Here is a 72089-nt window from a genome sequence, read left to right as displayed (position 1 = left end):
AGGTCACCTCTCCAAGTTGCCTGCTCCTGACCGCAAGGACCTCAAGATGCACGACACCCAGCTGACCTGTTCGCTCTGCAACCAACCCCACCGACCCCTGCACCAACCAACCAGCTACTCTCTTGTGGTCCACAAGACCTTGAGACCTCCTTCCTCCAAGGAGAGCCACCGGAGTGCAGTGTATTTTCAAGTGGCCCCTTCGTCTTTGCGCACCAGCTTCCAAGACTCTCAGCATCCTGCTCCTGGCCGAACCGGGGAGCTTCCGAACTTCACCTGTTGGAACTTTGGATCTGGTCCCAACATCAACCTACAACGAGAAGGTGAACTTCGTGAAAGCATTGCCTGATTTCCAATGCATTTTTCTACTTTTCTCCCATTGTTTCTTATGGTGCGTAATTGCGCACAGAAGTGATATATTTTCCGAACTTTGAAAAATCGTAACTCCACAAGCACTTACCTTAGAACTGTGCTCTTACTCTCAAAAATTACGTACAAATTGACATTATTTTTATAAATTGATCTCTGATTTATTTTTGACTGTGTGTCTCATTTATTGCCTCTCTATATAACAAATGCTGAGCACTACTCTCTGTTAAGCCTAACTGCTCGCCCACACTACCACAAAAAAGCATTAGTAATATCTGCTTTTACCTCTGTAGAGTCATAGTTTATTTTAGTACATTGTACAGAGAGCCAGCTTCCTACACTATGGCATTTTTTAAAATATATACTTGTTTCTAAGAAATGTATTTAACAAAAATTAGGATGCAAGGGTTACATTTGTTCATCAAGTTAAAGTCAACGGGTCACCTTCAGCTGCTGACTGCTGCCATCAGCCATTTTCAAAAGGGGACAAAATAGTAGTGTAAACATCTTCGTCTGGATTGCAGCTAGCTTTCGACTGCAATAGGAAGAAAAAACTTTACACATGTAAATGTGGGGCGAGGATGTAGCCTTACGGCTAGATCGGTCGACCTCGAAGCTGGGGAATCAGGTTCGAGTCTCGGCAAGGATGCTAATCACCTGTGATTCTGGGCAAATTACTTAATCTCCCCGTGCCTAACAAAAATTAATGTGTCCTTCTGTAATGAAACTGGTGCTATGTAAAGCGCTCTGATACCCAATGTCTCGAGTCTAGCTCGCGCTATTTAAAACTCAAAAAAACAATGAAATGCAATTCCAACAAGAGGGAGAAATTGATTCCTGCTTTATCCAGATCTCTTTCTTGTTATTCTATTAATACAATGGTACGTTCACATCTCAGGCAGGCTCTCAAAGCTTCAGTTAGAAGAACTCAGTCGTTACAAGAATGACACATTTATTGCCCTTTTCTTGATGGTCCCATGTCTTAAATCCTAAGGTAACTCCTAATAGGATACATGTATAAATTAGAAAATCACTACATTGTTCTTCAGAACTATTTGTTGATGGACTATATCAACAATATAATCCAGCATTGATTGCCTTTCTTTGCCTTATAAATTACTAACGCTGCTGCTTAATTTGTGCCTCCTCTTTCACATAATTGCAATGTCCCTGTGTGTAGATTCCTGAACTGCACTTTCCTACCTACAAATTTGCTCAAACTTGACAACAAATTCCGAATTTCAGGCAAACTTCCCTGCCCAATCAGAACTGCGCAGGAAGTTTGAGCGGCCAAATTGATATGTGCGTTCCTGCGGACTCAGTCAAGTGTGTTTGTCTTGCGCGTGCGTTTCTGCGGACTCAGTCAAGTGTGTTTGTCATGCGCGTGAGTTTCTGCGGACTCAGTCAAGTGTGTTTGTCATGCGCGTGCGTTCCTGCGGACTCAGTCAAGTGTGTTTGTCATGCGCGTGCGTTCCTGCGGACTCAGTCAAGTGTGCTTGTCGTGCGCTCGGATCAGTTATGGAAAGCAAAACTTCGCCCTGGCCTAACACTGAGTATTCTGAGTTGAGGGTACTCAAAGTCAATGCTAACAAGCATTGACTATGTCAATAGATCTAGGGGATAAAATATGGGTCTTTGGCATAGGACAGTACAGCAGGCAACCTTGCTGATCTGCCTTATGCCACAGTGAAAGGGCAGGAATGCACCGTATGCAGAAGGCAGCACATATAGAAAGAGGAAAAAAGGAGAAATAAACGTATTTCTCCTCATTACGACTCACCTCCAGAGGGGTAGTGTTTAGCACTTCTCCAGGTTTACCTGACTTTTTAAAAATCTGCGTCAGCATCAAAACCATGGATGTAGTGTGGAAACACACATCCCAATGCCGGTGGAACCCCCCCCCCCCCCCCCCACCCCGAGCGCAGATTAAGGCTTTGCAGTGATTTGCGCTGCGTTGCCTTACTCAAGATTTTTGAGGCCATGTAATGTATCGATATGTTCTAGTTTATGTGGTGAAAAAGTGATGCAGGGCTCTCATAAATAAGCCCCCTAATGTCTAAAGTGGATCTTTTCGCCTTGCAGTGGTTGTTTTGTCATGGTTTTTGTAAAGCCGTCTTATTATTAGGGGAGTTGCTGGGCCCTTGTCAAAATAACAGAAAAACAACAACAATTGCCTCAAAAAGCACACATTGGCAAGGTAGTCCCGAGCACGGAGGGGATCTACATTGTGTTTGGAAGTGTTCTAAAAGCAGAATGCCACCAATCAGATTGAGGTTAGCCAATGGCAAAAGGGGGCGTATCCATTGCCCCGTACAGCATGCTGCAGTAGGCGGAGGAAGTATACAATAGACCAATGGATAACGCGGTTGGCTGAAAGTCCCTCCCATTAAGTGTATTATATATATAATTTTAGTAAAATCAAAAGGTCTTGGTTGAAGCTTGACTGTAAAATATGCTGCCCTGTCTCACTGGTCCTGGGCTGTGGGTAGTCAGCAAGAGAGTGGAAGAGAGAGAGGACCCCATCCAGAGACCTGCAGAGCAGTGTGGGGGCAGCAAGATTCCTGGGGGGTGCTCAGGTAAAATGCAGAACTTCACCAAGCAAGACAGCCCACCAGGCTCTGGATGCATGTGGAATTCAAGAAAGCTGCTAACACAAATGTACTGAAATGTAATTATAAGCTCTTGATGAAGAAAGAAAAAACCTAAAAGGATAGCAGTGAGCCAGCAAATTACTCACTGCTGAGGTCACTGAAAACATAATCCCACAAATGAATCACCAACCTTCCCACAACAACAAACAGGTTTTAATGAATGCTTTCTGTGCAGAGATCTGCAGGCCGGGGTTATGGTACTATAAGGGGATGATCTGGTCACACCTTGGGAACACACACAGGGAGCCCGCCAGGGGTGAGGGCTGGGCTCTGCTGGTCTTTGACAGGCCTTGTTCTTTAGGTTTGGTATATATGGAGCTTATCCCATTCATGGTGATCATTTTATAATCTATACTTACTTTAAGGAGGGTGGGTTAGCCTCTCTCAGCCATTGACTTCATTTGCATTGAGGCCTTCACTTAGGACAGATGTGTGAGCATTTTAACAGTTGTAAACACTCCAATTTGGCATGTGCAATCATTAAAATGTTGTTTTTTATTTTCTACTCCCATTTAGGAGTCTTAAAAATGTTTCCGAGTACTAATATGGGATGGGAATAGATTGTGATTCAGTGTCTGGAAGAGGCGTGTTGTAGGCATCCATTCCAAACATCGAATCAGTATCTAATGCATCAATGGTATGCCACTGAAATCTGTTCGCAATGCATTTCTCTTCTAATAGTACCTCAAACAAGGTAAAAACTAAATCACAGAAAAGACGAGGTCTCCCAGGGACCCCTTCCCCTTTGTAAATGTAAAAAAAGCTTGTTTAAGACGAGGCACTGGTCCTCTTAAACACACTTTAAAAACATATTTTATTTTCAAACACAGGCCTGTATCTTTTAAGGAAAATGGGATGCATTTTAAAAACAAGTTTCCTTTATTAAAAGGTCATCACAGACATGGTGATCTGGTGCCCCCAGCAAGTCACCAACCCAGCGATGGCCTCCAATCACAGTGAGGAAAAATGTGTGATTTACCTCATTAATATGCACGAGGTAGATTAGAATCCGATCCACTACGATTCAGAAGTTTAAGAATCAACTTAGTTGTACAAATAAAACTATTTGATTATTTTAACATTATTTCCTTGTGGGGTGTTATCTTAAGTTCCTCCCTCAATTATTTTCTATAGGAGTGTGTTGCAGTACCTGTGAGTGTTTCTTTGTGCTGCTTAGCTTACTGCAAGGCTGGGCTAAGGTAAATGTACTACTACTCTGTTGCCTTTAGTACTGTAGTAACTTTAGAAGTGTAGTCTGTGAGTAATAATGGCCTTCATCTTTTGTGGGAAGGTGTTTCTAGTAGCCTGTCCCTCTCTAAGTCCCTCCCTACTTTTTCCTAAACCTCTTCATGGGTGTTCCCAAGGTTTGATGAAATCATTATTCTAAATACACATAATGGCAGACCTGTGGGTTTTGCTGTTGAAAGTATTCATTAAAATGTGTTTGTTGCTGTGGGAACGTTGGTAAATCATTTGTGGGATTATGTTTTGAGTGACCTCAGAAGTAGTTATTTCAATGACTCTTCGTAAACATTTAACTCCATGCCGCTCCAATGCTTGACCTCTAGTTTGCGATGATTTCCAGTTTTCCCGCCATAAATTTCCCAATGCTCAGTACTGAATCATCTCCAGCCATAAGATTGTCCTTCCAATTCTCTCTTGTTGATTATCCAAAGTCCAGGACCACAGATCACGTGATCTGTAAACTTTTGGTCCATACACAGGAGCACACCAGTTAATGTCCCAATTACTTCCCAGTAATTCCATTACTCTGGGAAAGTCTTCCCCGTTACCATCTGTACTGTAGGAGGAGAGTCCGTCTTCTGTAGCGGGTACTCCGTTGCCACTAGTACCTATGTAGTCAAGAAAACAAACCTTGCCCTGTGCTGGGGGTGCAAAAGAAGGGCCGCCTGCCCCGATGATATCCTGTAACGTTCCCAGGTTCTACTGGCAGGTCCAACTCAGCTTTCAACAATAAATACCTCCTCCAACAAACACCAGCATGTCAAACAAACCTGGGGCAAAGTTGCACAAAAGGTCATACTCTCACTCAAGAAGTGTATAGTTAACACTAGTCTACAGGTCGTGGTGTATATGCTACAAAATTTACTACGGTCTTATCTAATTCCCACTAGTGGAACAAGAGTACAAAACGTGTGGAAACAAAGAGGGAGCACCTCACGGTAGTAACACCAGAGGGGGTTCCTGGCCTGGAACTGCCAGTTTACCCACTTCTCATCATTGGTCGCTCTCTCTTCGTCATGACAAAACAAATAGAGAAAAACACCCAAATAATTATGGAAGTGTAAATTCCAACTTATACAGAGTGCTGTGTATATAAACGATCTAATCAACCACTCATCTATATCCCAAAGTAACCAAAAGTGAGAGTGTGCACCTAAAACCCCTGCAATGGCCAAAGTGCGAAAAAATGGCCAACGCTATTAAAATGTGGACCCACTTGCGAGCTGTGATAACTTTATTCTGCTGCTGCAAGTAGTCCAGATTAAAATTGGTTCAAATTATACCATGCTTAAATGGTGCCGACATGTTTCATTGCTATTACTTCAGCAAATTTGTCAGGGCAAAATCGGGGTTACTGATTCGGGTTATGTTTTTCTCAATTCAGACAACCTGATGGCTGCCCATTAGCTGCATACCAGCAACCATCAGTAGATTAAGGGCAGCGTGTCACTAGATCATGCGCTCACAGGTGGTGCAATTTGAATATTGGGGCAGAATTTTGGACCGAGCGCAGCCGGTAGCGGTCGCACTTATTCAAATTGCACCGACTGTGAGCGCGTGATCTTGTGACACGCTGCCCTTAAACTACTGATGGTTGCTGGTATGCACAAGAAAAGGGAAGATTAATGGTGTCGACATTCATTAAGAACTGTATTTCATCATTGTGGAACCTGCTCAGGATATATCCCTTGTCTTGTGTATATTGGTGTAGACTTGGTCTACACTTCTGGTAATTGGTGGGTGGCCATTACCTTATCCTTAGAGCAATCAGATACATTGAACTGATTTCATCACAACTATGCACAATTGATACCCAACCACCCCTTTTCTGTTGTAACATTAAATAAAGATGTTTGCATTCTGGATTGCTAGCTCTGGCACGCAAGAAGGTATTGCCCATTCTGCGTCTGCCTCTGTTTCATCGGTGTAAACAGCCTGGACATTATATAGAACTCGATTGCTGCATGCATACTGTACCGCGCCACTGACACCCCTTTATGTGCCCACCAGCAGCAGTGACAGAGTCTCTGGTTCTACTGCTGTGGTGATTCCCCTCAGACGAGCAACGCCCATGCTGCTGGAATAAATGTCTTACAAAGCAGAGCAGAATTTATCAACTTCTTTGGATATAGATTTCAAGATTTTATTTTGGGTGATCAGTCTTTTGAAAACAAAAACCATTACACCAAATGACATTTTTAAATAGTACTACTACATGTAAACACAATAAAATCATTGGCAGAATCTTACAAAGTTAATCTATAAGGTACTTTTGTGCGTCAAATATTTAATATTTCATTTAAAAAGAGGGTTTAAAAAGTACATGTCTTTCTAACATCCTTGTTATTAAACGGCATTTAACTGTTCGAGATTTTCTGATAGTTTTTAAAAATCTTTTTTGCTCTCAACAGAGTTTCAACCGATTTCCTTTAAATACACATTTAAAAGTTTCACCCTCCTGCATACTAGGGGGATTGAGGTCCCGCCGTGCCCGGTGATTACGGCTTCTCTACATGTTCGTATATTCAAACTATTTAGTAGTGATTTTAATAGTGACTTCCGTTCCTTTAATAACTTTGGGCATACACAAAACATGTGTTGAATAGATTCATCTTTGTATCCGCATAGTTTGCAGTCTCGATTTTGGGGGGACTTTTTAACGAATTTTGGGAGCCCCTGTTCAGAACAGCTTCGAATTTGTGATCCAATTTGAGCTTTTTCAAGCCCTCTTTGGCCAGGTCACTGACAGTGCACAGGTACACACGCCCAAATTCTAATATTCATGGACAGTGGTGTGTATTTTCAATACTGTAACACAGAAGCAGCTCACTAATATTACTGCAAATAATCTCTGTGACACCCCCCCCCCATTTTTCATACGTGAGATCCAGTTGGATTTAAAATATTTTTCTAATGTATGTTGCATGAAACATAAACAATTTTTTTCTGTAAAATGTCTGTAATAGACTCTCACATATAACCCACATAAAAAATAAATGAAAGGAACATGGTATTTAATCTATTTAAAAATTATTAAAGGTCATCGGGGCAAGACTAGATAACTGGCTCTATCAGGGAGCACCTGAAAGGCTGGGGGGGGCAGAGCCCACTTTGCCCACGCCTTGAAACGTCTCTGGTGCCACTCGAGATCGTATATTATACACCCTGCAGCTTTGCAGATTTTTTTCATTAAAAATAACATATCGAAGCCTTTCTTAGCTCATGCGAAGAGGTTTCCTGCTGACAGCCTTCAGACACGGCTCTGTATTCAGAGTGCTCTTTAAATTCCCTCCACTTGTGTTTTTGGCGGCCTCAGTTCACTCTCTGGAAAGTTTTGCCTCAGCCCCGACTGTGGCCATTTTTAATTTCAGACTGATGTTTACAGGATGTTATCAGGGTGGGGTCTGGACGCCGCCAGGTGTGTGCCACCTTTAACCAGCCTCCTCCCTGGCAGGGCTGCCCCTCTGACGTCACGGGTAAAAGTCGGATTTCTTTCTGCCCCAGTCCAGGTGCCGGTGGAATCTGCAGTGAGGTTGAAAATGATTATTTGTTGAACTTTTATACTGTTTTTATTCACGGTGATAACTTCGAAAAGTCATGACAATAAGAAGCAATTAAATGTCAGGACCACGGTGAACAACAAGCATTGGCAGAGCTAATAGGCCTCGCCTTCGGGCCGATTTGCTTTGCCACTGGTTGTAGCCATGTGCCGCATGGCTAAAGAATTAAAAAACATAGGCTTATGACGCAATTTTGTTTCGTTTTAATTACTAACAATAACAAAAGGGTGAACATTTATTTTATTAAAAAGATGGGGGATGGAAGCAACACAGAGCAGTGCAGTGCAGAGGGGGTGGAAGGGAACACAGGGCACTGGCAGGGAAACAAAGCGAGGACACCGGTGGGGGTTAAACAGGCAAAAGACAGCTATTGGCAGTGGTGTAACACAGACGCCCGCAGCCCTTGCGGATCGGAGGGCCCACAAGCTCCAGGGGGCCCCCTCTGCACAATGCTCTGACTGCAGAGCTCCTGATTGAGTCGGGAGCAGGGCCGGACTGGCCGTAGGGGGCACCTGGCGTTTCCCAGGTGGGCCACCAGGGTGGGGGCCTGTTTTGGACCCCTTGGGAGCGGTTTTGCAGCAATATCGGCCCCCCGTAACAAAAGCAGCCGAAACCGGCACTGGCAATCAGCTGGGCCTCCTGTGCCAGTTCTGGATGTGAGTGAAGCTTGCACTGTGCCTGCCTATGCCAGTTCTGTATGTGAGTGAAGCTTGCACTGCGGCTGCCTGTGCCAGTTCTGTATGTGAGTGAAGCTTGCACTGCGGCTGCCTGTGCCAGTTATGGATGTGAGTGAAGCTTGCACTGTGCCTGCCTGTGCAAGTTCTGAATGTGAGTGAAGCTTGCACTGTGCCTGCCTGTGCCAGTTCTGTATGTGAGTGAAGCTTGCACTGCAGCTGCCTGTGCCAGTTCTGTATGTGAGTGAAGCTTGCACTGCAGCTGCCTGTGCCAGTTCTGGATGTGAGTGAAGCTTGCACTGCGTCTGACTGTGCCAGTTCTGGATGTGAGTGAAGCTTGCACTGTGCGTGCCTCTGCCAGTTCTGTATGTGAGTGAAGCTTGCACTGCGTCTGACTGTGCCAGTTCTGGATGTGAGTGAAGCTTGCACTGCGTCTGACTGTGCTGAGCCAGTTCTGGGTGTGAGTGAAGCTTGCACTGTGCCTGCCTATGACAGCTCTGGATGTGAGTGAAGCTTGCACTGCGTCTGACTGTGCCAGTTCTGGATGTGAGTGAAGCTTGCACAGTGCCTGCCTGCCTGTTCCAGTTCTGTGTGTGAGTGAAGCTTGCACTGTGTCTGACTGTGCCAGTTCTGGATGTGAGTGAAGCTTGCACAGTGCCTGCCTGTGCCAGTTCTGGATGTGAGTGAAGCTTGCACTGCGGCTGCCTGTGCCAGTTCTGGATGTGAGTGAAGCTTGCCCTGCGTCCGACTGTGCCAGTTCTGGATGTGAGTGAAGCTTGCACTGCATCTGACTGTGCCAGTTCTGGATGTGAGTGAAGCTTGCACTGCGTCTGACTGTGCCAGTTCTGGGTGTGAGTGAAGCTTGCACTGCGCCTGCCTGTCATGTGTACAAAAACAAGCAAAGGGAGGTAATTGCACAGAAAGGAAGAAAATCAACCAATTATATTAAAAAATTATATCTCACTTTTAATTAATATAACAAATTTAAAAGCAATAGAGTCACACAAAAGAATTAAATCAATATAACATTTACATACAATATAGTCTAATTTATAAAATCATCATATAACAAAAGAAATATGTCCTAAACCATAATACAGTCTACAATAATTTAAAATTTACACAAAACCAGTGGCAATAATTATTCGACGCGCGTTTCGGCGTTCAAAACAACGCCTTCTTCAGGAGCCACAAGAATAACTTTAAAAGACACCTAATGACAAAAGACATAGAAAATATACATTAACAATAATATCTATATACACATATATAGAAAACCAATACATTTTGTACAAACATTTCTTCCAATTATATACATACTAGTGCAATCAAGCTCCCTACACATTTTTAGGCAATATATCATTTGCAAAACAAGTTTGTAAATTTGGATACATATATCTGAGCTTGCACTGCGGCTGCCTGTGCCAGTTCTGGATGTGAGTGAAGCTTGCACTGTGCCTGCCTGTGCCAGCTCTGGATGTGAGTCAAGCTTGCACTGCATCTGACTGTGCCAGTTCTGGATGTGAGTGAAGCTTGCACTGTGCCTGCCTGTTCCAGTTCTGTGTGTGAGTGAATCTTGCACTGTGCCTGACTGTGCCAGTACTGGATGTGAGTGAAGCTTGCTCTGCGTCTGACTGTGCTTAGCCAGTTCTTGGTGTGAGTGAAGCTTGCACAGTGCATGCCTGTGCCAGTTCTGGATGAGAGTGAAGCTTGCACTGCGGCTGCCTGTTCCAGTCCTGGATGTGAGTAAAGCTTGCACTGCGTCTGACTGTGCCAGTTCTGGATGTGAGAGAAGCTTGCACTGTGCCTGCTTGTGCCCGTTCTGTATGTGAGTGAAGCTTGCACTGCGCCTGACAGTGCCAGTTCTGGATGTGAGTGAAGCTTGCACTGTGTTTGACTGTGCTGAGCCAGTTCTAGGTGTGAGTGAAGCTTGCACTGTGCCTGCCTGTGCCATTTCTGGATGTGAGTGAAGCTTGCACTGCTTCTGACTGTGCCAGTTCTGGATGTGAGTGAAGCTTGCACTGCATCTGACTGTGCTGAGCCAGATCTGGATGTGAATGAAGCTTGCCCTGTGTCTGCCTGTGCCAGTTCTGGATGTGAGTGAAGCTTGCACTGTGTCTGCCTGTGCCAGTTCTGTATGTGAGTGAAGCTTGCACTGCTTCTGACTGTGGCAGTTCTGGATGTGAGTGAAGCTTGCACTGTGCCTGTATGTGCCAGTTCTGTATATGAGTGAAGCTTGCACTGCGTCTGACTGTGCCAGTTCTGGATGTGAGTGAAGCTTGCACTGCGTCTGACTGTGCTGAGACAGTTCTGGGTGTGAGTGAAGCTTGCATTGTGCCTGCCTGTGCCAGTTCTGTATGTGAGTGAAGCTTACACTGCGTCTGACTGTGCCAGTTCTGGATGTGAGTGAAGCTTGCACTGCGTCTGACTGTGCTGAGCCAGTTCTGGGTGTGAGTGAAGCTTGCACTGTGCCTGCCTGTGCCAGTTCTAGATGTGAGTGAAGCTTGCACTGTGGCTGCCTGTGCCAGTTCTTTATGTGAGTGAAGCTTCTACTGCGGCTGCCTGTGCCAGTTCTGGATGTGAGTGAAGCTTGCACTGTGCCTGCCTGTGCCAGTCTAGATGTGAGTGAAGCTTGCACTGTGCCTGCCTGTGCCAGTTCTGCATGTGAGTGAAGCTTGCACTGCATCTGACTATGCCAGTTCTGGATCTGAGTGAAGCTTGCACTGCGTCTGACTGTGCTGAGCCAGTTCTGGATGTGAGTGAAGCTTGCCCTGTGTCTGCTTGTGCCAGTTCTGTATGTGAGTGAAGCTTGCGCTGTGGCTGCCTGTGCCCGTTCTGGATGTGAGTGAAGCTTGCACTGCATCTGACTGTGCCAGTTCTGGATGTGAGTGTAGCTTGCACTGCGTCTGACTGTGCTGAGCCAGTTCTGGATGTGAGTGAAGCTTGCCCTGTGTCTGCCTGTGCCAGTTCTGTATGTGAGTGAAGCTTGCGCTGCGGCTGCCTGTGCCAGGTCTGGATGTGAGTGAAGCTTGCACTGCGTCTGACTGTACTGAGCCAGTTCTGGATGTGAGTGAAGCTTGCCCTGTGTCTGCCTGTGCTGTAGCTATGCAATATGTGATCAAACCTCACACTTCCAGTTCTTTTGACTCTCCACCTTTCCCCTCATCTTAGTAAAGCTTGTGTTTCTACTATCTACCTTGATCCGCAGAACCAACAGCAGAGGGTGCTCTTTCTCGCATCTGGTGACCAAGGCATAAAACAAACTCTCCCCTATGCCTCAGGAACACAGCGTTGCTCAGCAATTCAGGAAAGGGCTCAAGAGCTGGCTATTCCAATGAACAAACCACGACGCAGCAGCCAACATCTCCAGTGCCTCGAAACACTCATGGGTCATTTGCATCGCTTTATAAATGTTTTATTACTTTATTGAATTTACCAATATCATTGGCCGACCCTTGTCTTGGATTACGCACAGACCTCTGCAGCAAGCACGGAGCCCACTGAGGTAGCTCACCAGGTCCATTGCTGGTCACCATTGTTTCTTTCACGTGTAAACAGCCTTGGATGTTGAACCAGCCTGCGCACACCTGTAGTGAAGCGGAGGGGTTCCTTTTTAAGCGCCTTGAGGCTGGTAGACAGTTAATTCTGTTGATTATAACGAACCCTCTGTATATCCCTGGAGACATGAGTCATTCCTGTTTTTTGTGTTTTCTCGTGCCAGAGAGCACCAGTTTGAACAAAGATTAGGGGGTTGTGGTTACCTGTAGCCCCGCCCCTCAGCACCCACAGTAAACATCAGGCACTTCCCATAGGTATGGGGTGAGTTCATAAAGGATCATTCATCGCAGCCCTATAAATAGATTAACAATTCTTAAATGTTCGGACTCTAAATTACGGTAAAATGTTATACACTGAAAAGTAATTGAGAGAAAAAAAGCTGACAAATCAAAAACTGATTTTAAAAATATCCCCTCAAGTGGCCTGATGCCCTTGTGCCAATATAGGAAACGCGCCCAACATGAAGAACATAGCATGCACATCAATAAATAAACACACAAGACAAGTTTGTTGAGAAACATTTTGCTGCAGGTTTATTTCATACAAGAAATATGCCAACGTGGTGGGTTAACTTATGGGCGATCCAAGGGCAGGCAGCGTTGACTAACCTAAGCTGCCCTGCCCGCCTGAGGAGCCAACTGCCCCGTGGCCAACCCAATCGGTGCTACCATTTAGTGGGGATTATCCCCTTTAAATACAGTGGACCACCAGTCCACCCTTTACTCACGCCTTTTAGGGAGCGGAGCGTGTCAAGGCAAGCCCCCGGTCGCTCAGGCTTACAACCGCCCGAAGGACTAGAGGGGCGCTGTTGTTTTCCTCCAGGGCCTGGCGTAAAGACTCCAGGGGTTGTTTGGCATCTGCAATCCTCTTCTGCTCCTGAAGAGGGTACCCCTATGTACCATTCAGCCTCCGGCTCGCCCTGTATCTCCACCTGCAACACAAATAACAAGTTGCCATGTTCATTCCCTGGCTATACACCTCAGCCAACACTCCGGGTATGCGGTAGGGAGGGAGAAGGCATGACCAGGAGGTACCAACACCCCAGCCAACACTCCGGGTATGCGGTAGGGAGGGAGAAGGCATGACCAGGAGGTACCAACACCCCAGCCAACACTCCGGGTATGCGGTAGGGAGGGAGAAGGCATGACCAGGAGGTACCAACACCTCAGCCAACACGCCGGGTATGCGGTAGGGAGGGAGACGGCATGACCAGGAGGTACCAACACCCCAGCCAACACGCTGGGTATGCGGGGGTGAGGGTGACGGCATGACCAGGAGGTACCAACACCCCAGCCAACACGATGGGTATGCGGTAGGGAGGGAGAAGGCATGACCAGAAGGTACCAACACCTAAGCCAACACGCCGGGTATGCGGTAGGGAGGGAGAAGGCATGACCAGAAGGTACCAACACCTCAGCCAACACGCCAAGTATGCGGTAGGGAGGGAGACGGCGTGACCAGAAGGTACCAACACCCCAGCCAACACGATGGGTATGCGGTAGGGAGGGAGAAGGCATGACCAGAAGGTACCAACACCTCAGCCAACACGCCGGGTATGCGGTAGGGAGGGAGAAGGCATGACCAGAAGGTACCAACACCTCAGCCAACACGCCAAGTATGCGGTAGGGAGGGAGACGGCGTGACCAGAAGGTACCAACACCCCAGCCAACACACCGGGTATGCGGTAGGGAGGGAGACGGCGTGACTAGAAGGCACAAAGTGGAAGCCAGATGGGAGGGGGCAGGTATAAGCACCTTGCCCCCACCCTCTGATTCGCCGGAAGTGACGCGTGGCCCGTCCCGGACTTAGGGGACTCCTGGAGGGTTCCACCTCCCCTCACCCCTGAAAAAGCTGGTGTGGGTGGGGTGGAAACGAATTTGACTTTTCCTGTTCTAAAGAAGGGTGTTCGGTGCATGGAGAGGGATGTACAGTATTAAATAATCGTGTACAATAATTTTTATTTGTGTTTTTGAAAAGTGCGGGCGTCCCCACAAACTCAATTACCTCAGTTGTGCACAGCTGGAGGCCTTGTCTCCTCAGAGCGCAGGTTTCTTCCTCGCTGCACAGACAGAGCTCCCTGGCGCGTGTTTTGTTGTTTTCGTTTAAAAGAACTCCATGGGGTGGGGAGTCCCTGGGGTGGGAGAGGAGGGCCCGTCTTATTCTAATCGATAACGCAGGCTTTTCTTGGGCTGATAAGAGCTGTCCCCGCCAGGGGGCGCTCCGCGCTCCAGGTTTAAATAGGAGCGCAGAGGCTGTCTCTGCTCATTGCACGTTCGAGGGAAAGAGAGCGCAGAGCACCCCGCACAGTGGAAGAGAGCCTTAAACCCTCAAGGAAGAAGAGGACAGTGCACCCCCAAAGGACAGGCGGGGACATTAAACCCCCAAACCACGAAGAGGGCATTAAACATCCATTAAAGCCCTACAGGACTTGAACCTAAAGAGCAAGAAAAAGAGTGGGCAACTCACCAAAGCGGACAGGTGGCCAGCCCCACCTTGAACCATCTCGGAGGAGGGGGACCCCCTGTGCACCGGAGCCTCACCAGCCACCCACCGCCCCCCCCCCTCACCTGAGCCCCCCTGACCTCCCGTGCACCGGAGCCTCACTGAAGACTCACCCTCTCACCTGAGCCCCCCTGACCCCCCGTGCACCGGAGCCTCCCTGAAGACTCACCCTCTCACAGCCACCCACCGCCTCCACCTCACCTGAGCCCCCCCCTCCCTGACCTTTGCTGACCCCGGACCTCCCCATCATGGCCAGCGCGGGGCTGCAGATGCTGGGGTTCGCCCTGGCCTTCCTGGGCTGGGTGGGGTTCATCGTGAGCACCGCTCTACCCCAGTGGAAGATGTCGTCGTACGCGGGGGACACTATCGTGACCGCGCAGGCCATCTACGAGGGGCTATGGATGTCGTGCGTCATGCAGAGCACGGGGCAGATGCAATGCAAGAGCTTCGACTCGCTGCTGGTGCTGAGCGGTGAGTGGGGGGGGGGGGGGCTCGCTGCTGGTGCTGAGCGGTGAGTGGGGGGGGGCTCGCTGCTGGTGCTGAGCGGTGAGTGGGGGGGGGCTATGACACTAGAGATGGGCAGTAAGTATGAGAGGGTAAAACGTATACTGATGCTGGGCAGTTAGTATGGGGGGGGGGGGTAAAAATCATCATACTGATGCTGGGCAGGAGGTATGGGGGTAGAACTCATGATACTAGTGCTGGGCAGTAAATATGGGGGTATACATCCTCATACTGGTGCTGGGCAGTAAGTATGAGGGGTATAAATCATCATGCTGGGTAGTAAGTATGAGGGGGTGAAAATCATACTGATGCTGGGCAGTAAGTATCGGGGTAGAACTCATGATACTAGTGCTGGGCAGTAAGTACCTGAAGGTGGGGGGTCTGGGTAGAACTCATGATGCTAGGTTTGGGCAGTAAGTACCTGAAGGTGGGGGGTCTGGGTAGAACTCATGATGCTAGGTTTGGGCAGTAAGTACCTGAAGGTGGGGGGTCTGGGTAGAACTCATGATGCTAGGTTTGGGCAGTAAGTACCTGAAGGTGGTGGGGTCTGGGTAGAACTCATGATGCTAGGTTTGGGCAGTAAGTACCTGAAGGTGGTGGGGTCTGGGTAGAACTCATGATGCTAGGTTTGGGCAGTAAGTACCTGAAGGTGGTGGGGTCTGGGTAGAACTCATGATGCTAGGTTTGGGCAGTAAGTACCTGGAGGTGGGGGGTCTGGGTAGAACTCATGATGCTAGGTTTGGGCAGTAAGTACCTGAAGGTGGTGGGGTCTGGGTAGAACCCATGATGCTAGGTTTGGGCAGTAAGTACCTGAAGGTGGTGGGGTCTGGGTAGAACTCATGATGCTAGGTTTGGGCAGTAAGTACCTGAAGGTGGTGGGGTCTGGGTAGAACTCATGATGCTAGGTTTGGGCAGTAAGTACCTGAAGGTGGTGGGGTCTGGGTAGAACTCATGATGCTAGGTTTGGGCAGTAAGTACCTGAAGGTGGTGGGGTCTGGGTAGAACTCATGATGCTAGGTTTGGGCAGTAAGTACTTGAAGGTGGTGGGGTCTGGGTAGAACTCATGATGCTAGGTTTGGGCAGAAGGAACCTGGAGGTGGGGGGTCTGGGTAGAACTCATGTTGCTAGGTTTGGGCAGTAAGTACCTGAAGGTAGGGGGTCTGGGTAGAGCTCATGATAGTAGTGTTAGGTGGTGCTGGGCAGTAGGTACCCGCAAGAGGGGGTCTGGTTAGGACTCGGGGGGTGTTAATTGTGTGAAGCTCCCATTAGTAACTGTCACGTTACAAATTGAAGCGTTACTCCACCCCCAAAGTATGTGCTGGGGAGAATGTCTGGAGGGCGTTTATGGATTATTACAAATGCAACAACAGGATTTATTTGGTTGTAGGGGTTGTATCATGTTGTAGTGCGTCATGTTGTGCAAGGTCATAACGTGGAGTTTGCATCATGTTGTATTATGTGTTGTGTTATGTCATGTTATGCAGTTTATGCACCCTCTTGCTTCATGTAACCTTGTGCTTTGCCATGTTGTGTTATACAGTGTTATGTCTTCTATGGGGTTTTGCATCGTGTTGTATTTTGGAGTGTTGTGTTATGTCATGTTAGCTTGTGTTATTTTATGTAATGTTTCATTATGTCATGTTGTGTTGTGGAATGGTGTGTCCTAGTGTGTTATGTCAGGTCATGCACATGTACACGATGTTGTGTCATGTCACATTGCTGTATTATGTCATGTGTAGTGTTTGTCCTCGCTGAGCAGTGTTATGATGTGTCGTTATCCCCTGGTATAACAGGGTGAAATGTAGGATTATTTTTTTAGTTTTGTGATGTTTATTTCTTACTTTCTGAAGGTTGCAAAGTTTTGAAGACTTCTCAAAAAATTTCCCCTTCAAAAGAATTTTCTCCCAAATAATTTTTCCAAAACTTTTAGCTAGTTAAACATGAGATTTAGGGAATATGTTCTTTTGTGCTGAACTTCCATTTTTGAATTCTACATTTTGCAGTTTAAACCTTGGAAAGGTTCCAAAGATTTAGTAATTTTTGTCCCGGGGTTTGCAGCAGATAACCTTTTGCGCGCCCTCTCATGCTTTGGAGTTGCGAATACATGTATGTTTGGACTGAATAGAACACACCTAAAGCCTTCCGATGCAAATGTCCCAGTGTAATTACTGCCGCTGGAGTGGACCTCGCTGTAACCCATGTATCCTGCTACTGTTCTAAAGCGCTCTGATGCCTTCTGGCCATTTCCACGCTAAATAAAATTGCAAAAGAATTTTTTTTTTTAAACAACCAAACTCTTACCTTTAAACGGCCGCCGTCTCTCCGTCTTGACGAGTTCCGAACCAGGAAGCACCCATGCTCCCCTTAGCCAATCACAATGCTGTAATGCAGCGTTGTGATTGGTCTGAGCACAGTGGTTCGGCGCTCCGACTGGGACAGGGAGCCTGTGCATTACAGCCTGGTGGGGAAGATGCAAAGTGAGCATGACAGTTTGGCCAGCTCGAGACGGCCGGCCGAGCAGTCATGCACACTTGGAATGTGCAAACCGCTCCCCTCCGTGACCCCAGCCCCGCCCCAGCCCAGCCCCTTGGCAAAGAAAAAGAAAAGGACGATAATGCGGTTATTATAATTTTCTTTTTTTCTGCTCTGCGAGAAATGGGGCGGCGCTGCTCCGTCTTAGCTGAGGGGCCGCCCCTGCTTGGCATGTTATAAAGATTTTAGTTCTCGCCCACAGACAGCTTATAGATTTGTTGTTGAACGGCGTCTTGGGGTCTTATACCAAAAGCTTACAGAGGTCTTTGGACCAGCCCATTGCTTATCATAGATTGACTTTCTTGACTCCTCATTTGCTTACTTCTTATTCAATGAATTTCCTTCCACTTCTTGTTTGTCCCTCTCCTGGAGCGTACCCTCTATTCCATCCTTTTGATTGGAAGACTTATATCCTTCTATTGCTTACAATCTGGGAACTATTCTTTTCTCTACATTTCAGAGCGCCGCGTGAGTGCCTTTGTTCTCTTGCGCTCTCTCCCCCTTAAATCCCGTTCCCCCACGCGTTCCCTAGAGCCTGGCATGGTGGTTTCGCGGACTAATGTATCTCCTGCAGGGGCCTGTGTTTGACCTCATGGTCACAGGTTCAAATCCTGATCAGTCCTTTCAGCCTTTCATCCATCTGAGGTCGATAAAATGAGTACCATGGAATTGGGTAACAATAATCATCTATTAATCAGTGCCAAGATACCCTTGGGTATCAAAGTGCTGGTCACACACTGGACCTGATGCTGGTTAACTCGATGATTGCCGAAGTGAAACGAGTGGAGAATCTTAGTTGGTCGGACCATGTTTAGATCCCTTTTAATGTCGCAACTTCCACTTCTCCAGATTCTCAAAGATCCATAAAGACGTGTCCAGACCCTGGTATAAAATCACTCAGTCTCCCTTTCTGGAGTCTGTTCAGCCCTGTCAGAGGACGGGGGATTTAGAAGGGGAAATGTGTGGCTTCAATGGTTGGATTTCGAAGGCGTTTGATACCATTGAAGCTTGCAAAGCGCGCTCCTCAAAGAAGCATAAGCCCTTTGCACCACGGTTCTCCGATTCCTTTAAGGAGGAGAAATCCCTATGTAATAAACTGCAAAGGCAATGGAGATTGAATTATGGCATGGGTGCAAAAGTGGTGTATCAGGCCGCTCTTACAAAACCATCATGCGTCCATCCGGTTGGCTCAAGAATCATTCCTTGCCTGGCCATTTCAGAAACGTCTAACCGTCTATGTGAACTGTTCGAGGTAGTGGTGTTTTCTGTCCCCTCGGCTACTAAAACACTCTCACCCCCTCTTTGGATCTCGGCGAGGGCCTCTCTGGCTACTTTCATTGGAAAATTCAAGCCATTTTTGAACAGTTTCCGGTTCAGAATAGCACTATTCTAGCACTACCTTCTGACACTATTGTCAGTCCCCTATTATCCAGTGTTACCCCTGTTTACCTTGAGGAGTCAGCAAGTGAGCTTGCAAAGTGTAAGTCAGGCTCCCTCTCGACCTCTGCCCTCCCGCCATTCTCAATCTTGCCTCGGCGGTGGTGAACCCCTGGCTGGACAGGCTGCATCACGAATCTCTTGACCAGGCGCTGGTTTTCGCCATCTTGAAACAAGCTCTTCTGCCTCCCTTGCTGAAGAAGCCTTCTGCTGACCCTAGGGTCTTTGACAAGGTAACACCCATCTCTCTGTTGCACAAAAGTACTCCCCTAGTTGGGAGTACTTTTTAGTACTCCCCTAGTTGGGAGTACTTTTTGTGCAACAGTGTTAACACACTGGAGGGTGCACTCCCCTCGCGAGTTCCTCTCCATCCAAGAAGTGAGAAATGTATCTCACTTCATAAGTGTTAGTGCACCTATCTCTCTCCTGCCACCAGCTGCTCAACCTCTGGAGAAGAATGTAAATAGACAGCTATCTACATTTCTTGAATCAAACCACTTTACTCCATAACTCCCAATGAGGGTTCGGTGCTGGAAATGGCACGGAGACCGCCCTCCTTGAAGTGTCGGATACATTAAAGCTAACCTTGATTTAAAGTACTCCGGTCATGGTGATGCTTTTGGGTCTCTCTGCAGCGTTCGACACGGCCTCCCTTGCTATTTTGCTGGAGCTCGAGCCCAATGTTGGCTTAAATCCTTCCTTAGCAGGCGATCCCAGGCTGTTTTCCTTCCCCCTTTTACTTCTGAGGCTAAACCCCTAGTTGGCAGGGTTCTCAGCCCAGCACTTTGTAATGTTTATCGGGAGCCTCTGGGTAAGTTTGTTGCATCCTGGGAAGTCATTGTTATATCCTATACGGATGACACTCAACTTTTTCTGGCTTTCGAGGAAAACATGCCCACTTCCCTTGACCCTCTCAAGCGCTGCCTAAAATCTGTCGTAGACTGGTTGAGCACAAGCTGTCTGCGAAGTAACTCAAGAATAAAAAAGGGGGAGTAAGAGGATACACTGGGTTTGGCCTCCTCTATGCGTAACTAATTCCAAAAAGAAAAACCCAGTTCAAGTAACTCCCCACTGAAGAAAAACAAACGTTCTTCTTGTAAAACCCTCACCCACCAAGGATCCCCCTTGGTGGCATGCTTCATCATCGGACCCATCCCATTCCGCTGCGGATCGGGGCTTGCTACGAACTTTGACCGACGACCTACGTGGGAGAACTTTCTGTTATTAAATACAATCATAAAGAAGTTGTTCTAACAAGGAGGGGAGTGGGGATTGTTGGTGTATAGCTAAAAAAATACCTGGCTAGTAGGAATCACGTAATATATTTCAACCTCTAGTCCGTATGGTTAAAAAAATAGGGGTAGTTTTAGGATGAGAGATGCGTAACGGATCTATTGACCTAAAAGGTCAACCTTTGTTTTTCTTCAGTGGTGAGTTACCTGAACTCAACTGAACTGGGCTTTTCTTTTTGGATTTAGTTGAGACGTAACTCAAAGAAGACCGAGGTTCTCTTTTTCGGTGCCAAGTACTCCCCCTAACCCAATCTTTGGTGGCCATCGGAGCTGGGGGACCCTCTAGCCCTGCTCCAGTGGTTAGAAACCCGGGGGTAAAATTTGACTCTGTCTTGACGTCTGAGCCCCAGGTAAAGGCGTTATCGTCTTCCTGTTTTTTCACCCTGAGGTCTTCAATAAGGATGCTGCACCTTATTCCAATAGAGCATCGCAAGACGGTCGACCATGCCTTGATAACATCTAGGCTGGACTATTCCAACAGGCTGAGGCTGGGCCTTCCTGCCTTTTTGATTCAGCGACTCCAGACCATTCACAACGTCGTTGCCCGACTGACTTGAAGGTCCCACAGCGAACTTCGGTGTCGTCACTTACGTGCCCATCATTGGCTTCCGGTCATTAAGAGAATCCAGTTCAAAACTCTGATCTTAGCCTTCAGGGCCTACCACCATAAGGGTCCTCTTTACCTCAGAGGCCATTTCAAGCCCTATTCACAGGAGAGAGGTCTGAGATCTAATAACCTCAAACTTTTCCACACCTTCCGCATTCGTAGCGTCAGAAGAGGAGGCCGCTCGCTTACCTTTCTGACAACGACGCCATGGAATGCTCCTTCCTCTTAAACTGGGAAGTATCACACCTGAAGCTGCTTTCTGAAAGTTGTAAAAAAAAAAAAATATTCTGTTAAGGCAGCAGTTACCCAATTTCTGCTCCTTTCTTTGGGTGATCTTTGCCGCTAGCGCCGGGATGCCTGCTTGGAGGTATCTGTGCACTCTACAAATGTGACTGTGGTTGTGTTGTTGGTGAGCACGCGCTTTACTCATACACGTTATGTTATGTATTGTTTCCACACGCCGAGCCGTCTGTTGCCCCCCACCCCCCGCTCCCTGTCCGATTTTTGTTTTTTAATCACTCCTCACACTCCCAAGCGTCTCATTGGTCCCCGGTGTGACTGCACCTATTCCCCACTCCTGACCCCCACGACTGACACTGCTCAAAAGCGTTCACTTTTCATACCTCCCTCCACCCATTTCACTGTTGCTCCCCCAGCCCTCCGCATAGTATTTGTACTTATTTTTTTAACTTTGCATTTCCTTTTACAGGGGGGCTAGGTACCTGTACATTGACTTATGAACCTCCGTGAAAATAAGGTACCGGCGATACGCAATCTGGTACCCCATATGAACGCACCACCCAGACAATCGTACTTAACTGGTCTCAGCCAATGTCGCAGGGGCGGCTCTAGGCTCATGGCGTCCCTGGGCAGGGAGCGTAGGTAGGGGGCCCTGGGAGGGACAGGTAGGGGGAGGTAGGGGGCCCTGGGAGGAACAGGTAGGGGGCCCCCGGAGGAACGCAGGCGCGGAGGCCAGTGAAGGGGGGGGGGGGTCAGGGTGTTTGGAAGTGGAACAGAGCCGGAGGCCGCCAAATCCCTGCCAGGGGCCGCCACGCAAATATGTATCCATCCTCAGAGGATTATTATATTAATGATATATATTGGCGTGGCGGCCCCTGGGGTTTGGTGGCCCTGTGCAGTTGCACAGCTTGCACATGCCTAAGGCCGCCCCTGAATGTCAGCTCCCCCGAGCCGGCCACAAGGGGGGACCCTCACCATCACCAGCCTACATGGGTGCAAACATCCCCACAGAATGTCATATGTAATTGTTAAGAAATGGAACTACCTTGTCTGTCTCCTACCTCTTCTTTCCCCCTTGTTTCTATGCCTTTTCTATACCTGTCTCGTTCTCTTTTTCTCTAACTATCGTCAGATGGGGTTAGCTAAACAAACAGGACATAACGTCTTAATATACTGATGTACAAGCCGAACTTGATACAACCTATGCTAGCCCTGTAACAGAACTGCCAATATGTTCTTGTCTAAAAATTTGATAAAACATGTTGAAATAAAAAAAAATAGAGTGTAAATGGCCATATGACCCTTTTTAACCCCCCAAGATTGGACCCGCCATCAGGGAACAGTTAAAAAGAAAAGACAGCTGTGTCATGATGTACACACATCCACTATACTTATTTATTTATTTTTGCTGATGCTGCACAGCGTCAGTAAAGAGCCAGTCGGTCCTCTTGAGCATTCAAAATGTGAGACCTATTGGCTTTGCCAATGCTTGGTGATATTGTTTTGTATCGTTACAATATGGAACTTCGCCCTGTAATCACCTGCTGCATACAAGTGTGGATGTCATGCAGGTCACAGGCTGAATTCTGGGGGTGTCAACTCAACCTAAGCCTCGGGGGCCAATCAAACGAGCAGTATCGAGTTCGGTAACAACCCTTAACTGTTTACAGTGCTTAGAAGCTGCAAGCCAGTCACAGGAAGCACTATACGTACACGCTTTGCTATAATCAATCAATATGCCAGAATTGGAGCATAAAGAGAAATACATACGAAATGGGAAAAAAACAAATACACAGCATTTTTGTTGGTATGATGCAATTTCTTTAGGTAGGTTCGGAGTCGACACATTTATTTTAAGAACATTATAATTTTGGAGTATTTTCAGCATGCCTGTGTTTTCCTTGATGCAAGAAAAAACAGAGGAAACGGATAGTTAATAGGCGCAAGGGGATTAGTACATGTCTTTTTAATTGGCAATACTCAAGCTTAACTAGTAATTGGGTCTCTCTGCAGGGCCTGTTTACTATTAACAAAAAGAGATAAAAAGGCTTCAAATATTAATTAGGGGTCTCTCTGCAGGGCCTGTCTACTATTAATAAAAAGAGACGAAAGACGTCACATATTAATTAGGGGCCTCTCTGCAGGGCCTGTTTACTTATAACAAATCGAGATGAAAGAGTTCACATATTGCTGGGCCCCCTTCATGATCACTGAAAACCGAGGCCCTTTGATGTCTGGAGTGCAGCCCCCCCCCCCCCCCCCCCCCCCTCCCCTCTGAAGAGGAGGTCTATTGTTCGACTAGGCATGTGGCCACTTGCCAGGAACTCTTTAAAACACAAGCATTGGAAATGCAATAGGTCTCGCAGCATTAGAGTTAGTGCTTTTAGAATTGTTTATGGGTTTTTTTGTAAATCTTTAGCATTTTTGTTTCCTGTAGCCAATGCTAAAGAATTACAAATAAAAAAAGCCATAAACAAATCTAAAAGCTCTAACTCAAATGCTCCGAGACCTATTGCACTGTGTGAGGGTGAGGGGTTGAGGGTGAGTGAGGGTGAGGGTGAGTGAGGGTGAGTGAGAGTGAGGGTGAGTGAGGGTGAGGGTGGGTGAGGGTGAGTGAGGGTGAGTGAGTGAGGGTGAGTGAGGGGTTGAGGGTGAGTGAGAGTGAGGGTGAGTGAGGGTGAGTGAGAGTGAGGGTGAGTGAGGGTGAGTGAGGGTGAGGGTGAGTGAGGGTGAGGGTGAGTGAGGGTGAGGGGTTGAGGGTGGGTGAGGGTGAGGGGTTGAGGGTGAGTGAGGGTGAGGGTGAGTGAGGGTGGGTGAGGGTGAGTGAGAGTGAGGGTGAGTGAGGGTGGGTGAGGGTGAGTGAGGGTGAGGGGTTGAGGTTGAGGTGTTGAGGGTGAGTGAGGGTGAGGGCGAGTGAGGTGTTGAGGGTGAGTGAGGGTGAGGGTGAGGGGTTGAGGGTGAGGGTAGGTGAGGGGTTGAGGGTGAGTGAGGGTGATGCTGAGGGGTTGAGGGTGAGTGAGGGTGAGTGAGAGTGAGGGTGAGGGTGAGTGAGGGGTTGAGGGTGAAGGGTTGAGGGTAAGTGAGGGTGAGGGTGAGGGTGAGTGAGGGTGAGGGTGAGTGAGTTAGGGTGAGGGGTTGAGGGTGGGTGAGGGTGAGGGGTTGAGGGTGAGTGAGGATGAGTGAGGGTGAGTGAGGGGTTGAGGGTGAGTGAGGGTGAGTGAGGGTGAGTGAGGGTGAGTGAGGGTGAGTGAGGGTGAGTGAGGGTGAAGAGTGGTATACAATTACAATAGGGTGTGGCTACACCCAATGTTTAGCCCAGGTACCACCTTGCGGGCCTAGCAGCAGTGCGCATGGAGGACTGCATTGCCCCCAGCGCGATGGTTCATATGGCAGCAGGAGTGGAGCAATATGCGGGAGGGTAGGTTAATGATGTGTGAGGATAGGAGGGTTGAAGTGTTTTGTCTGGGGCTGGCTCAATGGTTGTTAGAAAATTGCAATTCGTGAGTGGCAGGCTAAGCTCGGAGGGCGGACAGGATCACAGAAGACGCAAGTTAGTCAATGGGGCCCGCTAGGCAACCGTAGGCTATAGTGGGGACCATAGGGGAAGTGATGTGGCCTATGCACAGAGCTGCCGACTTGGGAGTGGCTCAACATCCTGTGATCCTGCGCAGATGATTTATTCTTCTCGGAGTAAAACAAACCAGGTATTTGGCATGGGGTGACGCACGGAGTATCAGGAAGAAGGTTTCAATGGGGAGTCGGGTTAAAGGTAAGTGTGGGCGGCCAGCTACGCTCCGTCTGCGGAGTGTGCGTAGTGCCGCCTACTCCGCATTTTGCGGAGCTGGCGGAGCCAGGCGGCACTACGCACGCTCCGCAGACGGAGCGTAGCTGGCCGCCACCCGCCTCCCTCCCGCCCTCCCTAAATACTTTAAAATAAAGGAACACAATCATTTTAAAAGCACTTACCTTGCCGCCGCTGGCCGCCGCGTTCCCCGGGGCTCCTTATCTTCCGTCTTCCGTATTTTTCAATAATGCGCATGCGCGGGCGGCCGCGCATGCGCATTTTCACGTGAAAATGCGCATGCGCGGCCGCCCGCGCATGCGCATTATTGAAAAATACGGAAGACGGAAGATAAGGAGCCCCGGGGAACGCGGCGGCAAGGTAAGTGCTTTTAAAATTATTGTGTTCCTTTATTTTAAAGTATTTAGGGAGGGCGGGAGGGAGGCGGGTGGCGGGGCTGGCGGCCAGTGGTTTTGCGGAGTGGGGCTACGCGGAGTGCGGAGGTGGGCGTAGTTTCTCGCCCACTTCGCGTAGCTCCGCGAAGCCCCACTCCGCAAACTCCGCCCAGGGTTAGTTAAAGGGTAGACAAAGGCGCACGAGGGGCGAGCGCGAGTGGCGGGGGGCTGCTGCAGGAGCCTCAGCTTAGGAGTTGTCTCCCAGAGTACTGACGAAGAGGAATTTGGCCTGGAGAGACGCAACGGGGGGAGGGTGGGGGGCATAAAAACGCTTCAATTTCGGAGGCAGGTTAGAGGGAGACAAAGCACAGGAGTGGGAGCGACGAGAGTGGAGGGGTATGGGGGGCCTCGTTTTGGTGGCTTAAGGAAGGGCAGCAAAGCGTCTAATTACAAGGTTAAGGCGGGGAACAAGGCTGCGCACGAGGAGGCTCGTGCAGATAAGAATGGAGTGGGTCGGTCGGGTTACAGTACATTGGGTGTTCCCCCACATGGGGGGTGGGGGGGGGGCGTTGCGCCCCCACCCCCATGTCACATGACCGGGGTCTGCTGGAGCAGGTAGGAGCCCTTTAAACTCCAGCAGTTTCATTAGCTGGATGCCTGCTAGGTGAGTCACCGTTGAGGGGGCGGGCCCTTAAGGAGGATGAGATCTGGGGGGAGGGGAGAGAGATGTACGTGAGAGAGAGAGAAGGCACACGAGGCAGAGAGACACCAATCACACGCACTCGATGAATCCTGATGAGTGGCGCTAATTTTCCAAGGCGTTTCTTGCGACAGAGCAGCTCTGCAGGGGCCTCTGGCAGGGGCTTTCCTGCCGCCTCGAGGCCCGGGACAGAGACTCACTCCCTCCAGCCCGCAGTGAATAACAAGCGTTGCAGTGAAAATAACGCACTTATGTTATGCGCGCCTTGCTGTTCAGAAGTAAATAGGTTGTAAGTAAATGGGATGGAGAAAGGCCGATCACTTGGTTCAAGAGCGTGCCCAGAGTAGTCCGGCGTGCACTCACGCGGCACACGTGCACGTGGAGAGCAGGGAAGGCGGCGCTGGACAGAGGGCTCAGGTCCCATTGATGGGGGCTGGAGGGGGAGATGATTCGTGGGAAGAGGTCTTCCTTAGAGTTCAAGAATATGCTGAAAGTTAGGCCTGCACGCACGGGGAGGGCGGGGCTCGGGCGCTCTGCGGGAACGCGTGCAGCCAGGAGTGGAGGGATGAAGAAGACCCATGTCTGGGTTCAAGGAGGTGCTGAAAGTTGCGCCTGTAGCACGGGTGCAGGTGGGGGGGGGCACGTAGGCTGCACAGGAGGGGGGGCAGCGTAATGGCTCTGTAGGGGGGACCCGTGCAACCAGGATTCGGGGGATTAAGAAAGATGCATTTCTGGGTTCAAGGAGGTGCTAAAAGTTCTTCCTGTACGCACGGGAGGAGGGGGGCGGGGAGAGGGCACTTGGAGTGCACGAAGGGGTTGGGGGAGGGCGCCGAACGGGGACGCGTGCAGGCACTATTCGACGGATGAAGAGGTCCATTTCTGGATTCAAGGCCATCTAGAGTGGAGAGCGGGCGGGCAGAGAGAGTGAGGGGGCGGAGCGGGGGTGTGGGAGGAGTGCGGGAACAGACGGGAGGGGAGGAGAGTAGGAGGAGGAGTAGGGGAGGCACGGCCTAGCGGCCGTGCAATCAAGAAGTGAGGGGGCGGGAGAGTAGGCAAGGCAGGCGGCTGGGGCCATGTGCACGCGCTTTTAAGCTCAATGCGCATGCGCATTGAGCTTAAAAGTCACGGGCACTGCAAGGAATCGCCACGATTCCTTGCAAGTTGGATAAAGAGTCGATGAGCCCCCATAGTCTCGCTTGCTCGATGCGCATGCGCATCGACAGGCGAGACCTAACAATAACGCTGCCTTGTTAACCCCTGCCGTGCTGGGTAAAAGGGGCCAGGCCTGGAAGAAGCCCATTTAGGTTCTTGAAATTGGTAAACTGTGGCCAGTCTGCAGGATGCCATGCATTCCTTCCTGGGCTCTCTTTTTACAAATCGTTTCATCAGGTGCTTCACTGCGAGCCCACAGATGCCACCTGGCCACACCTAATGAGAGTGACTTTCACCCAGCACTGGATTTTTTGCCAATAGAATGAAACAACTAAGCCTGCTGGGACTTGTCAGACAATTATTCTATTGATAGATGTGAAACTACAAGTCCCAGCATGCTTAGCACTGTTGCCTATGACGTGCAGCATTCGACAGTAACCCCCAGAAGGTGTTAAATACAACCCCAGGGCTGGAAGGAAACACTGTCCCACTGATATGGAACCACCACCTGCCCTCGATGAGTTTAGGTGAACTAGTGATGCTGACCAACTTATGATGTCACTTACCACCACATTACAAGAGGGAGTAACGCTGAGCTGAGAAGGAGGTGGATGTGACAGGTAGTGATGGGGCCGGCATGAAGTATACCCACAAGAGAGGGCAGGTTGCTGATTGGAATATGTTATGTTAACATCACTTGCTATAGCACTTCGACTCACACCCAGCGCTTCGCTAGGTACAGAACGTACAGTGGATCTACGCCCAGGGAATGGATGGGTGACTGCTCGAGCCTACCTCAGGGTGGTGTATTGCCTCATGTTGGCTTGCTTAGGTCCTGGAGTGAGTATAGTTGGACTTTGAAGCAGGGCAGCATAGCTGGCTCACAGTGGCTGGTGTAGGTTGTAGAGAGGGAAACAGTGGGATGTAGGACAGGGATGGACTGGGTGGTATAGTGGCTGATGCCGGATGGAATAAGTTCTTGAGTGGCCAGAGTTGGGCTTCGGAGAAGGGTAGCATAGGGTCTCATGTTGGCTGGTGTCGCTTCTAGACTGGGATAGAGCTGGACCTAGGCTCAGGGTGGGACCGGATGGGGCAGCCGCTGATGCTGTACGGTGCAAAGTGAAATATCATATGGTCCTACCGGCGTGGTGGCACAGATGGCATCGGGGCTCTTGCTAGTCGGTAAAGGTTCTAGGGTGCATGCAGTGTTGATCTAGGTTCAGGATGGCATAGAGGTGCATACAGCTGGTGTATGTTCTAGAATGGAAAAGTGCGTGGGTCTAGGGTCCGATGCCGGGGAGTGTTGGTTCTAAGATGTGACTAACAGAGAGATCACAGGTTCTTGCCAGTCAGGTCCAAGTGGGTCCAATGTGGCACCGAAGGAGTCAGCAGTTCCTGTAGGGTGGAGGAAAGAAGAAGGGGGCTGGGTTGGTCAACACCTTTACTCAGTAGTGGAGTGTGGGTGTCTCCCAATTTGGGAAGTGGGGCCCTCACACACCCATTTGGGTGTCATGCTTCATCATAGGGCGTGCTCCTCGTCAGGCCGACACTGCAATGCCGACGGGCACCCTAGGAGGGGCTCTTTGTCGGAGATCTTTTTCCCAAACTATATGGGTGAGGTACGTGCGAGGGGCCTGGGGGTGTGGATGTCAGGTGATGTGAGAAGAAATAAAACGAGGCGGGGTGGTGCTCCTAAATGAATTTTAATCTGTGAGCCCACTCGTCTCAATTAAAACCAGAATAGGGAGACCGCTGATTATAATGGTCGGCGGTGTCTATATGTGTGCAGTCATGGTCAACATGTTTCTTGCTCTACGTGTGTAAATCACTCGGCAATTCTTCAGGACCTATCTTGAGGCACTATCTACACGGGTGGTTGGTTATGGAAAATTAACCAATCGCTCTGATGCCCTTTCAATGAGGTACCTTAATAATACAAATCATGGGACCAACCCAAATCAGGTTCAAGTCACGCCTCATCAATAGTTAGGCACAGCAACGATCGGTACAAAACTCAACGTCATGAGTTTTACAGGAAAACAGGTGCCGGGAAACTACCCCTCGCTCAGCAGAGGTGCAACGCCAGTAACCGGAGAGTGTCAGCACTTCTCAGCAGAGGTGTAACACCTGTAACTGGAGAGTGCCAGCACTTCTCAGCAGAGGTGCAATGCCTGTAACTGGAGAGTGCCAGCACTTCTCAGCAGAGGTGCAATGCCAGTAACCGGAGAGTGCCAGCTCTTCTCAGCAGAAGTGCAGCGCTCATAACAGGAGAGTACCTGCACTTCTCACCAGAGGTGTAGCACCTGTACCTGGAGAGTGCCATCACTTAGCAGAGGTGTACTGCCTGTAACGGGAGAGTGCCAGAACTTCTCAGCACAGGTGTAACGCCAGTAACCGGAGAGGACTAGCACTCCTCGGCAGAGGTGTAACGCATGTAACCGGAGAGTGCCAGCACTTCTCGGCAGAGGTGTAACGCCTGTAACTGGAGAGTGCCAGCACTTCTCAGCAGAAGAGCAGCGCTCATAACGGGGGAGTGCCAGCACTTCTCACCAGAGGTGTAACACCTGTACCTGTACCTGGAGAGTGCCAGCACTTAGCAAAGGTGTACTGCCTGTAACAGGAGAGTGCCAGAACTTCTCAGCACATGTAACGCCAGTAACCAGAGAGTGCCAGCATTTCTCGGCAGAGGTGTAACACCTGTACCTGGAGAGTGCCAGCACTTCTCAGCAGAGGTGCAACACTTAAATGTCACGTATCAGCTGTGAAAAGCTCCACCAATTGCGGTTTGGTGTGACTTCTTGGCGCTATGAATAATAGGGGATTACAAACCTACCTTTACTAGAATGAGCAGCAGACTCCTGACATGAGCCGGCCTGAGAAGTGCTATGTGCATGCAATCTGCTGAGGGCATAGGGTTTGAAGCATGTTCCTCTGCAGTCACGGTCTAAATATTTGCACAGTTTGACCAACAAGGCACTACATGATGGAAAGCAGAGCAAATGACAGCATCAATAAAGATTTCTGCGCAAAAGGATTTCTAACGGTAAAAGTGGCCATAAGAGCAGCGCTGAAAGCGTTGCACTGCGTAGCGCAAAATCCCTGAGAATGTGGCTTTTTTACTAGCCTCTTGCGCCGCCGGTACCTCACTTTTTCCCCTTGTAAATAAGCCCAAATGTGTGCAAAGTGGGCGCAATGAGTCAGGAACAGCACAAAGACCCTTAGGGTCCAGGCAAGGCCAGATCAACTACAGTCACGGAAAGCAGTCTGAACTGGCTTTGTGTGGTGTCGTGTTAGAACACTGTGTGATATTTCAAGGCATAATATGTGTATTTTCTGCAACTTTTCACATATTCCAAAATGTACCCTTGAGCGCTTGTCTGAAGATCACTTGAGCACCAGAATCACGCGAGACATCTTGCGCACCTTTCTGCCACGCCATCATGCTAAGAAAAAGTGCGTAGTACCACACGAACACCGTGGGCCATATTTTGAAGCTCCTTTGCGTCGTTCTTGCACCAAGCAACGTGGTGCAGGAGCGACGCAACTTAAAAAGGAGATTTATGAAGCCACGCAAAGCCGCGTTGCGTGGCCTGAGCGACGTCATAGATCTCGAGTAATGCCGCGCAACGCACATCGCTACGTTGCATTACTATGGCTAGGGAGGTGTTTCCATGGGTGTTGTGTGGGTGTTCCCACCCCACATCCATGGATTCTGACGCATTGCCAGATATACCAGAAGTGGTAGACCTGGGATCAAAAACCTGCGCCTCCCCAGGTGAGGCACAAGGAGGAGAAATATCTTTATATTTCCTTGTTACTTCTTCTCTCTATGCGTGCTGCATTCTGGCAAAATGCGTCCAGCAAACAGGGAAGGTGACCGCCCAAGAGGCTAACCCCTTCCGGCGAGAGAAAAAGGCATCCTCTCTGGAGAGAGCAGGAAAGTAAGCATGGGCGAATTTTGCGAATCTCGCGTTCGCGAATTTTGCGGATTTGCGAACTCGCAATCCGCAAAATCCGCGACTTCTCGCGAATTTGCGGATTTTTTTTTTTTGTGTTTGCGCGGGTTTCTGCCAGTTCGCGAGGGTTTTGTACAATGTCGCAAATTGCGAACTTACCTGTCGGGTCGCAAGTTTCGCGAACTTGTTGTTTCTACGTGTCCAGCCTGTTTGGGACACTCTTCTTCATCACTGCCACTCTCTGTCACCACTGCCACTCTCTGACTACTCATGCCACCCTCTGGCCCACCCATGCCACCCTCTGTTTCATCACAGCACCCTCTGGTTGTCCAGTCAGTGTACATTATTGTGGCAACGCAAGCACACCTTCCCTGCCTCAAGTGACCTGAATTAATTTGGGGCTGATTAATGTGTCACAGAATATTTTTTTAGCTGGCACCTGCTTCCTTAGTGCTTCCTGATTAGTGATCTTTTGCACTTGCTAAGTGCTTTCATTGTTGCAAAATTAGTTACAACACCTGCCCTGCCCCAACTGACAATAATGAATTAGGGGCTGATTAATGGATTTGAACTTCCAGCCTGGCTCCTGCTTGTCTCCCTTAGCTGTAATTCAGGACCTTTGTGGCATATGTGTAACTATTCTGAGGTTCAGAGCAGGGTCACATAATAGTTGCAACTGGCAACTGAACTCTGGAGGGGCCCCTCAGGAAGCACTACAGGAAATGGCTACTAATGATGAGCCTGAACTTTTGAACCTGGTAAGTAGTTTCAGTTTTGCTAAGATCGTATTTCTGCAATTTTGCACTTATTCGCGGGGCGCGAAGTTGTACTGGGAAGCCGCGAACTCACGCGAACAGTGCGAGCAAAATCCGCTGCTCGCGGATTCGCGGATTTTGCGGGAGATTCGCAAATCTCGCGGATTGCGAATTTACCGAAAATCCGCAAAATCCGCGAGCGAAACGGATTTTCCGCCCATGCTTACAGGAAAGGCCTCTCCGGACTAAATCTGCACTGCATTAGTTTAAATCACCCTCTTTCTCCAGCCACCTACACCTGAGTCCCATGCAGAGAGCCAATCAGGGAGAAGTCCTGTTCGATACCTGAGCTCAGTTCTTTCCGTATCTACAGCAAGATGATGCGCTTCGACCAAGATGTACTCATTATTTCATTCTCCAAGGAAAATGCAGATAAACACACATTCACATGAAACTAACCTTTTTGATGCTTATGACGAGCTCAGCTCATCATGAGGCACAGTGGAGCTGTGCTCATGACGAGCTGAGCTCGTCATAACGGCGGCGGAACGCCCACGCGGGGCTAATTCCCCTCCTGTGCGGGCGTTCAACTGGAGTGGGCGGAGTCAGCTCAGCTCGTCATGAGCACAGCTCCACTGTGCAACATGGCAAGCACCGCGGCGCCGCGCGCGGCCCTCCCTCCCCCCTGTACCGCGGGGGAATTAGGACCGCTTGGAAGGGGCTAAAACAAAAGATACATTCAGTTAACATTGGCTGGTGCAGCTTTGCTGCTGTAACGCGATAGAGAAAAGATACATGGCAAGAAAGAAATATGGCAGCTGAGCAGCGGCCATTTTAAATTGAGGCCTACATTAGCTGTGGCTAATTTAACGTGAATATCACACAGTAAATACATTTGAGTGTTGCAGATTAATGCTCCTCGTGGGCGTGGTTCTTAATGTATGCATTATTGATGCAACGACACTGCCTCGGGCTGCGTTCAGGGAACATTGTAAAGAACACGTCTTAATTAATGAGCAGCATTGGTGACCGCAAAGCTGGGAAACAAACCTACCCCCTCACATCAAGGTTCCTCTTGTGTCCACTGTGAGGTGTGATATTTGGGGGAGTGAGCTCTCAAGTTGTCACCTCAGGTGTGCGTAGATTCTACAGGCTTGACTTTCCAACTAGCTTTGCTTTTATAATTAACCAACAAAGAATATAATTTACATATCTGTCACCAGGCTACGTGCCATATGGATAGCTTGCATCCAGTCATCCCTGACTTTTAGACAATGACACTAAGCATGCTGGGACTTGTAGTTTTACCTGTTCCATATATGTTGGACTCCAAGTCTTGTTGTGCTCTTCAGCATATTTTTAAATGACTGGTCTTATAGTTTACCGATTTCTAGATAAAGAGCACACAGCTGGGCAGTGTTCTTCTATTTCTAACCCTTTTGGATGAAAGTTGTTATTTTTTTCCGCGAGTTCACAGCATGTGTTCTGAGAAATGATTCCAATGGATCAGAAAAAATGTTGGACTGTACTGAATAAATATATCCACAAGGATAGAGCAGGGATTGAAAGGCCTGCTGGAAAGTCACCTTCATGACAGAGGCCTGAAGGCTGATGTGTAAATACAACAAGCATTGGCAGAGCCAATACGACTGGGCCATTTTCGTACATATTGTTTCTGAAATTGGTGTGTGTCTGTGTGCATCGGAGAAGCCTAACCGTTTTGAGAAGACAGACTAAAGTGTCCAGTGTTACAACAAAGAAAACAGTCCAGGCCTTTATTTCACTAGGACTTGGTATCCAAAACAGATGTTTGTTTTATAAAATAATCCAGAAACAAATGGAGAAAGTAACCACATGTGGCCATCCCCGTTACAGCACAGAAAACTGCACACTTGCTGTGACAGTCCAAAATATGGCTGTTCTTTTCCAATCCTTCTTTACTCTGAAATGCTGCAATCTGGTATCTTCAGACCCCGGCATTTAAAGTGACACTTGTTTGCTGTTATTGTAATGTAATATGTATATAGCACTTACTCCCCTGCATGGCTCACTGGAGCGCTTACCTACATGGGTAGTACGCAACATCATGTAGGGTGTGTGACTGGAAGAGTGCACTTTGTTTTCATCCCATGTGCGAAGTGTTTCCACACGTTGCGTGAGCGCCACCGAGGTGCAGCTAGTGTGCTGGGCCAATGTGCTTAGCAGTGTAGTTGATGAAGAGGTGTGAGAGACAGGCGTGCAGTTTATGGTTTTCAGGAAGCTGGCAGCTTTGAAAAGCAGAGCTGGGAGGCAGCTTTGAACAGCTGTGAAGATCCCTTTATGGAATTTCTTATGATCTGGGTTAGTTATTGTGCTGAGTTGTCTAGTCTGAGGTTTGTGCTGTAAAGTGTGTGTCCTACATGGGCAGAGGTTGGTGGAAAGAGAGATGGTTGGTAATCTGCTGGGATGGGTTTGTTACTGTCATCCCACATAAAATTGTGATTATGAGACATCAAGAGGCGTTCATCGTACATAGATAGTCGGGACCTGCAGTGTTGAACCAAATTAAAGCCCTCCCTTGGCCAGTGTCATGCGCAGATCGCTTCAGTTATTCAACGCCAGTTTAGATGGTGATAGGTGGTTTATTGCTGTGGACTGGTACAGTAATGGGTTAAGGACATGACCCGTAGAAATTCTATCTTATGTGAGTGTAAGAAGGTCAAGCAGTAGAAAGGAGTTATTAAGATACCTCTTTAAACTGCAATCTGGTGCCCGACTGTGGGTATTATGGTCCCCCCCCCCACCCGGACTGGCCATAGCAGGCACCGGGTGATTCCCTGGTGGGCAGCTAGGGTGGGGGACCGGTTCTGGGCCCCTGGGGGGGCATTTTTGTTACCGGGATGGCAATATCTGCCCCCTGTAACAACATCGTCCAAAACCGGCCCTCGTAAACTGCTCAGCTGCACCCCCACTCAACCCAGGGGGGACCCAGCCGAGCAGTTTGCCAGGGCCGGTTTCAGTTCCCAGTCCGGCCCTGGTTATGGTGTTAGTATTGTTGAGAAACAGAACAAATATATACAAATTGTCATTCCTATATGATACATAGGCTGGACACTGGTCAGCCCTTCATAACACACCTGGACAGAGAACGTTCTCTGCTGGTTTGGCTGTTTCATATCCACGGACTGTTGATTGTACCTTATGGAGCATTTATTATCCGGGTTCTATCCCAGCCTTGAGGAATAATGTAGTTATCTTAGAAATGGAGGTGCTATCCCCTCTCTTCTGAAGTATAAATGCTCCTGGACGCTTCAGATCTTGGTTGGTGGCGAGGCTGAGCCCCAGAGCTCGGCTGCTTCTACCGGGAAAGCGACACCTCCTATGTGTACCGGGGTGTGGTGAGTTGTGGTTCAAGCCTGAAGCGTAGCGCCTTGTTTTGTTTATATTGTTTGAGTTTTAGGTATAGCAGTCATGTTCCTTGAGAGGCTCTGTGGACAGTGCAGAGCGCCTTGAGCGTCGCTCTTTGAGCTATAGATAGCCAGTGGAGTGATTCCAGGCCTGGAGTTGTGTGTCTCTTGTCGGAGGCCTTGTGTCAGTGATTTGGAAGTGTTGTATTTTGTGTGGGAGGAAACTGGAAAAGAAGCTTCAGACTTTTGGCAAAGTCAAGCTTGGATGTGGAGTGTGAGGACAGCTTGCATCTTTTGGTTATCGCGCATGAATTCCGCCTGCACCTGAGTGAATGTGTATTTTCTTTCAAGTGCGACCCCATCCTCATGAAAACTGAGATCAGGAAAAAGAAAAGAGGAAACCAGTCTGGGCTTGAGTGTCCTGCCTGGGTGGTGTCCTGAGGGGATGGGGCCCCCAGCATCTGTGGTGTGGCCCTTGTGGCTGCCCACAGGGCAGTTAGAAAACATGGTGTTTGACCAGACACTGGAAGGCAAAACCAGCTCGGGGGTGCGCATCTGTACAGATGCTGCGTGATCTGAGGGGCCCATGAATGCAGCACTCTCGTGGGGGAGTCTGCCTTGGATTGCAAACCTGTGTCCATGGGAGCCTTGCAGCTGTGTATGTGGGATTTCTTCGGCTTTACTTATTGGACTTTTCATATTGAAAGATGTGCCCCCCCCCAGCTTTAGAACTTAAAGGGGTCATCAGAGCATTCTCCATTGGCAGGAGTTCAGGGGCGGGGTTATTCTAATTAGGATGCTACTTAATATGCAAGGGACACTTTACACTTCTCTCTTCTTTTGAACTGGAGGGCTTAGTGCTACGAGACAAAACATGGTATTGACTGCAGGATTCCTCGGTTTTTTAAAAAAAGTTGTATTTATGATCGCCTGCTCCCTCTTTCTACGCACAAAGGTGAAGGTGTGGTTTGGAAATTTGTTTTTGTGTTCTCAAGAAACATAAAAAGTTGTTAAACAACCCGTGGTTCTTTTTTCCCTTGTTTTTTGTTTCTTCAGAAGAGTGCTGTCTGGATGAGTTTACTCAGTTTTAAGACCTGGACCCCAGTGGGAGCAGCTGAAGGCAGACAGGGCTCACTGGCTGTCTGCCTTATTTCTTGGGATGCCTCTGCCACCTCCGAGGCCAGAGGTCACAGGGAGTAAGCCAGCAGTAGTGACCCCTAAATGACACCCATGCACCTTGCACAATGATGGGTGTGATGGAGGCCCGCACAGCCCCAGCAGAGCAGGGGGGGGGGGCAGTGTGTCTTATTTTCGAGGGGACCCCCTCACCCTCAGTCTAAGCCATGCACTGAATGCCTTGCAGATTTCGTGCAATGAAATGAAATAAGAAATAGTTAAAAGCTTGGGAAAGCCTCTCTGTTTCATGGTGCAGGCCCCTGCAGTTTAGAGGGGCCCAGACGTTCAGGCCTCCCCCCCCCCCCCTCTATTGGGCCCAAGGCCATGGGCGTAGGAACTGTGGGGGACGAGGGGGATATATCCCCCCCAGATTTTGGAGTGGGGGGGACACGGGGGACAAGACATTAGCACGCGAAGGCGAGAACAAATGCCCTGCACAGGCTGTACTTGACCTTTGACTTGCTCCCAGTTACCTGTGATCAGGCTGCACGCCTGATGAGGCGAAAAGGGATTTAGCCACCCCCACCCTCCGTCATCGTGTCAGCCCGGGCTGCTTGACTTGCTGGGGCAGGGCAGTGTCTGGAGTCTTTTCTCCAGAGGGCTCGAGCTTTTCACAAGTCTTTTAAAGGCCATTTACATCCCGCTTGCAACTCGTTAAGGAGGTTTTGTTGTTTTGTTCACTGGTTCGTACCCCCTGTGTCTCCACTCAGCCTTTTCCTGTACTTTGTATTTTGTTTTTACTGCCACAGTGGGAGAATGCATTCAGTGAAAAGGCATCTCACAAGTAGGGATGCCACCTTTCCCCCAAAAAAACGGCCATTTGTTGTGTTCTCCTTTACAGAGTCTGCAAGAGAACTTTAATATATTGTTACTTCATTTTTAAAATACACAACTCTCATGAATCAACACATTTGTACAAAGGCACCCACAGAATACTGGCTCTTTCGGTAGTATTAGATGCCTACTTTATTCCATCTGCAGCAATGGGGCTGGGGCAAGAGGGGAGAGTTGACTGAGAATGTGGAATGGCACGAGGAGGGAGACTAGGGCGGAGGCTTTAGGGTATGGTGCTGGATTGAAGAACATGTGACAGCTTCAGTCATTCCTGGCTTTCCATTCACCACAATGCTTCATCTTGAGACATGCAGTTTTATTTCTTACATTGCAAGTTGGGTCTCAAAAACCCCAAAATGTAAAGTGCTATTTGATGAAATCCATAGTTGCCAAAGAAGTCAAACATTTCATAAGGTCAGCTGGATGCTGTGATACCACATGTTAGAATGTGGATTCATTAATTTCCAATACTGAAACTGCTTGATCAATTAGTGAAACCAAACATAAGCCCCGCACAGCTATTTTAAGAAGTGCATTTTTCATTCACATCATACTTGTAACAAACATTGTCAAGGCAATATAATATTATTTTGAATAACATATAGAGAATCTGTTTTTTATTAAATTTCACTAAAAGGCAAGGCAGGTAAAGCACAAACAGCAGGGCAAGCTTTTCTAACACAATAAAAGCAAATTTACTAAATGAATTGTGAGTTTGTGAGTGGCAGTGTGTGTGAGTGTGTCACAGAGTACAAAGGTACAAAAGAGTGCAAGAGATATAGTGAGAATGTGTGTGTGGGTGTATGTTTGTTATGCATGCAAGTGTGCTGCTGGTCTGGCATACTGGAGGTTATTCTTGCCTTATGGACATGGGTACTAACAGCATATGGATGGGAGGTGTGCCCTATGGCCATCTGCAGGCCTTGACATGCTTGTATGAAGGCACCGTCAGTGGCTGTGGGGTCTCAAACTGCCTAACTGAGAAAGCTGATAACCCATTCATACCCATCAGCAGGGACACAGAACACCCACCACCACCACACCTGGCTGAAGGTCCTGATATGATGCACATAATTTTTAGCACATGGGCTGGATCCATAGCAAAATGTTGGAACTGATATTTGAGGTAACTATTGTCATAAGATGTCCAGTACTCATTTTATAAATGGGTTGTTAATGGCAAAATTCTGACTCTTGCATACTGAGGGAATTTTTAAAGGTACCCATGACTGTGGCTGCAGTAACCATGGGTACATTCTGGCACTGTCATATGGAATGTAGTCATTGGCCTAAGTGTCTCACCCATGAAAAATGTGGATCTTGGTATAGTGGAAGTTATTTCTGTCTTAAGACATTTTAAAAAATCAGATTTAATCCTAGGAAACCAGGCTTCCAAGGTGCACCATGAATACTGGAATATTTCATGAATGCCCTCTGAGGGTCTACTGCGTTTTCGAAATTTGATCCCAAAATGTTTTAACAATTCTCCCTAGTTGATGTCTATTATCCCTTAAATCATGTACAAGAAAGGTGTTAAATCATTTTGCTTGCTGCAATTACATAGATCTTTTTCCTCCTATAATGGCTATGAGGTTAGCTCTGACCCCACTTCTTTAATTGTTTGTCCTACCCCATTGCTGGGAGCAGGACTGGCTTTAAGGCGGTGCTAACGGTACAACAGCATCTGGCATGGACTTTGGTGGGGGAGCTGTGTTTAAAAATAATTTTTAGTTTAGAAGTAAATTAACTTCCTTGGGCATCAGGCAGTTTTCAGGCAACAATAAAAATGTCAAGTTAACTCTGGAGATTAATGTTCCTACTAATAAGCGTTCGAAATTTTGTCTAATGGAAATGTTGGCTCATCGTAAAGTAGTGTGGGGGGTTAATGTGCCTGCTTCAAAGAACGTGTACCTTGCAGATCATAGAACTGAGTGAACTATGAGTAGCACTAAAAAAAGTATACGTGATTTTTCCACATTCGTCTAATTACAGTGTGAATAGAAATAACAATAAAGCATGCTTACAAACTGTGACTACATGCCTGTCTTTCTCAATGTTTCACTTTAAAACTATCTGATTGTATAAACGGGCGTACGGTCTCATGCAACAGGCAATTTCTATAGGGTCACTGGAAAGACCACACGGTTGTCCCTGTCCCCCCCAGAAACGTAGTGTCTCCTACGCCCCTGCCCAAGGCAAATGCATTATTGTGCGATCTGTGCGACACTGGGGTCCCTCATTACTTTCTGCAAGAGGGGGGGGGGCGGAGTTCCATCATTTTGCGTTGCGCCACTGGGCACTATTTATTTATTTTATTTTTATTTATTTATCTAATGCGATTTTATATAACGCGAACATTACCCCAAGGTGTCAGAGCGCTTTACAAAAGAACCAGTTGCAATACATAAGGATTTAGGATTACATGAGTTACATATAAGATACAAACAGAAAAAATTGCAAATGCACAAGTTGTAAAGTCACTAAAGGAAGAGATACAAATAGTAAACTCTAAGAATCACATAGGAAATCACGAAATCCCCGAAACTGGCAGGTTATGAGACCGTGAATAGGGATAAACCATACGAATGATTATAAACATTCTGGCAGAGGGTTTGTCGGCCTCGGAGCCTCTCTCCCCCTCTTCCAGGGAGGTTTGGGTGTGGCTCGCCCCATCTTTGAGTCTTTAACCACAGAAACCCTGCGTGTGCTGACCCGCACAGACATGCCGAGGATCACGCGCCTTAGTGCGTGCCTTTTCTCGGCGGTTTTGCCACTTCAGACGTGTTATTTTTTGCCCGTTTTTTTGTGGTTCTTCGAGAACCTGCAGCTGCCCTCTGCAGCTGGAAGCTGCTCAGAACCGGTTTCATGACGTCACGGAGCGGCGGCACCATCTACAGAGAGACAAACTTATAAACATGCATGGTGGAAAATAATGAATTATTAAATGTGGCGGAGCAGGGGCGTCGACAGAGAAGGCACGAGCTCTGGGGTAAATGAACAAATGAAGGTTTAGATTCCGCCACCTTTGATGAAAGGCGGAGCCCGCTGTTCACACTCACTAAGTTCAATCGCAAATGTGTCTGCAACGCCCTGGCCCGAAGGCGTGTTTTCCCGGTATAATTTGGACATGTTCAGCTCTGAATCTAAACGAGCGGCCACACCCAAGACAGCCGGCAGCCATTTTGTTGGATTTTCAATTGCCGGCTTCTGCTGAAGAAAGCAAAACAGATGGAAATAAAGAGCCTCATTTATGACAAGTGTCACATCGCTGCTAGACTTCTCAGTGCTCCCTCCTTGCGACATGATGGATGCGTCATATTTACTGTACGGTGCATCATGTATCAAGGAATGGCAGATACGTATCTGTCCGTGCAAAAGTGGTGCATTGCTGGGGTGTGTCGGAAAACAGACGCAACTCCAGCAATGTGTCCTTTCACCTGGGGGCAAGCCCAGGGCACGAGTCGGGGGGGGTACACGCGGGTGGACGGCGTCCACCCACTATTTTCACAGGGTGCCAAAAAGTTGGGCCCCACTGATAAATGTGCTGAACTCGTCCCGGTGTCATTTGCAAACACCTGGACACCTTTAGCAGCGCCTGCATGTTGTTGTCTGCTTTTGATCCGCAACAACGTGTAGGAGGGGATGGAGCTTTCTCAGTTCAGACTCCTGCTGGGGCCATAACAAAGGCTGAATTTGAGGGGTCACCAGGCCTCCTTTTGTTCGAGTCTCTTGGCTGGGAGCTGTCCGGAGCCTGACACCTAGAAGCAAATGCAGCAGAGGGGAAACAAAGGCTCGCACCTTGGTAGCACATCCCACATACTTAAGAGAGGCAGCTTTTAATTTTTTTCAGGCTCTGTTTAGGAGACAAGCATGCACTGTAAGAATATCAGATGCGTCTGTCTTTCCCAGTATTTACACAGAAAAAGTAGCATTTATATAGTGCTCACTACCCCTGAGGAGGCGTTGTAATCATTTAACTATCCTAATTTTTTTCTTGTATAGCACTATGGGTAGAGTAAGTTTGCGCTGACAAAAGGCAACATTGTTTAATGTGTAGCTTACATAGTGCCAATATCGGCCCACTCACCAGCCCGCTCACAGCAACATGCATGTCGAAGAAATAAGCAGACAAGACAACTTTTTGTTGGAGAAAAGTAGCTGCAGGTTTATTAGCATACACACATGACAACAAGGTGGGTTAACTTACAGACGATCCAAAGGCAAGCCGCCCCTCGCGGCCTACCACCTGATGGGCCAATTTGCAACGTGGCCTTAGCCAATCGTTGCTTAGCAGTTGTGGTGAGGAGATAGCCCCTCCCATTTCCGGTGAACCATTGGTCCACCCTCTTGCTCACTCCCCCCCCCTACGAGGGGCAGAGCTTTCAAGCGACCCCTGGTTGTACAGGTTTCCAACCGCCCGTAGGATAGCAGGGCGCCGTCGCATTCCCAGGGTCCACCAGCCAGACTTCCTGGGGATATTAGGCCTCAGCATCCTTTGTGCTTCTGAAGAGGGTAATCCCGTGTACCTTTCCGCCTCTGGATCGCCCTGTAACTCCGCCTGCAACACAAATGAGAAAACATTAGAAGACATCCCCCCCCCCCCCACCCTGAAAACGCCGGGTATGCGGTAGGGAGGGAAACAGCGTCAGGGTGAGGGGACGGCGGACAAAGAGGCCGCTAGGTGGGCGGGGGAGGAATATATACTCTCCCCCGCCCACACCAGGCCGGAAGAGACGCGCGGGATCTCGTAGCGCTGGGCTGCCCCGTGTGCCATCTTGTGGCACTATGGGGGCCGCCCTCTTACTTGTGTCCCCTGCGGGGACGTGTCGGTCGGCCTGCAAAAGTGTGAATCTTGTGCCTAAATCAGGAGGGTTTCCCTGTATGCTCGAAATGTGCTCCAATGTACTCATGATGGACACGTTAAACATATATGTGAGGGCTTAAGCGCCTTGATAGCACGTGTCGCGATGTCACGCGCTGGGATGTCACTTACTGATTAACTAGGTTTGTCATCCCCCCACTTCTTTTTATAGGACTTGTGCCCTGGGCAAGCCCGATGTGAAAGGGCCCCAGTCACCCTTACGCCTGCTATGAAGCAGGCGTCAGGTTTTCACGCAATGGCGTCCTTGAAGTGGCGCACGGAAATCTTATAGATTTCAACGCGCCTCTTCTACGAGGCTTTGATGCGGGGGAACGCCCACCCCGCATACATTATCCCTGATGCAGGTAATGTAGCGCAGGGGTTTACAAAGTCACACATCTGCCTAGATGCGTCACTTTGTAAATAGGGCTCAACATGGCACATTTTTTACGCCACCGGTGCATCACAGAAAGTGATGCACGGCCTCCTAAATAAGGCTGAGTTCACTTGGCTCACCAGACCCTCAACTCACCGATCACCCCCCTTATAACTTGTATTGTATGTGCTGGGTAAAATATTACTCCAGTTTGTTCTATATGTATGGTTGTACGGTTGCAAGGTACAACAATGTTATATATTTTAATAAATGAAAACGTGAGTCTCTCGCTAAAATTGAGTGTCTGATACGCACCAACCAGCATTATTTCAGCTTTATTTTAGCTGTCTCCCGCCTGAAATTACCTCTACTTCAATACATGTCTGTGGGGAAAAATGTGTTCCCCCGATTTGTTGTTCAAAGTCTCCCACTTTCCAGTTTTAAATGTTGGCATCAATGTAGTCCCGCCCGCCACGCGGCTAAAGTTGGTTGCGAAGAATGCGGCAGGTCACTGCAGCACCTGTATTTGAATCAACATACTGGCGTCCCGGCCAGACATGTGTGCCCACCACTAAGGAGGCGTTCCCTGGGGGGCTGACAGCATTTGATATGGGGCTTTGGGGTACAGCCTGCCATGCACTGCAGCTGCTCCTGCCGCCGTGCACCACTGTCCCTCCTTAAATTGGGACAGCAGTGCGTCCGGAGGAGAGCTCTGGCAGAACGCATGTCCCTAACTAGAGAGTGATTTAGAAAAGGGGGTGGTGATGAACAGAGTGTCTGAGTTAAACAGACCACTCTTACCCAGTCCAAAGATCAGGGCTTGATCCATCACCGTTATTTATCTCACTGCCCCATCCCAGCTCAGAACCTGGCTACATGCAAATCAGTCTGTCCCTGGCCCAGTGCATCATGGGAACAGGGCAGACTAAACTACCAAGCCAATTCTTCACCAGAAAGGAGACAAGCTACCGGGGACCGGTTTCTGGCATTTCAGCCTTCTTCGGCCCGACTTGCTTGAATCCTGATGGAGCAGTGAGAAAGGGACTCATGTCTGAGTATACCCTGCCACACCTATAGTGGCCAAAACGATTTAGAAAAGGGGGTGGTGATGAACAGAGTGTCTGAGTTAAACAGACCACTCTTACCCAGTCCAAAGATCAGGGCTTGATCCATCACCGTTATTTATCTCACTGCCCCATCCCAGCTCAGAACCTGGCTATATGCAAATCAGTCTGTCCCTGGCCCAGTGCATCATGGGAACAGGGAAGACTAAACTACCAAGCCAATTCTTCACCAGAAAGGAGACAAGCTACCGGGGACCGGTTTCTGGCATTTCAGCCTTCTTCGGCCCGACTTGCTTGAATCCTGATGGAGCAGTGAGAAAGGGACTCATGTCTGAGTATACCCTGCCACAACTATAGTGGCCAAAAACGATTTAGAAAAGGGGGTGGTGATGAACAGAGTGTCTGAGTTAAACAGACCACTCTTACCCAGTCCAAAGATCAGGGCTTGATCCATCACCGTTATTTATCTCACTGCCCCATCCCAGCTCAGAACCTGGCTATATGCAAATCAGTCTGTCCCTGGCCCAGTGCATCATGGGAACAGGGCAGACTAAACTACCAAGCCAATTCTTCACCAGAAAGGAGACAAGCTACCGGGGACCGGTTTCTGGCATTTCAGCCTTCTTCGGCCCGACTTGCTTGAATCCTGATGGAGCAGTGAGAAAGGGACTCATGTCTGAGTATACCCTGCCACACCTATAGTGGCCAAAAACGATTTAGAAAAGGGGGTGGTGATGAACAGAGTGTCTGAGTTAAACAGACCACTCTTACCCAGTCCAAAGATCAGGGCTTGATCCATCACCGTTATTTATCTCACTGCCCCATCCCAGCTCAGAACCTGGCTATATGCAAATCAGTCTGTCCCTGGCCCAGTGCATCATGGGAACAGGGCAGACTAAACTACCAAGCCAATTCTTCACCAGAAAGGAGACAAGCTACCGGGGACCGGTTTCTGGCATTTCAGCCTTCTCATTGCACCATCAGGATTCAAGCAAACCGGGCCGAAGACGGCTGTAATGCCAGAAACCGGTCCCCGGGAGCTTGTTTCCTTCCCAGTGTAAGAATTGGCTTTTGTAGTTTGGTTTGTCCTGTTCCCATCATGCACTGGGACAGGAACAGACTAATTTGCATACAGCCAGGTTCTGAAACTGGGATGGTGCAGTGAGCTAAAAAACGGTGTTGGATCTAGCCCTGATCTCTTGACTGGGTGAGAGCTTTCTGCTTAATTCAGAGACTCTGTCCCTCACCACCCCTTGTTGTAAATATTTTTGTCCACCCTAAGCGTGGAAGGGTATTCTCAGATGTGAGACCCTTGCTCATTGCACCATCAGGATTCAAGCAAACCGGGCCGAAGACGGCTGTAATGCCAGAAACCGGTCCCCGGGAGCTTGTTTCCTTCCCAGTGTAAGAATTGGCTTTTGTAGTTTGGTTTGTCCTGTTCCCATCATGCACTGGGACAGGAACAGACTAATTTGCATACAGCCAGGTTCTGAAACTGGGATGGTGCAGTGAGCTAAAAAACGGTGTTGGATCTAGCCCTGATCTCTTGACTGGGTGAGAGCTTTCTGCTTAATTCAGAGACTCTGTCCCTCACCACCCCTTGTCCTAACTAGAGAGTGGCAGCTGCCACCCAAAGAAAGTTGGGGAGGCGTAAAAAGATAATATTTTAGAAAATGTACCTCTCGCTGCCCGACAGCCGCCTCAGTGCTACACTCCTGGCATCCTCTGGGAAGGCACAGGTTTCCGACCCAATCCAGACGCTATGAGAGCAGCGCCAGGATTGGACTGAGAGGTCTGGTCTGCTGCTCAGACACTTCCTGGGAGCCTGGAGCTTTTCTCCAAACCAGTTGCGAACACAGCTGGGTTGAAGAAATACAAGTGTGCATGTCTGTTTGGCCAGCCTGAGACGGTCCGCCAAACCTACATGTGCACTTCTAAGTGCCCAGCACTTGCCTGTCATGGCCCAGTCCCAACCCGCAATCACGCATCATCAGCCAGAGCCCGTCACAGAAAAATAAAATGATATTATGGTTTGAATATAAAAATAATTCTATGACGGACTCTGATCAGTGGGGCGAAGCTCGTCCGCCATTACGGAGGAGCAACCCCTGTAACTAGACCTAACCTAGCTTTGATGGCCCTTCCGGAACATTGACCTGCACGATTGCAAGGAGTGTGATCAGGGAGGGCGTTCTTGTGTCGATTCACGTTTTCTGCCTCAACTCGAATCTTCTTTAATTCAACATGACTGAAAACAACAACTACCTCACACTAACATTATTAATGCCAAGAAACATGTGAGTATTAGAGAGCTCGACAGAATTCAATCAATGCACAGCAAATGTATATGGATTACTTCTGGCCACTAGTCCCTTGCTTTGACCCAACCTAAACTTTGCTGCTTCCCTACTGCTGCGAGGAACAAGTCCAGTGCTTAATTTGAGGTGGTCATTTACGGTGCTGGGCACCAGCACTTAATTGTCAGCATCAGCTTTAGTGATAGTTCACCACATGGTGGCGCTGTCTGTCTAATTTTGACATGAGCCCAACATGTGTGTTTAACCCCTTGTCTGCTGATGACGGAACCGCTCCGTCATCAGCTGCGGTGGCGCTGTGCTGATGACGGAGCGGTTCCGTCATGGCCCGCTCGCTGCTCATGCGCGAATTCCGCACCTGCGCTGAGCGTTCTATTGAGCGGGGCGGGCTGTGACGGAACCGCTCCGTCATAAGCACAGCGCCACCGACGCTGGTGACGGAGCGGTTCCGTCACCAGCATGCGCCCGCCGCACGGCCGCCCGCCCCATTAGCACTGCGGCAGAATAGCCGCCGCAGTGAAGGGGTTAACAAGTCAATATGCATAGTAAATCAATAATACCAGCCACTCACGCCATTATTATAGCTTTGTCCGTGGCATAACAGAGGCCCCCGCAGCCCCCACGGTGTGGGGGAGCCTCCTCAGCACAGTACTCTGGCCGGCTGGAGAGCTTCTGATTGAGTCTGGAGGGGGCACATCCACATACCTTGCAGGGGGCCCTCTCAAGTTTCTTTATGCCACTGTGCTTTGGTGTACTGGAATAGTCTGAATTGTCACACTTGTAGGAGTGTGAAGGTAAGTGGCTGTGTTGATTCTGTCATTGACAGCGCTTGCAGGGGCACTGGGTGGTGCAGGCTGCAGTGGTCACTCGAGAAGGGCCTGGTGCTTACTTTTTAAAAAACATTTTTTACAAATTAAACACTGGGAACAATAAACCTATATCCTCCTCTCCATTTTTAGGTCTCGCCTGTCGATGCGCATGCGCATCGAGCAAGCAAGACTATGGGGGCTTATCCACTCTTTGTCCAACTTGCAAGGAATCGTGGCGATTCCTTGCAGTGCCCGTGACTTTTAAGCTCAATGCGCATGCGCATTGAGCTTAAAAGCGCGTGCACATGCCCCCAGCCGCCTGCCTTGCCTACTCTCCCGCCCCCTCACTTCTTGATTGCACGACCGCTAGGCCGTGCCTCCCTACTCTCCTCCCCCCTCCTCCTCCTACTCTCCTTGCACGGCCGCTAGGCCGTGCCTCCCCTACTCTCCTCCTCCTACTCTCCTCCCCTCGCCGTCTGTTCCCGCACTCCTCCCACACCCCCGCTCCGCCCCCTCCCCTGCCTGCCATGTCGCGTCGCATGGAAAGGGCTTATCTGGTATTGAATGATCGCAACTTAATTATTGAGTATTGGCTAAACAGCGGTATTATCCTTGCAACATAAAATAATTTGTACTCTTCATTAAAAATAAAAGTGTATTTTGTGTAACGCTACCACAGAGTACCCTTTACAGTTTAAAATTTCGTGTTTTGGGAAGGTAAGCTCACCTCGCATGATGTTTTTAACAGTTACATTTTACTTCACCGGAGTCTCGAGTTTATATTAAATTAAACCTCGGGGCCCTGTCCACTTATATTCCGTCCATACAGGGCTAGGTGAGCAGTGTCTTAAGCTGTGCGCAGGTGCAAAAGAGTAAAGTATATTTGCGCGCTTGTCTGAAAGAGTAGTTCATCACAGTGTAGCCTCCTCCCTCGAATCACGCTGTGCGCATGCGATCAGTATTTCATGTTGCGCATGCCTATGGGATACACGCATGGTACCTTGATGAAGCTTTTTTTCAGGGAATTGTACTCAGCGGTTTGCCCAGGGTCAGGAGAAGCAGCAGCTGTTGGGACCCTGCTGCTTTCACACCCTCTCCCCGCTCTGCCCCCTCCCCTGCCCGCCGTGTCGCATTTCTCCTCCCCCCTCCCCTTCTCTGCCTGTTTCAGCCTTCTTTTATCACGCAGACACCTCTCAGATCTGTTTCAAAGCCAAACTGCAACTTTCTTGCACTCTCACTCCTCCTCACTCACCCTCAACCCCTCACTCACCCTCACTCACCCTCAACCCCTCACCCTCAACATCAACCCCTCACCCTCACTCACCCTCACCCTCACTCACCCTCACCCTCACTCACCCTCACTCTCACTCACCCTCAACCCCTCACCCTCACTCACCCTCAACCCCTCACTCACCCTCACTCACCCTCACCCACCCTCACCCTCACTCACCTTCAACCCCTCACCCTCACACAGTGCAATAGGTCTTGGAGCATTTGAGTTAGAGCTTTTAGAAATGTTTATGGCTTTTTTTGTTTGTAATTCTTTAGCATTGGCTACAGGAAACAAAAATGCTAAAGATTTACAAAAAAAACCCATAAACAATTCTAAAAGCACTAACTCTAATGCTGCGAGACCTATTGCATTTCCAATGCTTGTTTAAAATGTAATGATTTTGGCGGCTGTTTGGGGATCACTTCTCCATATCAGACCCTCTTCTGTTTTTGTTGAAGTTTTTCAGGATTTTTTTTTAAACTGATTGCTCGGCTAGATTTGAACTGCAGCCTTTTGAGCAGGAGAGGTGCTCTTGCGATGCTTAATTTTCGAAGTGTTGGTTTTGTGGGGCAGCTGGTAAAAGAGTCTACGGTTAAGGGTCCACCACTTCTTAACCTTTTACTTAGCCTGTGTTCAAGATAGCAGCCCTGCCAAGTGTCACTCATTGAGGGTTAGACTAACTCATTCTGTGGATATCTTCACATGCAGAGGAGCTATCCACACAGAAGGAAATAGACTCTTTCCATGGGAGAAGCTTGAGCAGTACCTTGTGAATGCCCTAAAGAGGCATTGCAGGGAAACAGTAGGCCCCGCCCACAATGAAGATTCAGAGGCGAGCATCTCCCTTGGAGATGGAGGGAAGGACCAACAGAGGGAGTAACAGAGACAGAGGGACGGACAAGCAGAGGGACTAGTGGAGATGGAAAGAAGGACCAGGAGGGGCTAGTAGAGATGGAGGGAAGGACTAGAAGAGGGATGAGTAGAGACTGAGGGAAGGACTAGCAGAGGGACTAGTAAAGACTGAGGGAAGGACTAGCAGAGGGACTAGTAGAGACTGAGGGAAGGACTAGCAGAGGGACCAGTGGAGCTGTGCAGGGGGCCCCACACTTCAGACCCCCAGCCCTAGGCCTATGAGTATCTGCGAGTGTCAGGGATCCCCCACATATTCTGCAGTGGGCCCCATCATTCTGTATCACACCACTCCCCACCTCATCCCCTTTGACTGTGAAGACCTTGTCCCTCTTCATTGTTGATGACACTGTGCCTCCTTTTCCTCTTCTAGGCACCTTGCAGGCCACCCGCGCCCTGATGATCTCAGGCATCATCCTGGGGCTCATCGCGATATTCATCGCCGCCATGGGCATGAAGTGCCTGAAAGCCTTCGAGGATGAGAAGGAGAAGAAGGCGAAGGTGGCCATCACCGGCGGTGCGCTCTTCCTCATCGCTGGTAAGTAGGGCGCGGTTGGAGCGTTGTGGTCTGACTATCATCTGACAAAAATATAAAGCTTTTGAAAATATTGCACCATTGGAATTAATAATAGAAAATCTACACCCAGTGAAGCAACATTCCTGTAAGTGATGTTTAGGGCTGGATAGTTATCAGCTGATATGTCTGCCAGTATTCCAACAGAAGGGTGAGTGGCTACCTGTGCATAATGATCCCATTCCCAAGAGGAGAGACTTGAAGCTCTTGCCCAAAAGGTGATTTACCCCATCAGGTCAACTTCTCAAAATATGAAAATGCAAAGAGTCAAGAAGGCTGGCGGGGGAGCAGTGGCGGCTGTCACAATACGAAGTTGTGGGGCAAGAAGAATAGGCAGGGGGACGGAGAATGGAAAATAATAATTTTTTAAAACGTACCCTTTGCTGCTGCATCTGATGCCGACCGCCACCTCGGTGCTCTCCCAGCAGTCTCTGGGAAGGCAGAGGCTGCCCAGCCAATCCAGACTCTGCACTCATGGTATGATAGCAGCACCAGGATTGGTCTAGGCGGCCTGCTCTGTCGCTCAGACACTTCCTTGTAACATGCTGCATTTCTCCAACCCGTTGGTAAACACAGCTAGAATTTAAGACATAGAAGTGCGCATGTCTGTGCCCGGCACTCCTCCCAGCCACGCCCCACCCTATGCGCGTGCCTAAGGCAGTCACAGAAAAATAAAATGATCTTTTATTATTATTTTATTTTTCTGTGACTGAAGAGTGGGGCAAAGCCCCTCTGCCATTATGGAGTAGCCGCCCCAGGGGGGGTTCGGTATTTATATAGCTGAGATGAACAAAGCACTCCACACAGTGAACGAGGACAAAGGCCTGGTCGCAGCTGTTGGGAAAGGAAGGTGTGGGAAATGAGGAGCAGGGGCTATGCTTCCAGTGGTGCAGCCAGTGCAGTGGCACCGGACCTAGAGGCTTGAGGGGTCCACTGAATCCTGATTTTGCTGTATTTTATCATTCAGACAGCAGTTGGCGGGGGCATTTTGTAGTTTACACTAGGGGCCGTCACACATAGGATACCCCACTGAGGAGGAGGCTAGAGTTTCTTATCAATGCTTGTTGAGCTGTGCCTTGAACACTGGTGTTTTAAGCTGCTCTCAAAAGAGGAGAAGCGCCTCTGATGCTATTTAGGGGTGGGTAATAAATTCCACTCCCCCGGTGAAATTGGCAGAGTTTTGGCCACTCCGCGTTACGCTTGCACCACATCGTTCCGGCTAAACTCCACCAACCACTACGCGGTGGAGTTTATTCTCGTGCATGGCTCGCCAACAGTAAGTTGGCGAGCGCAAGCAAGAATTGACATCCCCTAGCGCAATTTTCAGGCACTAGGAGGGTACGCGGCGAGATTTACCCAATGTGGGCGGTCACAACCGCTTGCGGCGAAAAAGCTGCTGCTCGAGTAGAAAATTTACTTGAGCCACAGCGAAATCCTATGGTGTGCCACGTCGTGCTGTTCGCGCTGATCTTTCAGCAAAAATGTGCTCCCGGCTCTAAAAATCAGTGAGACCTGACAATGTCCACCCATTCACGGGACTCCGCGGAATCTCACAGAGTTTTCATGTAATTCCCTGGAATACCGGGGAGTGAAACTCAGCGAGCTCCGCCCACTCCTAAATTGCTAGTACAGGCTCAGTGCTCATAGTCCTCCAAGACTGGTCTTGTGGCATTTTATTTCCTGCACATTTTCAATTTCCAGTTTGGCGATATCAAGTCTTTGAGTGAGATAGTGATTATTTGTCCGGGTATGTTAGTAAAATGGTAGTCACAGCTTTATAGATTCACTGCAGGTACAGAAGATGATGGAAGCCTGTATGGGCCATGTTGGCGGGAGGGCACCCCAGGCCTGTGTCTTATGGCTCCAGTAATATTTGAAATCCTGTCTTGCATTGTCTAATATTGAATGTCCTACGTTGTCCTCTTGTAGGTCTTGCCGTCTTGATTGGCACCGCCTGGTATGGAAGCCTGATTGCCAAGGAGTTCTACAACGTCCTCACCCCCACCAACACTAAGTGAGTACCCTGATCCGCTCTCATACGAGAGGTGAAGCTTGCGTAGACTCATGGATTGGCCGCCAGAAGAAATGTTGGCATTGATTGCAGTGAATGAATTTGAAGAAGGGTTGTAGTCTGAGATGTAGAGTAGGGAATACCAAATAACCAGAGTATCGTAGTCAAAGTATTGACGAGGTAAGTGTACATAGGTACGTAAAGATATACTATTTGTAACTTCGCATCTACGTAACTTGACGATATATATATATATATATATATATATTTTTTTATTTTTGTTGTTGCAGAAAACACTCGCTATTGCAAAAGAGAGAATGTCCATACACTTGTGGATATTTCAAAATAGTCAATTTAATGACAATGCCGACGCGTTTCGGCTTTACACCTTGTTATATATATATATATATATATATCAAAAGAAGACCTGTCCGCTATGACTGCGGATTTGAAAAGGTGCCGACCTCTCTCCCCCACAACGAGTCTTATTCTCAATAAAACGCCATCACAACGTAGAAAGTTGTAGCAGTGGAGAAATTTATTGTGCAAATCATGGAGCAAGTGCTCTCCCTGACGCGTTTTGCTCCACGGACGGAGCTTGATCACATGACGTGTGACAAACAGGTGAGTTAATTTATCATCATTAAAAGCACTATCCCCCAAAGAAATAGGGACAATAGGCAAAAAAGTGCATTTAAGGGCATTATAGCCTAAGCATAACGAAAATGAATGGCAATCTAATATATGTAGAATGTCAATGTCTACTGAAAATAACAGCATAATGCTTCATTATACATTCTATCCTTCAACCATTATAAAAAGGTAACAAATGGTGGCAAGTGCCTGGCAATCAAAAGCGTCAGCAAACAAATTTGGGTTGTAAAAACCAAAAGGTAGTTCATCATAGGAAACATTTTTACGAGAATAAAATGCAAGTGCTCAATTATTCAGGCTTAAAAGTTAAGACAACTAAGATAGTATATTGCAACCTTCAAAGTGCTGATATGGTAAAACATGATAGCCGACCTCTTAAAAATAAATCATGTATAATATATAAAACAATTCTAAAGACTGCACATGGCTATATACCAAAACCTCTAAAGTGCTAGTGCCTAATATATTAAAAAATAGTGCCTTACATAAAAACTAATGGACAACGAATTCAGATGAGACTCAATATTCATATATACATTATCATTGTATCTCAAAAGTCCCCAAAGAGAACTTGTAAAGCGATTTCATCCATCTTAATTTAACAATTCTAGACTTATATGCTTTAATTGTATTTTAATACAAAGAAAAGATAAACAAATAATCACAAAAAGTGATACAATTCATCAATGGTGTTCAATCCGTTAGGAGCCTTGGTGTCAAGCAACAAGATAAAGTATGATTCCCTTTGTCTAAGGAGTTTTTCGCGGTCACCGCCCCGTCCGGGGTTAGGGACCGATCCTAGCAAGGTATACTGGAGGTCTTTCAATTTGTTATCATGTACGGCCTTGAAGTGGTGAGCCACTGGATAATTACTATCCGAATTTACTATTGCTCGCAGATGTTGTAAAATGCGTTGGTTAGCAGGCAATTTTGTACTCCCGATGTACACAAGGTTACAAGTGCACATCAGTTTATATATAACAAAGTCACTCCGACAAGTCAGATATTCTTTAATAGGGATCAACCATATATTTATTGTGACGGTACATATATGTGTAGTTAAGTATAGTAAATCAGTACTTAACTATATATACAACCCTGTCTATATTTTGGTCTTCGATATTCTAGTAGTTTGCCATTCGTTACTTGATTTATCATACCTCCTCCCTAAAAGGGCTCGGGCCCAATGGGTTGTGGGTAAAGAGCATCATGATGGTGGTTTGCCCATATGTATTTAAAATTGGCGATTTTCCTCTGTCCCCATGGATACAAGTGGATAAAATCAGATTTCAAGACTTCACCATCTGACCAGTGGTCAGCAGACACACTGCAGCGGAACTCCGAGCACAGACTTCTGAGTTTGAGATAATCCCCCCTGTAGATTTAAAAAGTTACGATCCGGGTGTTCCAGCAGCGATGCAATTGAGGTTCAACAGAAACCCACTTTTTAAAAAAAACAAAAAAAACACTAACGTGAAGCCCTCAGATTTAGGAATCAGAAAGGGTCTTACTCATTCCCTGCATAAACCTTAAAAGGTTTTCATTTTTGGGATCTTGTCAAAATAGGTAACACATCCAATTAAAGTCTAAAGAAAAATGCAAAATATGTAAATAAAATAAAGGTGCAACAGAACATAAAAAAAATTCATTACAAACAGAACGGGTCAGTAGTAGCAGAAGTGCACTTCTCAAACGAAGACAATGCATCTGTGTCTGGAGTCAAAATGCCGCTTCACAGTGCTAGAACTTCATGAAGATGGAAAGATTGCTAAAATCAACTGCATAAGAAATAGTTTCGAAAAGAATGATTTTTGGGGGGAAATTGGCAAGCAACCCCGTTTTTAGGTCTAACCTACCAGACAGAGCAAGCCATAGTGATAGGAGGGTCTTCTTAGCGCACTAGCGTACTAACCGTCGCTGCACCGCAGCGGGTGGCGAACAAAATAGTTCAGTATAGCATCGATCTTTCACTTCAGCAGCGGGTGGACACAATGAAACCGGGTTCTGGATCACTAGTGCAGTAACAACTGCACAGCAGGGAGCAGACATGGTGAAACTTGGTCCTGGTGCACCAGGTGAGTGACGGTTCCACGCCACGGCACGGATCGAATACAACAAAATGGGCCTTCGTACAGCGATGGTTCCTGCACCAGGATATAGGGTAGACTAGACACATCAATATTGTTGAGTCGACATAAGTGTAGGTCGATATTAAAACTTTGATATGATCACTCCCACATATTAGTAGGTCAGTAGATCGATGGTTCTTCTGCCACAGATTGGGTTTGACTCACGGGTAGTTACTTTTAGTCCCAAATTAATTTTAGTCCCACAACTGTTTAAGTCTTCATATAAATTATGCTCATTGGATGAGTGATCAACAATGATCAGTTTTCAATTGGAATTTTTCTGCATCCAGTTCATTAAAATGACTAATAAACCAAGGTCATGAACCACCACCAATGATACGTGATCCCAGCAGCAAAACATAGTGAGAAAATACATGTATTCAACACACCATTGACAGCCGTGCATCGTTAATGTGAAATCTCTATAAAAAAAGTGTTTTAAAGTGGCTTTCCTAACTCTGCGCCTCTCTCTTTTGGGTGATCGCACCTCTTGACTCTCTTTATTCTCTTGGTGCCTCTAGGTTTGAATTCGGCTACGCTCTCTTCATTGGCTGGGCCTCCGCAGTTCTGACTCTGATTGGAGGAGGTCTGCTCTGCTGCTCCTGCCCGAGGAAGGAGACCTCCTACCCGCCGTCGAGGAGCTTCCCCAATGCACCACCTTCCGGTGGCAAGGACTACGTGTAAGGCATGGCGACCCCAACATCTAGGACTTACCGGAAGCTTTGAAAGGCTCTTCCTATCAGATGGGCGCCTACGTCCATCACTTTCTTAAAGCAACTGCATGTTTGGTTGAAGAAAAAATATATTTTTTTCAAGACTGAGGAAAAAAAGAAAATCTCAATTTTGTACCTTGATTGAAAATTCTGAGCTTGGTCTGGCACACATTTTTTGTTTCAGGATTCTTTGACTCAAGTACGGAACAGGACAACTTTAATGTCCACGTCAACCTCTGTGCCTTCTATTAAAAGAAGTTGGAGCCCGACCAAGCCACCGCCATGTTTTTTTTTTTAAATTAGAGAAACTTCTTATCATTGCAAGTTTGTGATGCTTCTGCAATCAATATGCCAGCTGGCAGAAAATGTTTAAAAAAACTTTTTTTTCTAAGTAGAAATGCTGATATTTTAGGCTTTGGTAGACTTACGTCCCAGAAATACTGAGCTTGGTGTATTGGGAGATGAGGAAACAGCAGACCAGGTGGAACAGAGGGCAGTTGAAGAAGGATGGGCACACCTCATAAGGACACAACAGGAGAGCATTTTTTCAGTTTTTAGCAATATAATCAACGCTGTACCCCAAATATCAGATTTTCATATCAAAAGGAACATTTAGTACAGTCAGTACTGTGCATCTTCAACTTGAACCATACAGCAGATTTACAACAATATGTTTACTAGGATTAATGTCCCTATAGGTGCATTGTGTTCTTTTTTATTCAAATCATTGAATATATGATTGTTTTGTACATTTTGTTATGTTTTTGCATAACTGTAGACAGTGGAAGAATTTGCTTTTTCCACTGCAACAGAATGTAATTGCAACATTCAGCTTGTGTCACTGCAGTGTATCAGTCATTTAATCATGTACTTGTAATTGTTGTTTTTTCTTACTTTGTAATAATAAATTTGTACATTATTAAGAAGATTGCTTAATAGTAAAAAATCCTCATCCCTTCCAGGCAAGAATTAAGATATTGTAATAGCCTTTAAGAATATGGGTCTATTGCTGACGGGCTGTTTTAAGTAACTTGAACATTTTTCTGGGATTAAAAATGTCGTAATATCCTTTAAGAATCTGGGTCTATCGCTGATGGGCTGTTTTACCTAACTTGAACATTTTTCTGGGATTAAAAATGTCGTAATATCCTTTAAGAATCTGGGTCTATCGCTGATGGGCTGTTTTACCTAACTTGATCATCTTTCTGGAATTAAAGATCTTGTAATATCCTATAATAATCTGGGTCAATTGCTGACGGGCTGTTTTACCTAACTTGAACATCTTTCTGGGATTAAAAATGTTGTAATATCCTATAAGAATCTGGGTCGATCACTGATGGGCTGTTTTACCTAACTTGATCATCTTTCTGGAATTAAAGATGTTGTAATATCCTATAAGAATCTGGGTCAATTGCTGACGGGCTGTTTTAAGTAACTTGAACACCTTTCTGGAATTGAAGATGTTGTAATATCCTATAAGAAACTGGGTCTATTGCTGATGGGCTGTTTTACCTAACTTGATCATCTTTTTGGAATTAAAGATGTTGTAATATCCTATAAGAGTCTGGGTCAATTGCTGATGGGCTGTTTTAAGTAACTTGAACATCTTTCTGGAATTGAAGATGTTGTAATATCCTATAAGAAACTGGGTCTATTGATGATGGGCTGTTTTACCTAACTAGATCATCTTTCTGGAATTAAAGATGTTGTAATATCCTATAAGAATCTGGGTCAATTGCTGACGGGCTGTTTTAAGTAACTTGAACATCTTTCTGGAATTGAAGATGTTGTAATATCCTATAAGAATCTGGGTCAATTGCTGACGGGCTGTTTTAAGTAACTTGAACATCTTTCTGGAATTGAAGATGTTGTAATATCCTATAAGAAACTGGGTCTATTGCTGATGGGCTGTTTTACCTAACTTGATCATCTTTCTGGAATTAAAGATGTTGTAATATCCTATAAGAATCTGGGTCAATTGCTGACGGGCTGTTTTAAGTAACTTGAACATCTTTCTGGAATTGAAGATGTTGTAATATCATATAAGAATATGGGTCAATTGCTGACGGGCTGTTTTAAGTAACTTGAACATCTTTCTGGCATTGAAGATGTTGTAATATCCTGTAAGAAACTGGGTCTATTGCTGATGGGCTGTTTTACCTAACTTGATAATCTTTCTGGAATTAAAGAGGTTGTAATATCCTATAAGAATCTGGGTCAATTGCTGACGGGCTGTTTTAAGTAACTTGAACATCTTTCTGGAATTAAAGATGTTGTAATATCCTGTAAGAAACTGGGTCTATTGCTGACGGGCTGTTTTACCTAACTTGATAATCTTTCTGGAATTAAAGAGGTTGTAATATCCTATAAGAATCTGGGTCTATTGCTGATGGGCTGTTTTACCTAACTTGAACATCTTTCTGGGATTAACGATGTTGGCATATCCTTTAAGAACCTTGGTCTATCGCTGACGGACTGTTTTACCTAACCTGAACATCTTTCCGGAGAGCACCTTACGTAACTGTATTGTTCAAGTGATCCATCTGAAGTGTACCAAGATGAGAGTACTATGTGTCTCCTTTGGAACTTCCATCATTAGTCTAGCCTCTAGGAGTGGTAGATGGATGCAGTAGATATTTGATGTGATGTACACAACGCCACAATGAGAAAGGTTAATAATGCAGCTGACAAATCCCTTGGTGAAAGAAGCACCCACACCTGCAGATGGTTTTAATAGCCCTAATCCTAATTTTACCACAACCAATTAATTATATATTATAAATATTAAAAGTACTCTTATTCTCACCCTTATACTCAGACCAACCCAATCTGTGAATTAAATAATCCTAAATGTCACTATTATATTAATTAAAATAAAAACGAGCTTTCACCATACATTTAATTAAACTTAATTGAATTAGTTCATGCTAATTAAATTAATACCAGCTCTAATCATGAATGATCTCTTTGATGGCCCTAGTGGCATATGTTTACTTCTGGAACAGGTGCTTTCTGTAAGGCCTATGAGTTATAAATACGTCACAGGCACGAGCCACCAACGTTAAGGAGTGTTCGCACAAGTATTTGGCACAGTGGCGCACAAACAGGCCACTACTCATAGGGTTGAAGAAAACTGTATTCAATAAAAACAGGCAATCATATTTGAACTCTAGTGCCAATGTACTTATCTTAACAGTCAAAGCCTACAGGCTTTGGTCAACTTATTATTGTGTCTGCGTAATGGCTCTAAAAGTAAAGGTGTCGCCAAAGGGATCGCAGGAAGTACTGGCCAGTGGGTTGAAGCAATGGTAGGACACATGTAGGAACTATTCTAACCTGAAGTAGATGTCACTATTTGATGCTCGTCTCACTTTTCCCACGTCTTTGTGTCTGGGAACTCACATCCCACTGCAACGGGTTGTGTGAGGCAAGCATGGATGTCCCAGTTAGTTGCGTTAATATCGACTTGTACTGACTTCACCGCTGCGGAAGACTTTTGTTCCTTCCAATAAGCAATTAACGAGGGAGTTAAAAACTGAGGGTTTTACTTATGGAGATTTGGCGTAGGGCAGTGTAGCACGGCCCTACACCAAAGTGAAAGGGCTGGAAGGCACCGTATTTATGCACTATGGCGCATTCCTGTACCTTTTGCCTCTGCTGGTGCCGTTTTGGCAGCCTAGCGCCGATACAGGCAGCCCTGCTCCAGGGTGCAAAGGGGCCTCCATTGCACACAGGATTGTTTTTGAGGCAGGATGGGGCATCTTCCTGCACAGAAGCAATCCTAAGAGGCGTTCTCCTCTTTCTATGTGTGCTGCAGAATGAAGGAGAACAAAACAAGGAGAAGAAGGAGGAAAAAGCAAGGAGAAATAAAGATATTTCCCCCCGTTATGCCTCACTTCCAGAGGCGTGCGCATGTGGCTCTTCCCCAGGTTTGCACTTTATTCAAGTAAGAAGTGCAGGTTTTGCCGAACAAGTGTCTCTATCACCTGATCAAAACCTAAATCTTGGCCACTTGAAGGAAGCCTTCCGCAGAGAAAGAAACAAAAGCTGAGCTCCAGTGCAGGAAGCAGGCGAGCGCTACCAGCTGAGCCAGTGAACAGAATCAGGCTGGTAGGACAGGTCAGGCCTTTGTCTTCTGCCTCCCAAGATGTGTGGAAAAGGCCTGTTTAGCAGGACTGTGAAATGCAGACGTATACGTTCGCGTAAGAAGTTGGGGCCATATTTATGAAAATGTAACGCAGCTCATCAAGTCACCTTGCCGCACTGAATTACGGGGAGAGGGCCGGAATGCACCATATTTATCACATTACGGCACGCTCCTGCCTTTTCCCAGTGCGGGTGCACAATGGGCTGCCTTGCACCAACGCAGGCAATCCTGCACCATGGTTCAAGGCTTCCTGTGTTGTCTGCAGGTTTGTTTTTGTGCAGGAGGGGACACCTTCCTGCACACACACAATCCCCTCAGGCATTTCCCTCTATCTATGTGAGCTGCAGAATGCAACGTATATAGAAAGAGAAAAAAACGAGATAAATAAACATATTTTTCCCCGTTACGCCTCCCCTGGGGAAGTGTAGCAGTTTTGGCGCGTTCCAAGCGTCCCACGTATGGTGAATCTGGGACGCATCTAAATCCACAGGGTTTGCATGGAAACAACCCACGTTCAACCATGCCACGCCTCCCCGGGGCAGAGGAAGGCAACACAGCAATGTGCACTGCGGGGCATCACTCTAGATTTATCCAGCCACTCCGGGTCACGCAAGGTGGCCTTGCATGGCTTGATAAATCGAATCTCAAGGTTTGCGTCGCTTTTGCATCCTGTTGCAAGGAGCTAAAATGACGCAACCCTTGATAAATATGGCCCTTAGTTGTTAAAAGGCCAGTTTCCTGATACAAACAAAATGTGGCAATATTCATGAAAAAGCTTATGAATATCAAAGTGGCAACATAATGGTGAAACATACAAGCCTCAAGGTGTCAAGGTGTTCTAAATAGAGAAGGCAAGACTGCAATAGATGCCCAAAGAGTGAAAAACAGCAGTCAGAGACCCACGTGACGTCAGTTGTCTAGTCTTCCACCAAACATCTTGAGGGTGGCGACTCGAGGAGTTGGAAAGAAGGATGGACCCCGCTCCAGAGCTCAAAGACAGAACTGAAGACATCACACGCATGCTGTGGGGGGCTTTCAGCTCGCTTCCCTGCTCCCTGATTTCCACTCATCACCACCAGCCATGTGTCTAAGCTCTCTTTGTCTCTGACTCCTTATCATCCAGCTCAACACCTCTCAACATCCAGTGCCCTGAAAGCAGACATGATTCTTTGAAAGATGGTAATTTCTAATTTCTAATTTAAAACATTTCTAGAGCGCAGCGTACACCATGCGGTTTCTTGGCGCTAGTGGGCGGTTCGGCAACTGAGGGAAAAGACAAGAGGGGAAGGAATGAAGAGCTAAGCGGGGAAGGCCTGATTGAAGAGGAAAGTTTTTAGATCCTTGCGAAAGGAGAGGTACTGGGTAGCAGAACGGAGATGGTCAGGGAGGGAGTTCCAAAATGTTGGAGCCAGGGTGGAAAAGTTGGCCCCACCCCACTTTTTGCGTGTGAAGCGTGGGATCTGAAGAAGGGACTTAGAGGAAGACCGGAGCTCTCTTGCGGGAACATAAGGTTTTATTAATGAAGAGATGAAGGCGGGGGCAGTGCCCTGGCAGGCCTGGAAGACCATGCAGCCGGTCTTGAAAAGGGAGCGTTCCTTTACGGGAAGCCAGTGAAGCTCCCTAAGAAGGGGGGTGGAGTGGTGGTAGCGTGGGAGGCCATAGACCAGCCGGGCCGCCTGGTTCTGGATCGACTGGAGTCTTCGCAGGCTGTATGCTGGAATGCCATGATAGAGAGCGTTGGCGTAGTCCAGCCTTGATATCACCAGGGCGGCCATGATAATCTTAAGTGCCTGAGGGGAGAAGAAGCGGGAGACAGAGCGGATGGTTCGGAGAGTGAGGAAACAAGAGGAGACCACGGAGCTGATTTGTGAATGGAGGGTGAGCTGATTATTCATTTTGACACCCAGTGTTTTGACCGTGGTTGAGGGGGAAGGTGCGGGACCAAGAGAGGGGGGCCAGAAGAGGGAGTTCCAGGGGCTGGATGAACCACCGGTGAGAACCAATTCGGTTTTATCCGGGTTCAGCTTAAGGTGGTTGTGGTTCATCCAGTCCCTGATGAATATCATTGTTGACTGGAAGTTAAAGACAGAGAGGGAAGAAGAGGACAGGTCGAAGATGAGCTGGAGATCATCCGCGTAATTGTACACGGTGACCTCCAGCTGCTGGAGCGCGAAGATAAGGGGGAAGATATAAAGATTGAAAAGTAGGGGAGAGAGGGAGGATCCCTGGGGAACACCACAAGTGACAGGGAGAGGAGTGGCAGAGAAGTCGCCTAGCCGGACCGCCTGGGTGCGGTCCCTCAGAAAGGAGGTACCTCCCTGGGATGAAAGATGCTGGTTATTCCTTACATTGATTGTGTAGGATATTGGTTATTGTAAATGTATCAGATCTCTTAAGCCTTCCTATTCTACTTCTCCTCTTCAGGGTTTGTATCTTCTGAGTACTCGTTTTCTGTGCTTTGGGTGTAATAACAAGTATTTTAGGTAAAATTGTGCCAATCGATCGGAACTCGCTCCAAGTATTTTTCCATGGCGCATGGCCATTGTTGGGTTCCATAAACAAGAATGGGGCTGTATTTTCTACCCCAACTTGGATGACTGGCTCATGAAAGCAAGACCTTAAGAGACAGCAGAGCCATCTCTCCTCTGAAGATTAAAGTGCTTTTCAGCATCTAGTGATTCATAATCTCCATCAAGCACATGCTGTAGATTCCAGAGTGCGGTCCCATCGCACCCCGGTGTTAAGACGGATACCGAAGTGCCACATCTTGACATAGGATGCCCTGAAGAACGTGTTCAGATAATCAGCAGATCATAGGTACCCGTCCAGCCCTCCCCGGAAGGTCTTCTTGCCACACCCAGTCTGAGAAAAATCCCTGGGTACCCACTATCATAGGAATTCACTGTATTTCCATACCCTATCAGTCTAGGCATTCATACACTCTTACTCCCGCCAAGACAACCCAATCACTCGCAGTGATGGTAAATGCGAGTGATTGGTTTGTCTTGGCGGGAGTAAGAGTGTATGAATGCCTAGACTGATAGGGTATGGAAATACAGTGAATTCCTATGATAGTGGGTACCCAGGGATTTTTCTCAGACTGGTTGTCACTGTACCCTGTTCCCTGGTGATAGTGGGGTACTCCCTCTCTAGATATCTTCTTGCCACACCACCTTAAAAACATGAATTATGAGGACCATCCCACAAGTGAGAAGGTAAGTTTATTTATCTGTAACAACAGTTTTTTTTCCCAAAGGAATTACTATCAAGTAGCGCCTTACCATTAGTATTTGGTGTGATCTGCAAGATACAAGTTCTAAATACAGCAACGTCAAACCCTCGTTCTGAGATAAAGAAAGGAGGTTCTGGTGGGTGGTGGCCTACGGCCCCCATTTCCATCCCCTACGTTGAAGTGAATGTGATCCCTGTCACTGCTCTGAGGGAGACGGGGCTAGCCAGACCATGGTAGGGGAGAGGCTGGTTTCCCAAGAGCAGTAGACCGGTCAGGTGTGTAGGGTGGCGCAAGTCCAGGGGCAGGACATTTCCCGCCCATGGCCTTGGTATCCTTGGAGTGGGATTGGGAGGTGACTTAGAGGGTCAAAGTTAATCCCCAGATGCCCATAGGTTGCATCATGGGGAATGAGTTGCCCCCATGAAAGGAGGTCTGGGAGGGATAGCCGTCCAGGGCACCCTGATAGTTCAGTTCTATGGAGCCACCCTCCCAAAGGGAGGATTCAGAGGCCCAGATGAAGGGGCAGGAGGTGGAAACAGTCCACAATGGGAGGACAAGTGGATCTGAGGTTATCCAGTCTTAGAACAGAGCACCCCAAGTCTGACCCTAGTGAGGCCACTTCTGACCTGGGGGATTCCTGCGCTGTCTCCGATACAGGGGATAGAGACCTGCACCAGGCAGACCCCTTCTTGACACAGACAGGTGTGTGGGAGGGGTGGGATTCTGCCCTGGAAGTACTGGCTCACCAGGCACCTGTTCAGCCTCTTTGTGCAGACCCTGGGCTGAGTGGCCAGTCTCAGAATACCGTCCCTAGACTGGTGGGAAGAGGATAGGAAGAAGGACGCCTAACACCCAGGGCAGTTGCCTCCAACTCTGAGAAACTTCAGAGGTCAGAACCTTTGTTGTTTACTATCCTTTTGGGCTGAATTTTCCTTGGGTTGGGGACAGAAATCTGTTCCAAGGGGTGTAGTGGGCCACATCATTTTTGTTTGCCATGGTGGTACCGTCTGGCTACAGGGATGCATCTGTGAGCAAACTACAGTCAGGTGCTGCTTAGACGGGGTCCACAGATGAGGAAAAGTGTTCTCTATGGGTCAGTACAGTGGCTCAGGAGGGTGTAGACAGAGGGATTCAACAGAGTTCAGAAGGGTGTTAAGGTAACAAGTGCCCTTGTATTACTGGACCTTCGTCCATATGCATCGCCTAAGCAGGGAAGACCATCAAAGTAATGATTGGTCTACCCTGACATTTGGCTGGAGAGGGGTTATGTCGAACGTGGCCCTTTTTGCAGGGTCACCCCTAAACTTCTTGCCTTCCCCATCCAGTTTTCTGAAACCATTTTTGGTGGTTTTAAGGACTCTGGACACTTTTCCTCTGATAATCAGTGCTAACGTGCTTGTGTTCTCTCCTGAAAACATGGTAGAATTCGCTTACACCCATGTGGCCAATTTAATTTACTTGTAAGTCCCTGATACTACATGTGCCCAGGACTTGTAAATTAAATGCTACTAGTGGGCCTGCAGCACTGATTGTGCCACCCACTTAAGTAACTCTTTAAACATGTCTCAGTAGTGTCATTGCAGCCTGTGTGCAGTTTAAACTACCATTTCATCCCAGTAAATTAAACCTTTTCCCAGGACAAAACCTTCCTATTTAATACATATAAGTCCCACAAGGGTAGGCCCTAAACAGCCTAGAGGCAGGATGCAGTGGATTGAAAAAGTTAGACATGTACTTTTAACTTTTAAGTGTCTAGGTAGAGAAAAACTTGTTTTTCACTACTGCAATGACTACCTCTCACATTGGGTTACCTTATTACATGTACTAAGTGATAACTTTCAATTAGGAGCAGGTAGACAGTGCAAATTTGGTGTTGTCTAAAGTAATGTAATTGAAAGCCCACTTTAATGGTAAAGTCTAATTATTTGTCACAATTCTGAAAATGCCACCTTTAGAAAGTTGCCATTTTCTTGCCCAAACCATTTGGTGCCTGCAGCCTGATCCTGGGTCACATGACTAGGTGTAGCTGGCAGGTGGGTTTTGTGTATTTCTCCCAGACAATGAGACAAAGTGCCACTCTGAGTTGATGAGAGGGAGGAGTTATCACCTACCACACTTGCACATTACAAAGGCTCTCCCTGGGCACTCTCATAAAGGGTTTGACACTGGTCTATTGTGACCCCAGACAAGCTGGGACCAGGACAGGGATCAAGATAATGCCTAACACCTCAGGGGTGGAATCCTCTAGAAGCATCCTCGACTTCAAAGCGGGCACCAAGTATAAATATCTGACCCTTAGACCCAACTCTTCAGTACATTTCTGGACCTGTGGACTCTGCCAGGAAAAAGGACTGCTGTGCTGCTGAAAGGACTGCCACTCTGCTGGACTGCTGCCCCACTGTGTTGACCTACTGGGTTAGAAGGAAAGAACCTGCAACTCTAAACCCAAGGCACTAGAGGGACTCCAAGGGTTAGTCGGCTGGCCTCCTGATCAAAAGCATCACGGACAGAGAAGGCTTCCAACAACCATAAAGCCACCACCTCGACTCTGCTCCTGCCCTCCCAAGTGGTGCCACCCCAGTCCTGGACCCTTGAAAGTGGGCCTGAAGGTGCACTGCCAGCCCATCTGTGGACTCAGCAGAAACAACGCCTTTCCTCTATGGTGTGGTGCATTTACCACCGATCTGACGCATCTCCTTTGCTGCTCGACACATTGCCCTTGGAACTAACGCATCGCCTCTGCTGCATGGACTCCTCCGATGGAAGGATTTTGCATCGCCCATCACAGTTCAACTGAACAGCCTCTTTGCGATGCATCTCCACGCAAGGACATCGCCTCGCCCAATACAGCCCATCGGAAAAACTGCTGTGCAACGCATCTCCACATAAGAACATCACATCACGCTTTGCAGCTCCCAGGAACCGCCACTCTGCAACTCATCTCCTATCTGCATCGCCTCTGCTGCATGTTGTATCCTCGACACAGCACACATCTCTTTGCAACAGGTATTAAGGTACTGTGTTCAGCAGACCTAAGTGGGTCCCTTTAGCTGGCCTGCACTCCATCGTGGTCAGTCTGAACTTGTGGCTTCTCCCCGTTCTGCCCGACCAGATAACCACAGTTGGTACTTTGCGCTTTTTGACACTATTTTCAAATAAATCTTCAAACTAGTATATCACCGGCTCTCCTGATTGGATTTTTACCATATTGGCCTTGATTTATTTATTATTTACTCTATTTTTCAAAATTCAGGTGGAATTTGTCTTGTCTTGTGCTTTCACTTTACTCCTGTTTGAAGTGCTGCAAAAGTTCTTTACACGTTGCCTCTAGGTTAAGCCTGACTGCTCTGTACCAGGCTACCAGGGGGTTGAGCACAGGTTAATTTGGGGTTTGCTTGTTGCTTCTCCCTGACAAAGTGTGTGGTTGCTGCTTGAATAGGGTTTCAATCCCCTGAACCAGTAACCCAGTTTCTCACAATAACATACCCAACTACAAGGAGAGCACAGTGGGGCTTCGCCTGGAGGTGGGAAGGCACTATAGAAATAAAACAATACAATATTCTATCCATAACTGGTCTGCCTCCAGATGGCAACAGTGGAAGACATCTTCAGATGAAGTCCAAGTACAAGTAAGATGGTTGCTCTGATACACTGTGCATGCCGTAGCTTCACATTTTTCATTTGCAATCCGAACGAAGTTTTTAATCAAAACTCAGCAATTTTTGCAACGCTTAACTACTTTTAAAAGTTGCACTTGTGGGAAAGCCTCTTCAAAATGTGGTTTTCATCAAGAAAACAATGCCAGCAAAATCCCCTTTTAGCCAAAGAATATCTTACAAAATAAATTGTGCAAAAAAAACATTTTTGCATGAATTTTAATTCACAGGTTACGGTTTGCGAAGTTCAGCGTTAGTCATCTTTGCAAAACGTTGCTGGCAAAATTGTAATTGTACACAGACAATGCACAGTAGTTTGGGAGCCGATCGACATTCAGCCTTAAAGTTGGAGTACCACTTCATTAGTAGATTCTGTTCTAGTGCATTTTAAATCCACAAACAAAACTCAAATGCCACCTTGTGTTATTTGTTGAAAAGTGTGTTTCGGATGTTTGGGTCACTCCCACAAGTTATTGGACGCGTGAGTACAGCAACAGGGTCAAAGGCACATTCGTATCCGGGTCTGTTTCCCAGAGAGTATGATGAGCGGGTGTGGAGAGATGAAGAAGCAGAGGGCGTGGAGATAGAGTGATGGGTTAGGGAGATGGGTGACGTAAGAAGAGAGAAAGGAAAAGAAAGATTAATTTTTAATTTATTTGCCACCAGTGGTTGGCAGCTGGAGGGTTAATGTTGGGCGTCCTGGACATAAATTAAAATCACAGGGGGATATTCTCAAGAACGTGTGATAATAACTGCAAAATTACCTTAAACCAACTCTTCAAATCGCAGTCTATCGTGGGAAAATAACGCTGTGTTAACGTAGCATTCACAACAAGGCGGGACCATGCAATAGGCCCATAATAACACGTCAAATGTCCACGATAAACTCAACGCGATGCCGCAAAAATGCGAAACACGAACGCAAAAAAAGTTGCGATGAGGCCAATCGCGATGCAAAATTCAGCGAAAACCAGCGACAGGCCTGCAAGTCACACACGTCAGGTGGAGAAAATCATCATTAAAGTAGAAGAAAAACAGACAAACAAATGCCAAACAACAGCGAAGCACAATGGATGTTGCCGGAGCAAGTATGGAGGACAACCAATCAATTAATCAAGGCACTTATAAAGCGCACTACATACCCGTGAGGGTCTCAAGGCGCTGGGGGAGGGGGGGTGCTGCTACTGATCGAAGACCCAGGTCTTGAGGAGTCTTCTGAAGGCCAGTAGGTCTTGGGTCTGCCATAGGTTGGTGGGGAGGGTGTTCCAGGTTTTGGCGGAGAGGTGGGAGAAAGATCTGCCACCAACGGTCGTTCTTTGGATGTGGGGGACTGTGGCGAGGGCGAGGCCAAGGCCGGTGGAGGGAAGCTGGCTGGTGGGGGTGTAGAAGCTGAGTCGCCTGTTGAGGTATGCTGGGCCGGTGTTGTGGAGAGCGTTGTGTGCGTGGATCAGGAGCTTGAAGGTTACCCTCTTGTTTACGGGGAGCCAGTGCCGGTCTCTCAGGTGGGGTGTGATGTGGCAGCGGCGGGGAATGTCGAGGACCAGACGTGCCGAGGCGTTCTGGATGCGTTGCAGTCATCTCAGAAGTTTGGCCGATGTTCCTGCATAGAGGGCGTTTCCGTAGTCCAGTCTGTTTGTGACGAGGGCCTGGGTGACTGTTTTTCTTGTTTCAGTGGGGATCCACTTGAAGATCCTGCGGAGCATTCGGAGGGTGTTGAAGCAGGAGGAGGAAACGGTGTTGACCTGCTTAGTCAAGCAGAGGGTGGAGTCCTGCCAATAAAATGGGTTGGGCGCACGTGCCCGAGGCCATTTCTACTGTCTCTCTGGGTGTATCCATGTGGTTCTCATTTATGCATGAAGGCCTGGGGCCCTGCAACATCACATTCCCCATGATGGCGTCCAAACCACCATACTCAATCATAGAAGGTCCATGACTTTTGGGGCACAGACCTTGTGGCACCAGATACATTCATTTTGCCATTGTGAGCAACATTTCCATTGTCCAAGCCCATACACCTAAACAAACCCCCTTAGATCAAGTACCTTTCAGAGTCTGGAAGGATATTGACAATGCGACTCTAAGGGCTTCCCTAATTGACACCTGGCCGACCATTGCCGCAGATTCCAATATAGCTGTGCAACAATTTTCTGATTGGCTAGGTAAGGTGGTGGAGACACTGGCCCCCCTTAAAACTATTTCTAGAAATAGGAAGGTGCCTTCGGCACCTTGGTTTACTGAAACGTTAAGAAAGCAAAAACAAATTTGCAGGAATCATGAAAGAACGTGGCGAAGAGCCTATGATAGCGAAAGCAAAATGCTATATAAACAGACATTGGTCATCTATAAAAAAAATGATCTTTGAGGCCAAAAAGAAATTCTATGGGAAACAAATTGACAGTGCAAAAAACTCCAGTAGACAACTGTATGAGGTGGTGAAATCACTGGCTGGAAAATTGCCCGATCTGGCCCCACCGCCCTCTCAGGCGTTTTGCGACGCCCTGGCAAATTTCTTCTTCTCAAAAGTAAATGATATCTATACCGAGTTTTCAGTGACCAACAAACCTACTAACTCTGTACCTAGTTCCCCTAATAAACAACTTGAGTGCTCATTCGCCCAATTTAAAGAAATACATGAGGATCAAATTACCGATATCATTAAACGTATTAAAACAGGATCAGCACTTGACCCGTGCCCTCCAAAGATCTTTCCCCCAGTTATTGACTTAATCAGTAATATCGTTTCCCAAATCTGTAATGAGATGTTCAAATCCGGGGTTTTTCCTAGCAAGTTAAAGAACACGTTATTAAAACCACTTCTTAAAAAGACTGGTTTGGACAAAGAGTCATTGAAAAACTACAGGCCCATCGCCAGCCTGCCTTTTTTAGCCAAGGTGGCCGAGAAAGTGATGAATGATCAACTTTCAGAATATATTAAACAAAATGTTCTGCTCGATGATTCACAGTTTGGCTTTTGGAAAATGCATGGTACCGGGACTGCGCTTATTAAAGCCGCTGACGACATCAGAACCATCAGAGACCAGGGTGGCACGGCGGTTCTGGTTTTGCTGGATCTCTCTGCGGCCTTCGACGCGGTCAATCATTAAATCTTGATTGACCGTGTCGGGGAGTTAGGCATCCACTCCAAGGCTCGAGCCTTGCTCGCCTCCTTTCTGTCAGATAGAACCCAGGCTGTAACACTGGGTCATTTAAATCAGCTGACTTGGCTCTACCCTGTGGAGTTCCTCTAGGCTCATCCCTAAGTCCGACACTTTTTAACATCTATGTGTCGGACTTAGCTAGGGTTATTACGTTCTACCGGATGAGCCTTACCACATACGCCGACGATACCCAGTTGGTGCTAGCCATCAATAATGATGAAGACAGGGTGGCGGCCGAGTTTCAAGAAGGCATGCTGGCAATTAAGGAGTGGATGGCATGTAACTGTTTAAGGCTGAACTCCGAGAAAACGGAGGTGATCATTTTTGGCAAATTGTCACCTATGTGGTCTTCAATTTGGTGGCCTCCATTACTCAGAACTTTACCAACTCCTGTTCAGAAAGTCAGAAATCTTGGAGTCATCTTTGATGAGAAACTAAACTTTGCTAATCATGCCAATCAAGTAGCATCCTCAGCATTTTTTAAACTTAAACTCTTAAGAAAAATAATTCAATTTCTTCCAGAAAATGCTGGGAAAACTGTGGTGAGTTCTTTGGTACTGCCCTCCCTGGATTACTGTAACGGTTTATTTGCAAATGCTCAAGCTCGGGTGGTCGCCAAGTTACGATTGATTCAAAATGCGGCAGCAAGACTGTTATCCGGGACCCCCAAATTCAAACCGATTAAACAAGTAATCAGGAATTATCATTGGCTGACGGTCAAAAACAGGATTACATTTAAAACTCTGTGTCTCACCTTCAAAGCCCTCCACCAGTTAGGACCGAAGTTTCTTAAACAGAAGCTCACTATTTATCGCCCCACCCGACAACTAAGATCCATAAATTCACACAAACTAGTGGTACCTAGGACCAAAACTGTCACTTGGGGAGACAGATGCTTTACTAACACCGCAGCCAGACTCTGGAACACGCTTTATTTGGCGATTAGATCTACACCCACACTGTTACAATTTAGGAAACTGTTGAAGACCTGGCTGTTTGACCAGTAGGTCCGTTCTCCTCTTTATCACCTTTTAAATTGCATGCTAATTGCTCTGAGGCACTAATGAGTCATAGCGCCAAGACGCCCACGGGCATACGATGCGCTTTACAAATTTTAAAAATAAATAAATACACTGCGTCCGGCACAGGCACACCGCCACGGGACGGACACTTTCGGTGCACTGAGGCAGGGGCACCTTAATTGCTGAGCAGGTGCGCAGCCTGTGATGATTCCGTGTGCACTGGTATGTCCTCTGCCACAGTGAAATCAAGAACCAGAATCAAGTGTGAGACCTGGTGGCCCGCAGAGCGGGCTGCATGATGTGGAGGGTGCTATGATCATGGACCCCGCGCTTGGGGCTTGCACCAGCACGTGGTGGGCCCTCTTTGCGACACGCCGGTGGCGGAAGGTGAACAGTGAGGCCTGGGTGCGCAGGGGTGGGCATGCACTGCTGTGCGACGGCAGGGGCTGGGGTGCAGCTGCCTGGGTTGCATTGGACTCCTAAAGTATACCACATGTTGGTTTATTATGTGTTCTATTTCTTTAACCCCTTCTGTGCGGCCCCGATTCCCCCCCCGGTGCTGAACCCTAATGAAAACGGGCGTGGTCATGACGGAACAGTTCCGTCATAAGCACAGCTCGACCGATGCTCATGACGGAACCGTTCCGTCATGAGCATGGAAGGGGTTAATGCTTTGTAATTTTTAACCCATTACTTGCTGCCGTCCTCGCTAGTGCTGCCGTCGGCCAACAGCAGACGCGGCCCGCCCACCTTTTAGAACGCCCGCACTGTGCCAAAATAACGGCCGCAGTTAAGGCGTTAAAGAATCCCCTACTGGGACCAATCTTATAATGTAGAAGGCATCTAACAGCAGCACAAAAGCATCCCAAAGTTTAGCTAAACAAAAACAGAACAGGAACCTCCTGCTTATAACATTAGCAACACCCTGCTAGGGACTTTGGGCTCAGTGATGACAAGTGAGTGGGTATGCTCCCATGTGCACACATACAACAAGAGCAGCTCTTTAAGAGGAGGGCTCTGCTATAAACAATCATTGGCAAAACCAATATGTCTTGTCAATGCAAATTATCGCCTTTCCCAATGTTTTAGCTACGAAGCGTTATCAGGCGGCCAGCACAGGTCTGCCCATTCAATTAATATATTAATTGGTGTTTCAAAAAGAAATCTTTTTTTATTGTACATTTGGTTACAGGGGTTAATGTAGGGGGTAGTGCATGAGATCTGAAAGTTATATGTCCTCATCACAGTGAGATAGCTCAGTGTGTTAATGTGTCTACTGAAAGAACTAGCAGGGGCGGCTTCTCCGTTGAAGTGGAGGAGCGTCGTCCCACAAATTAAAATGCCCCGAGATGAAAAAGGAAAATGGTCATAAACATTACTATTTTATTTTTTCATGAACTCTGCAAACTCTTGTTTGACTCCAGAGCGGAGTCTCAGGACGGTGGCGGAGCACTTCAAACTTCTTAACCCTGGGCGGAGAACAAGCACAGGCCTCCAGTGCTCTTGAGAGCGCTAAGAGAGCCTGCTCCAGCCAATTGTGACACTTCTCTCATGCTGGTTAACAGCATGAGAGCAGCACCAGGATTGGTTAGTGGAGCTGACTGTGCCCTCGCTGGGGGAGAGAACACCGGGACTGGAGCGAAGACGTGCAGGAAGTTAAATGACTTTTATTTCCTTTTTTTTAAAGTATTTTATGTCTGTATGTATAACCTAATTGCTTACATGCATTACATCAACATTTTAAAGTTAAACATTTTGACTTCATAACGATAATGTAATGCATGCCGGCATGAATTTAGTTATTATAGTTTTGCGCCAACCACCGGTTTGCCCGCCCGCCACTCTCCATAGCTGGCAGCAGCCACTGAGAGCTAGTGTACTCT

At 47.6% G+C, this 72089-nt stretch overlaps 1 protein-coding gene across 1 annotated transcript; it reads left to right on the top strand.

The window, feature by feature from the left end:
* Positions 1-14318: 14318 nt before the first annotated feature.
* On the top strand, positions 14319-55922 carry CLDN1 (claudin 1). Its single transcript, XM_086944628.1, has 4 exons — positions 14319-15027; positions 49284-49448; positions 51414-51498; positions 54800-55922. Exons 1-4 carry the CDS (start codon positions 14805-14807, stop codon positions 54960-54962), a joined length of 636 nt encoding a protein of 211 aa, XP_086800754.1. The 5' UTR covers positions 14319-14804; the 3' UTR covers positions 54963-55922.
* Positions 55923-72089: the final 16167 nt, after the last annotated feature.

Source organism: Lissotriton vulgaris, chromosome 11 (assembly GCF_964263255.1).
Source record: "Lissotriton vulgaris chromosome 11, aLisVul1.2, whole genome shotgun sequence".
Classification (NCBI taxonomy): domain Eukaryota; kingdom Metazoa; phylum Chordata; class Amphibia; order Caudata; family Salamandridae; genus Lissotriton; species Lissotriton vulgaris.
The sequence above is the reverse complement of the archived record's forward strand: the minus strand, read 5'-3'. Positions and strand labels throughout refer to the sequence as shown.

What these genes read in the sequence shown, in the direction of transcription:
- CLDN1 (XM_086944628.1), top strand. Translation starts at nt 14,805, where the DNA reads ATGGCCAGCGCGGGGCTGCAGATGCTGGGGTTCGCCCTGGCCTTCCTG. An exon ending in TGCGCTCTTCCTCATCGCTG is followed by an intron (nt 49,449 to 51,413) that starts GTAAGTAGGGCG and finishes GTCCTCTTGTAG; the next exon opens with GTCTTGCCGTCTTGATTGGC. An exon ending in CTCACCCCCACCAACACTAA is followed by an intron (nt 51,499 to 54,799) that starts GTGAGTACCCTG and finishes TGGTGCCTCTAG; the next exon opens with GTTTGAATTCGGCTACGCTC.